The sequence below is a fragment of the Pantherophis guttatus genome, chromosome 8 (assembly GCF_059756535.1).
Source record: "Pantherophis guttatus breed Tessera chromosome 8, ASM5975653v1, whole genome shotgun sequence".
Lineage (NCBI taxonomy): Eukaryota > Metazoa > Chordata > Lepidosauria > Squamata > Colubridae > Pantherophis > Pantherophis guttatus.
The window spans coordinates 78,457,501-78,517,500 of NC_142070.1; the positions used below are offsets into that span (position 1 = coordinate 78,457,501).

The 60,000-nt window shown below is 44.4% G+C and overlaps 1 protein-coding gene across 1 annotated transcript; it reads left to right on the top strand.

Annotated features, from left to right (window-relative positions):
- The first annotated feature begins 25,883 nt into the window (after window positions 1-25,883).
- On the top strand, window positions 25,884-54,927 carry PGM2 (phosphoglucomutase 2). The gene is made up of 14 exons (XM_060690812.2): window positions 25,884-26,042; window positions 33,968-34,135; window positions 36,025-36,131; window positions 37,743-37,827; window positions 43,172-43,255; window positions 44,375-44,568; window positions 45,495-45,684; window positions 46,717-46,814; window positions 47,421-47,601; window positions 48,536-48,629; window positions 49,960-50,089; window positions 51,240-51,429; window positions 52,761-52,894; window positions 54,664-54,927. Exons 1-14 carry the CDS (start codon window positions 25,983-25,985, stop codon window positions 54,764-54,766), a joined length of 1,818 nt encoding a protein of 605 aa, XP_060546795.2. The 5' UTR covers window positions 25,884-25,982; the 3' UTR covers window positions 54,767-54,927.
- Window positions 54,928-60,000: the final 5,073 nt, after the last annotated feature.

Consider the following 60,000-nt stretch of genomic DNA (forward strand, 5'->3'; position numbering starts at 1 on the left):
GTTTTAGAAAATACACTTTTCTCAAAAGGTTTCCACAATTTTAGCCACTACTGTAGAAGTCCTATGAGGGTTCTAGCTTGCTTGGGTTCATTCTGATAATTATTCTAAACTCTGATTTCTGGAATTTTCTTTTCTTACAGGATCCTAGAAGCTACTATATCAGAGCTCTGGAACTAGAAATGGATCTGGCCAATATATTTTAATAGCCTCCAGTTCTGATCTGCATTGAAGTGTATATATTCCTAAACTCACTTCAGCAATCCCTTTATTCGTGGGGATATGCAGTCGGCATTTGCTAGCGAAGGCTGTTCTGAAAAAATTAGAAACCACAAATTATAGCTGAAGGGGACAGGAAGGAAAAAGATTATTTGTGCTGTAACACCATCCATTATATGTTCTAGGAGACCATATAATTAAGCTCTGTCTACCTGATAAGGAAATAGTTGGATAGTCTCGGGTACGATATATGCATTTAAAGCAATTTCAAATTGGCTTTGGAGATGCTCTCATACCCAGGCAGTTCATTTTTTTTTTCCCTATATCTTGTATAGATCGTATTTTTCGGACTATAAGATGTACCGGAGTATAAGACGCACCAAGATTTTGAAGACGAAAACAAGAAAAAAAAATAGTTTTTGGCCTCCGCACGTCCGGTTTTTGCCCTCCCCAGCCTCCAGGAGCACTCTGCAGGCCTCCCAAATCCTCTGTGCGTCCCGTTTTTGTGAAAAACGTGCCCGTTTTTGACCTCCCAAATCTGCCACGCGTCACATTTTTGCCCTCCCCAGCCCCCAGGAGCACTCTGCAGGCCTCCCAAACCCTCTGCATTTCCCATTTTTTCCAGAAAACGGGCCTGTTTTTGGCAAAAACAGGACGCGCGGGGCGGGGATATATATATATCAAGCTGATGAAGAGAGGAGAACTTGTGGCTCAACTGCCTAACATGCAGGCAGCCCAAGTTCGAATCCAAGTAAGGGTATGGCTAGCTGATGAAAGCTAAAAAGCTTGAAATAGATCTATACTAGTCTATATATATTTGTGTGTGTTTGAGAAGCTCAAAATTTCCGTTGCTAAGTAAGATGGTTGTTAAGTGAGTTTTGTCCCATTTTACGGCCTTCCTTGCCACTGTTGTTAAGCGAACCACCGTAGTTGTTACGAGAATCGGGCTTTCCCCATTGGCTTTGCTCTTCAGATGGTCGCAAAAGGGGATTGCATGACCCCGAGACACTGGAACCATCATAAATACACACCAGATGCCAAACTGAATTTGGATCACGTCATAAGTGTGAAAAATGGTCATAAGTCACTTTTCAGTGCTGTCGAACGATCACTAAACAAATTGTTAGCATGTTTCACTGAAAATAAGACAAGGTCTTATATTAATTTTTGCTCCAAAAGACACACTAGGTCCTATTTTTGGGAAAATGTGGTATTAAATGCATCTGTCTCGCTGACAATCTTAACTGGGGCTTATTTTGGGGTAGGGCTTATATTACGAGCATCCTGAAAAATCATGCTCGGGTACTAGACTGGATACAATCTTACTGCTTTCTTATTGATTATGAGCCATCAGTTCAATGTTGACTGTTAGCAACCACATCAATGGATTTATTTCCAGGACCATCTGGTCCTTTGGAAGTCTTCCAAAGATCTGGCCAGTTGAGTCCATCCACAAGGTCATTGGCTTCTCTCTTTCCTTCCATCTTCGCACCATTGCAGACTTCTCAAGGGAACTAAATCTTTGCTTAATTTGTGCGGAATATGACAACTTGAATCTGTTTGTTTGTGCCTCAAGTGAGAAGATTGGATTGAATTTTTCTGCGATCCGCCTGTTTGTTTTCCTGGCTGTCCATGATATATTTTTCAGAGTTTCTTCCAAAGTTTAAAAACGTCAACGTGTTTTTCTATCTTGTTTCTTCAGAGTCCGGTTATCACTTCCGTAAAATATCACAGGAAGCAACATAGCCAGAGGTGAAATGCTCCCGGTTCGGACCGAATCAGCCGATCCGGTAGCGATGGCAGCAGGTGGTTCAGAGAACCGGTAGCAAAAATCCCTGTCCCCTGCCAATGCCCGCTTCATTTAAAAAAATGCTTTTAAAAGGTAAAAAAAAGGCTCGGACAATCTCAGCTGAGCTGCCTGATTGTTAGAGCCTTTTTTTTTTTTTCCTTTTAAAAGCATTTTTTTTACAACCTATTCGGGGTTAAAAAAAATATAAAACAGGTCTTATTTTCGGAGAAACATGTTAATTCAGAATGGATTTCTGTTTCTTAAACCACAGAGATTCTTGAACGATGGGATTTTTCGTGCTCTCTTGAAATAGTTGTTTTCCTACAGACATTTCATGGCCCAACTAGGTAACGCCATCAGTGTTAGAGGTATATTTGAAGGTGTTTTCCTTCATCCCAAAAAATCAGGCTATGTGAGAGCTTGGAAATTCACACGGATTTCCAATAAATTCAATTCATTCCTCTCCCAGATCATTGTCCCTGAACTCATCACGTTCATTTTTCTATGCCCTTCAGATAATTCCGCCAGTGACTCTCAGCTTGTGATCCAATAAGCAGACTGAGCTCGGAAATCGTTGTATACATATTTGTGAATTATTAACTTATTAATCCTTTGAAAGGCATAAAGAAGGCCGCAGCCGGGAGAACAGGTAAGTTTACGACTGCGTGGACACGAGCTAGGCAGTTTGATCAGGAATAGGTCAGATCTTGGCATCTTCCAACAGTGATGTTTCAAAAGTTGGCTTCCTGTAAGAAATCCTCAAAATAGCAGTAATTCGATGGCATGGATTGAACCAGGGATGAAATCAAGCAGGTTCTGACAGGTTCTGGAGAACTGGTAGCGGAAATTTTGAGCAGTTCGGAGAACCGGTAGCGGAAATTTTGAGTAGTTCGGAGAACCAGCAAATACCACCTCTGGCTGGCCCCAGAGTGAGGTGGGAATGGAGATTTTGCAATATCCTTCCCCGGAGTGGGGTGAGAATGGAGATTTTGTAGTATTCTTTCCCTGCCACGCCTACCAAGCCACACCACGCCCACCAAGCCACGCCCACAGAACCGGTGGTGAAAAACATTGGATTTCACCACTGGATTGAACGCGTCCGGGATGAATGCGTGAAGATCCAGAATTCTCAGAAGAAGCAACGTTTCACGAGGTCAAAAGTAAACATGGCCCCTACAATAAGTAGGCTTTTCCAACAGCGATTGCCACTAACCTAAACAAGAAGAGGTTTGTTTATTTTGTGTATGTTTACCCATTCCTTCCATCTTCTGGATATTTTTCCTAAACATAATATAGTGGTTTTGAAAGGCAGGCCCATCTGGATGAGTTTATTTTTTTTTATTTGATTTTTTTTTAAAAAAATTTGATTTATATGCCGCCCTTCTCCGGAGACTCAGGGCAGCTTACAGTGTGTTAAGCAATAGCCTTCATACTTTTGTATATTTTATACAAAGTCAGCTTATTGCCCCCACAAACTGGGTCCTCAATTTACCTACCTTAGAAAGGATGGAAGGCTGAGTCGACCTTGAGCCTGGCAAGATTCGAACTTACTTTAATTGCAGACAGCTGGTGTTAAATTACAGTGCCTTGTCTGCAGAACTATCCAGGCTCTCTTTTTCTCTAACAAAATGAAATTCAATGTAGAGAAAAGTAAAGTCTTACACTTAGGCAAGAAAAACCCAAAGTACACATATAGACTGGGTGAAACCAGGCTTAATAGCAGGAACGGCGAGAGGGATCTTGGAGTCTTAGTGGATAACCAGCTAAATATGAGCCAGCAGTGCGCAGCAGCAGCCAAAAAAGCCAATGCAATCCTAAATTGCATGAACAGAGGGATACAATCAAGATCAAGGTCCTAATATCACTCTATAAAGCCTTAGTAAGACCACACCAAGAGTACTGCATCCAGTTTTGGCCACCACACTTTAAAAAAGATGTTGAGACTCTAGAAAAAGTGCAGAGAAGAGCAACCAAGATGATTAGGGGACTGGAGGCTAAAACATACGATGAACGGTTGCAGAAACTGGACATGGCTAGTCTAGTGAAGAGAAGGACCAGGGGAGGCATGATAGCCGTCTTCCAATATTTGAGGGGCTACCACAGAGAGGAGGGGGTCAAGCTATTTTCCAAGGCACCCGAAGGCCAGACAAGGAATAATGGATGGAAACTGAACAAGGAGAGATTTAACCTGGAAGTAAGGAGGAATTTTCGGACAGTGAGAACAATCAACCAATGGAACAGAAGTTGCCTTCAGAAGTTGTGGGAGCTTCATCACTGGAGGCTTTCAAGAAAAGACTGGGCTGCCATCTGTCAGAAATGGTGTAGGGTCTCCTGCTTGGGTGGGGGGTTGGACTAGATAACCTACAAGGTCCCTTCCAACTCTGTTAATATCTGTACATCATCTGCGGATCTAGCTTGCCTTTGAAGGGGGAGTCGCCCTTTATTAAAATTATTCGACTTTATTAAGCTTGAAACTTGTAATTCAAGTTCTGCCACATGTTTTTGATACATGAATTTTAAATTCAGGTAGAAGTTGTTGGAAGAGATAACCATCTGGTTCAGTTCCAAGTGGGGAGAAAGACACTGGAAACATGGCGGCTGATTGGAAAGATGGTTTAGCAGAACCAGCAAGCACGTGTGATTCTGGGGAGCTGAGCTGACCACGTAGGAGTGGAGAGTGAGGGTTATTTATACCCTCTCTTGGGCCTTGCCCTTGAGCTTCCTGTTCCTGTGGCAAGGACATGTATTCTGTTGGCTGTTAGTCAGACTCCTATGGGGCCACGTGGGGTCATGTTTGTCTGAATCAAGTTTGGTTGAAGCTCGGAGGGGGATGCAATGTCCCCAGGTGATTTTGTAATGCAGTGAGCCCTGCTGCTAGATGATCCTATTATGTCCTGGAGGGTCATGTCTTAATCCCATCACCCTGGAAGGAGAAGGTCTTTTGTTTTGTAGATAAGCTGGCCCAGTCCTTCTCAATGAGCACCAAATGCCGTACTTTTCAGAGTATAAGACACACTCCCCCCTCTAAAAATGGGTGAAAATTGTGGTCCGTCTTATACACCTAATGTTGCCGAAGCCCTGCCCACCCACCGGCCCCCACCCTTCAGCCATTTTCGGCCTCTGTGTGTCACATTTTTGGCCTCCACACGCCCCGTTTTTGGCCTCCGTGCATCGCATTTTCAGCCGGTTCCATGAGGCCAAAAATGCGATGTGTGGAGGCAACGATGGGCTCTGGCGATCCCCACAGCTTGGAACAGCTGATTGGCGGTTTTCCAGGAGGCCGATCCAACCGCCAGTCAGCTGTTTGTGCAAAATCAGGCTGTAGTAATGTGCTGAAGCTGACCAGGCTGTTTGCTACAAGGACGCTAGCCAGATGAATACTGATGGATGCTGGTAGGCAGAGGCAGAATTTATTTTTTCTTGTTTTCCTCCCCTCAAAATTAACGTGTATCTTATACTCCGGAGCGTCTTATACTCCGAAAAATACAGTATCTGCTAGGGGCTCTGGGTTTCTGTCTCCCTTAAGATTTCTATTTCTCTTTTAGGGGAAATATAATATCCTGCCTTTTAAATATGTCCTAAAATATTTCACTCTTCTAGGAGGAGTGGGTGCAGTGGTGAAATCCAATTTTTTTTACTACCGGTTCTGTGGGCGTGGCTTGGTGGGCATGGTGTGGCTTGGTGGGCGTGGCTTGGTGGGCATGGCACGGGAAGGATACTGCGAAATCTCCATTCCCACCCCACTCCAGGTAAATGATACTGCAAAATCCCCATTCCCTTCCCACTCTGGGGCCAGCCAGAGGTGGAACTACTCAAAATTTCCGCTACCAGTTCTCCCGAACCTGTCAGAACCTGCTGGATTTCACCTCTGACTGGGTGCTAACTTTCTACAAAGTAAAAGATTAATTAAATGGGGGGAAAAAAACAACAACTCTCGATCCTCCTGTATGAATTGGCTCGAGCCAGCCCATGGCCAGACCCCTTCCGTATCAGAAACATAAAACTGAAGTTCTTGCAAAGGAAACGAGATGCTGAAGCTGGATTTTCACCTGAGGTGACCTGTTAGTCCAAGTTTTTGCCTATACAATATGGGCCTTCTTCCTAGCTTTAAATAATAATAAAAATTAAACAGGCTGAATGCCAGTGAACAAAATGTCTTTAAAATAGAGCAGGGAACACATATTGAATGCCGCGTTTACAAGCGTGTGTCATCTCGCGTTCTCAGGCCTGGCTTGCTGTTTAAAATAAATATTTGCACTCTTTGGCTCATTAGAGTAGCCTGACTGCCTTGCCTTGTTAGACAGTAGAGCAAGGGTGGGGAACTGGGGGCCTTTTATGACTCGTGGACTTCAACTCCCAGAATTCTTAAGCCAGCCATGCCGGCTCAGGAATTCTGGGAGTTGAAGTCCACCAGTCATAAAAGAGCCATGTTCCCATGCCGGCTCAGGAATTCTGGGAGTTGAAGTCCACCAGTCATAAATAAGGGCCATGTTCTCATGCCAGCTCAGGAATTCTGGGAGTTGAAGTCCACCAGTCATAAATAAGGGCCATGTTCCCATGCCGGCTCAGGAATTCTGGGAGTTGAAGTCCACCAGTCATAAGGGCCATGTTCCCATGCTGCCTCAGGAATTCTGGGAATTGAATATGTCCCCGAGTCATAAAAGAGCCAAGTTTGCAAAAGGGGATCCCATGACCCTGGGACACTGAGACTGTCATAAATATGAGTCAGTTGCCAAGCATCTAAATTTTGATCACGTGGACAATGGGGATGCTGCTGTGGGGATGTAGGTGTTTTTCAATGCTGTTGTAACTTCGAATAGACAGTTGTTAGTCGAGGACTACCTAAATCTTGCCTGCCTGCAGAAAATTGTGAAGACCATATAGGTCAGTGATGGCTAATCTTTTTGCCGTCGCATGCCAAAAGTGTGGGAGGGGGGCGCATGCCCACACCCATAATTCAATGCGCCCCACGCATGCGTGCGTGACTCCCCCTGCTTTTAGCACGTGATGGCATGGTGGGTCCGGTAGGCCCGTTTTTCGCCCTTCCCATGCTCCAGAGGCTTTCTTGGAGCCTGGAGGGGGCAAAAACGGCCTTCCCCACCCTCCTGGAGGCCCTCTGTAGGCCAGAAATGGCCCATTTGCCAACTTCCGGTGGGAGCAGAAGGCCCGTTTTCTGCTCTCCCCAGGCTCCAGAGCCTTTCTAGGAGCCTGGGGAGGGTGAAAACGGCCTTCCTCACCCCACCCCGGAGGCCCTCTGGAGGCCAGAAACAGCCTGTTTTCTGACTTCCAGTGGGCTCGGAAGGCCCAAAAATCAGCTAGTCAGTGCACACATGCGCTCCGGAGCTGAGCTAGGACAACGCTCGAGTGCCCACCAATATGGCTCCACATGCCACATGTGGCACACATGCCTAGGTTCACCATCACGGATGTAGGTAGTCCTTGAATTTTTGGAAAAGCTATCTGGTTGATCAGACTTCAGTTTGATCTGCCTGAATTCTGAGCCTTGCTATTCTTGAAAAGAAGATTTAACAAATTATTCTTCATGTCAATCAAACGAAGATGACATGGTCATGTCGTAACAGTAGCACTATTGCCAAATAGAGCATATCTGGACTTCGGTTTAACTGAGCTAATAACTGGATATGATTTATGTAACCAACAGTACATTTTCTTAATAGAATTTTATGGGTTTCTGGTGGCCTCGCAAACTCATAAGCCGCAAAATGTCAAGAGAGTTTTTTACAAGACTCTGGCTTTATATTACTAGAAAAGGAAAACTCTGCAGATTCATATTTAACTGTGTAGAAAGTTATGAAGATTTAAAGATTAGAACGGTGCTATTTTTAAACATCAGCTAGCTTTGTTCTTCAATCTGTTTTGTTGGAAGAAATACCCATCTGGTTCAGTTCCAAGCCGGGAGGAAGAAACTGGAAACATGGAGGGTGATTGGAAACATGGTTTAATGATGAAGCAGTACCACCAAGCACATGGTTCTCTGGTGCAGCTCAACACATGGAGTTGAGAGTGAGGGGTATTTATGTCTTCTCTTGGGCTCTGAACTTGAGCTTCCTGTTCCTGTGCAAGAACGTGTATTCTATTGGCTGTTGTCAGAGTCCTATGGGGTCATGTTTGTCTGAGCTCCCAGGTTTGGTTGAAGTTTGCCGGGTGATGCAATGTCCTTAGGAAATTGTGCAATGCAGGGACCTCTGTATCTTCTGCTAAATGGTCCTACTGTGTCCTGCAGGGCCATGTCTTAATCCCATCATCCTGGAGCTGAAGCTCTTTTATCTTCTAGATCAGTGGTGGCTAACCTTTTTGCCGTCGCGTGCCAAAAGCGGGCGGAGTAGGGGGATTGTGCACGCGTGTGCCCACACCCATAATTCAATGCGCCGCATCCCCCCACGGATGCACGCGTGACCCCCTGCTCTCCCCCTGCTTTTGGCACGTGATGCACAGTGGGCCTGGGAGGCCCATTTTTTGCCCTCCCCAGGCTCCAGAGGCTTTCTAGGAGCCTGGGGAGGGCAAAAACAGCCTTCCCCACCCCCTCACGGAGGCCCTCTGGAGGCCCGGAAACAGCCCGTTTCCCGACTTCCGATGAGCCCGGAAGGCCTGAAAATCACCTGGCCAGCACGCATATGTGTGCTGGACTGAGGTAGGGCAATGCTCGTGTGCCCACAGATATGGCACCGTGCCACAGGTTCGCCGTCACAGTTCTGGATAGGTTGGCCCAGTCCTGCTGGGGCTATTAAGAAAGACTTGGGGGCTGTTTTTCTGTCTTTAAAAACATGTTTCTCCTTTAGGGAAATATAATATTCTGCCTTTTTTAAATATTTCTCAAAATATTTCATTCTTCTGGGAGGTGGTGGCTTCCCACAGATTTTATGACTTTCTTCTTTTTTTCGAGAAAAAAATATATCCTGTTAAAATCTTCCTCTCCAGTTACACCCCGACGGATCCCAGCTCTTTTAGAAAATGATGGAATCATTCAATAATTGGCCTTTTTTTCCTGTTCTTTCTGGTCTCCCAGAGTTCCTCAAGACCTCAGGCAGAATTTTGCTTACTGTACACTAATGGAAAGTAATTTGTTTTTACCTCTCTTTGTTCTCTTCAATATACCAAGCCAGGTTTTGGTGTCCTTCATGTAGCTAACGGAGAGAGAGAGAGGGTGGTGTAAAATATTCTACTTTATGCGTTAATCCGAAGTGGAAAGGGGTGGTGGAAATTAATACCTTAAGATTGAAGGATGTTTAAAAAGCAAAATAAACCTCTTTTGATTTCGGAAGACCAATTTAAAACCGTCTTTAAACATTTCTTAGTTTGTTGGCTGTTCTCCAGTCTTCCCCAACGATTGTTGCCCATTGGATGCGAATGTCAGCATTCCAGGTTTTTTTTATGTAGATCAGGGATTATGGGGGTTGTTGTCTGAACAAGTTCTAGATAAGTGAAGGTATAATCATAGCTTATCTACTGAGCACCTTACTTGTATAAACAGCTCTGCAGGAAGAATCATCCCACATACACACACAAACCTTTATTTCCATGCCTCCAGAGAAGACAAAGAAAAAAACGAAACCACGGAAGCTAAAGCAATCTCTTCGGACAAATGGTTATCCAAACATCTTCTTAAACACTTCCAGTATTGGAGCATTCACAACTTCTGGAGGCAAGTTGTTCCACTGATGAATTGTTCTCACCGTCAGGAAATTTCTCCTTAGTTCTAGGTAGCTTCTCTCCTTGATGGGTTTCCATCCATTGCTTCTTGTCCTGCCTTCAGGGGCTTTGGAGAAGAGTTTGATGCCCTCTTCTTTCAGCCTTCAGAAGATAATTAGAACGGTAGAAAAAGCAGTTGCTACCAACCTGCTTTCCACTGAGGATCTGTATACTGCAAGAGTCAAAAAGAGGGCTGTAGAAAATATCTACGGACCCCTCGCATCCTGGACGTAAATTGTTTCAACTCCTACCCTCAAAACGATGCTATAGAGCACTGCACATCAGAACAACTAGACACAAGGACAGTTTTTTCCCAAATGCCATCACTTTGCTAAACAAATAATTCCCTCAACACTGTCAAACTATTTACTAAGTCTGCATACTATTAATCTTCTCATCATTCCCATCACCCATCTCCTCCCATATATGACTATATGACTGCAACCTTGTTGCTGGTATCCTTACGATTTATATTGACTGTTTCCCTATGACTATCATTAAGTGTTGTACCTTATGATTCTTGATGAATGTCTCTTTTCTTTTATGTGCACTGAGAGCATATGCACCAAAGACAAATTCCTTGTGTGTCCAATCACGCTTGGCCAATAAAGAATTCTATTCTATTCTATTCTATTCTATTCTATTTTATTCTATTCTATTCTATTCTATTCTATTCTATTCTATTCTATTCTATTCTATTCTATTCTATTCTATTCTATTCTATTCTATTCTATTCATCTTTGTTGCTCTTTTCTGAACACTTCTGCTTCTTCTTCTTCTGCTTTCCCAAAGGTGCTTTTTCAAGAGGCTTTCTTGGTTGTTCTTTGAAGACGTTTCACTTCTGATCCAAGAAGCTTCTTCAGCTCCGAGCTGAAGTCAGAGCTGAAGAAGCTTCTCGGATGAGAAGCGAAATGTCTTCAAAGAAAAACCAAGAAAATCCAGTTGCCTCTTGAAAAAGCACCTTTGGGACAACCGGGACGTGAATGACGGAGAATCTCCGTAACTTCTGCTGCTTTGTTTATTCAGAAGTCTCACGAGGGACAGCTCGGCTTGAGACACAACCCCTAATCAATATGTCTGCTGCTGTAGCTTTGCATCGTCAGATATTATCGCTTACTCTTTCTGCTTCACCATTCATTCCACCCTGCATGGATTTCAAGGAGGTCCCCACAGTTGTCCAAAAAAAACCCCCAAAACCCTTCATGACTGGAAACTCTATCAGATCTGAGTGATGTAAACTGTCAGCTGCAGGCCTGGGAAAACAAACATATGGAAAGAAGAGATGTGACGTAGTTTAATTTTTCGACTTCAGCAGGGAAGGTTCGGTTATATAAATAACAGCTGAAGGGAAGCTGGCTATTTGTAGCTGCAGAGAAGCCTTCTCCATGGGGAGAGAATATTTTTGTCAATAGTTTTGAACCAGAAGAAGATTGCATTCAGTTTTGGTTGCTGCGTTACCAAAAAAGATGTCGAGACTTTGGAGGGAAAAAAAGTGCAGAGAAGAGCAATGAGGACGAATAAAAGGCCTTGAGAAGTGGATAGAACAAATAATAGATCAATCAATAGAAAGAAAACCACAAAACATTCCCGTTAGGAATTTTTACAAGACCATATTCCAAGGAAATAAAATATCTGATGGTACACATATTAACAGCAGCATGAATAGTATATGCAAAAAAATGGGAAACAGGAAAGAACTCCAACTGAGGAAGAATTGATAGAAAAAATTTTACAATGTGCTGAGATGGATAAATTAACAAAAGAAATTAAAGAAAAAGAAGAGACAGACTATTATAGAATATGGAATAAATGGCTTAAGGAGAGAAATAAAGAAGAATAACTATCAGGGGAAAAAATTAGAACTATAAAATATATACATAAGAAATGTATGGGGCGGAATAAAAATGCAGAGAAACGGACAAAAACAAGCAGTACAAAAAAAAGAGAAAATTTTTATATAACAAGAATATAGAATTGTATAAAATTAAGGATATAATTAAAATATGCATATAATAATTGTAGAGAAATGTATAAAGTTAAGTGTGCTAAAGCTAAAAAACATATTGTAATCAAAGAGGGGGAAAAAAGGACAATGGGGATAAAGAAAGAGAAAGAAAGAAAGAAAGAAAGAAAGAAAGAAAGAAAGAAAGAAAGAAAGAAAGAGAAAGAAGAAAGAAGAAATGAAGACATATGGGAGGAAAGATAAAATAACAGAAAGAAGACCACGAAGAAACAATGCGTAAAAGAGATAAGATATGTATATGTTGTATGTTATGTGAATGTCATATATATGTTATAATAAAATTACAAAAAAAAAAAGAGGTCGTGGGATTCAGCCGGTTTGAGCCGCTTCAGGTGAACCGGCAGTTAAATTGCTGGCTATGGATGCTGCAATGATAGTAAGTGTGAAAAACAGACACAAGCGGAGGTGGTATTCAGCTGGTTCGGACTAGTTCGGGCTTGCCCACCCACTCACCTACCCACCCCAGCTCTAAGCTGTCCTATTTAGGCATGTTTTCGAGACTGGGCACATGCACAGAAGGTGCACGAGCAAGCAAAACACTGTTCTGCCCCAGCTACCGGCCCCAAAGAACGCAGCACACACAAAGTCCGTTCAAACCTTATTTTACTAAATAAACCAGTCTTTTACGACAACGGCTGTTAATTAACTGCATTAACAATCGCCAAGAATAAATCTGAAAGCTTACTGTGGTTGGCAGAATGCCCAGAAGCAATTTGCAGGACGCTGATAAGATAAGCAAGACAAGACACGAAGGTATGTGAATGAAGTTGTTCCCTGCAAATTGCTTCAGTCAGCGTTCCTCCTTAAATAGGCTAAGGGAGTGGCCAATTAGCCCCAAGCCTTACTCTTGAGGAGACCTCCTCCTGAGGAGCTACTCCTGCCTTTTGGATGCCCATGCATTGAGAAGAGGCTCCTCCTCTTCTTCCTCTTCACTTAAGGGAGCTTCTGAAGGTTCTGAGGGCCCTGGCTGAATCCCCGCCTCTGGCACCACATCTTCTCCAGCCTCCTCATTGTTCGACTCGGGTGCCAGCTGCACAGGCTGGTGGCGAATCACCACACCAGCCTCCTCGCTGTCAGAATCAGCTACTAGATGCAGAGGCCGCTGATGGGCCACAACAAGCGCGTGCGTGGAAGGCCGGGTGCATGCACCAATGGTGCGCATGTGTGAAGCGAACATGTGCGCACGCGGCAAACCAGTAGTAAACATAAGTGAAACCCACCCCTTTTTTCAGTGACCTTGGGACTTTCGAACGGTCACTGAATTAACTGTTGTAAGTCGAGGAGTACCTGTAACATCATGGACACGTCGATATTGATTTCCTGGCAACCACTGTGGTTTGCTGTCCATGATGGTTTGAGAAAGTGCACATATTCTTCATTCGCACATCCACCATAAATTTACGAAGCTATTGATTTTTGCACAGGTAACCTAGGCAGCATATTCAAACCCGCAAATATTCAATATTACCGCTGTTCCTGTGGAGAAAGTGAGCACCGACCCTTCTCCTAGAAGAGTGAAATATTTTGGGAAATAATAATAATAATAAAAAAAGCAGAATATTATTATTTCCCTAAAGGAGAAACATGTTTTTCCAGACAGAAAGCAGATCCCATCTTTCTTAATAGCCCTCAGCAGATGTCAGCACTTAAGAGATAAAGAGCTTATTGAAAGAAGCCAAGTATCTAGGTAGCTCTATTCATAAACAAATACCCTCACCCAAGAGCCAAACCAGGACAAAGCCATTAAGCCATAATAGGAATTGCCCAACTCCCTTTCAGAACACAAGCCCTTTCTTTGTATCATCTCAGCAGTTCAAACTTCAACCGATCCTGGGAGCTCAGACAACCTATAGAGCCAGCTATGACCCCCTACATAACCCCTACAAAAGGCAATAGAATACATGTTCTTGCACAGGAACAGGAAGCTCAAGCGCAAAGCTCAGAGAAGATATAACTCCCCCCTCTCAATTCTATGTGGTCAGCTGCACCAGAACCATGTGTTTGGTTGGTTCTGTTCAGGGGTGGGATTGAAAAATTTTAGCAACCAGTTCTCTGCCCAGTTGCTGGGTGGGTGTGGCCATGAGGGCATGGCCTCCTCGGCCTCCTGGACCACAGTGGGGGGGCGTTTTCACCCTCCCCAGGCTCCGGAGGCTTTCCTCGAGCCTCCGGGAGGGCAAAAACGGCCTTCCCTGAGCTCCGGAGGCCCTCTGGAGCCCAGAAATGGCCCCATTTTCGGACTTCTGGTACTTCCGGTAGGCCCAATTTTCACACTGCCCAGGTTCCAAAGGTTTTCCTCGAGCCCCCGGGAGGGCAAAAACGGCTTTCCCTGGGCTCCGGAGGTAAGAAACGAGCCCATTTTTGGACTTCTGGTACTTCCGGTAGGCCAGTTTTTCACCCTCCCCAGGCTCCGGAGGCTTTCCTTGAGCCTCCTGGAGGGCAAAAATGGTCTTCCCCAGGCTCCAGAGGCCCTCTAGAGGCTGGAAACAGGCCCATTTTCGGACTTCTGGTACTTCTGGTAGGCCCATTTTTCACTGTCCCCATGCTCCAGAGGGTTTACTCCAGCCTCCGGGAGGCTGAAAATGGCCTCCCCTGGGCTCCGGAGACCCTCCGGAGGCCAGAAACAGGGCCATTTTCAGACTTCCGGTACTTCTGGTAGGCCCATTTTTCGCCCTCCCCAGGCTCTGGAAGGTTTCTTTGAGCCTCCAGGAGAAAACGACCTCCCCCGGGCTCCGGAGGCCCTCCGGAGGCTGGAAACAGGCCCCTTTCCAGAACTTCCAGGAGGCCAGTTTTTTGCCCTCCCAGAGCCTCCGTGCAGGGCTCTGCACTTACCTTGCATCCAAAACTGGCCGCATGGAGACTCCTGATAGGGGTGGGGTGGGCAGGTCCAGCCTGTCCTTGCAACTACCGGTTTGGCGAACCAGAAAATTAGCATCCGGTTCGCCGGAAACCAGTCCGAACTGGCTGAATCCCACCCACGGTTCTGTTCATCATTAAACCATCTTTCCAATCAGCCTCCATGTTTCCAGTGTCTTTCTCTTGGTTTGGAACTGAACCAGATGGATATCTCTACCCACAATTGTTAGACTGTCGTCTCTCTCATATGACATGATCCACCCCCACAAAAAAATCTAGATTTTAAAAAGGTTCTCTTCCTTGCAATAAGATTTCTTGTGCTGCAGGAGTATATTTATCAAAGGGAGTCCCTATAATTATGATACCGACTTGATGTTTATAGAAGGCTTCTAAATTGGAGGTTGGGAAGATAAAGGAGGAGAGGAAGCATATTTTCATTGTTTACTTGTTTTTTCTCTGAATTCAGAAATGGCCGGAGGAGACAGGAGACAGCAGAGAGGTCAAAATAAGAGGGGAGAAGCAGTTTCATTTTGCTCTTAGGCAGAGGTGGGCTTCAAAAATTTTAGCAAGGGGTTCTCTGCCCAGTTGCTGGGTAGGCATGGCCATGGTGGGCATGGCCTAGTCGGCCTCCTGCACCAAGGTGGGGGGGGTTGCCCTCCGCACGCCCCATTTTCGGCTGTATTTTCAGCCCTTTCGGGGGCCTTTTCCACCTTTTTTCTTCCCATTTTCTAGGCTTTTTTGGCCCATTTTCTAGGCTTTTTTTGGCCTGTTTTGGGGGCTTTTTAAAGTCCTGTTTTCGAGGCTTTTTTCGGCCCGTTTTTTGAGGCTTTTTTCGGCCTGTTTTGGGGGCTTTTTTTGGCCCGTTTTTTGAGGCTTTTTTCGCCTGTTTTGGGGGCTTTTTAAAGGCCCGTTTTCGAGGGGTTTTTTTGGACCGTTTTTGAGGCTTTTTTGGCATGTTTTTGAGGCTTTTTTCGGCTCGTTTTTTTAGGCTTTTTTCAGCCTGTTTTGAGGGCTTTTTAAAGGCCCGTTTTCGAGGCTTTTTTTGGACCATTTTTGAGGCTTTTTGGGCCTGTTTTTGAGGCTTTTTTCGGCCCGTTTTTTAAGGCTTTTTTCGGCCTGTTTTGAGGGCTTTTAAAGGCCTGTTTTCGAGGCTTTTTTTGGACCGTTTTTGAGGCTTTTTTCAGCCTGTTTTCGAGGCTTTTTTCGGCCCATTTTCTAGGCTTTTTTTGGCCTGTTTTGGGGGCTTTTTAAAGGCCCGTTTTCGAGGCTTTTTTTGGGGCGTTTTTGAGGCTTTTTTCAGCCCATTTTTTGAGGCTTTTTTCGGCCTGTTTTTTCCAAAAATGTCCTTCAGCAATGGGACATTTAATGCTCCTCCTGCTCTTTTCTCCACAACAATCCTGTGAGGTAGATCGGGCTGATGTGAGGCACCTCAACCCTGGCCTTTACAGCACAACGAACTGCAGAAACAAACAGGATGAGGTTTCATTGCATAAATGTCATCCCACTCTACTTTTGGAGACCAAGCAGCTGTTCAAAGCGTAGCTCTAAAGTCTGGCTAGAAAGCTTCCTTCCTTCCTTCTTTCCTTATTTGCAATTACGTGCAATCATTTTTCTACATATTGATCCGGAATAAATGCATGCATATTTATAACAAGCAAGTGCTTTTCACAGCTAAAATCCCAACCACAGAATTGGAATGTTCCTCTTTTTTAATTCCTGTGTCACCCCATTGCAAAAGGGGGATGGACAAATAAATTCTTTCACATTTGGTTCAGTGGTGGGTTCCTCCCGGTTTGGCCTGGTTCGACCGAACCGATAGCAGTGATGATATGACGTCACCGAACCGGTTCTCTTTGTTCGGGAGCTGGGCCCTCCCGCCCGCCCCCCACGTTATTCTTACCTTTTATTTGGCCCCGCCCCCAATCTATTCGCTGCCTCTTGAGTCCCAGCTGATCGGCTAGAAGGAAAAAAACTGTTTAAACTCTTGCCGCGGGGCTTCAAAGGGCCGCCCTACAGCTGATCAGTGTTAAAAGGCAGTGTGGTGGTAGACCAGTGCCTCCAAAAACAAATGAGTAGACCGATGCCTCCAAAAACAAATGGGTAGACCAATGCCTGCAAAAACAAATGAATAGACCAGTGCCTCCAAAAACAAATGGGTAGACCGGTGCCTCCAAAAACAAATGAGTAGACCGGTGCCTCCAAAAACAAATGGGTAGACCGGTGCCTCCAAAAACAAATGGGTAGACCGGTGCCTCCAAAAACAAATGGGTAGACCAGTGCCTGCAAAAACAAATGAGTAGACCAGTGCCTCCAAAAACAAATGAGTAGACCGGTGCCTCCAAAAACAAATGAGTAGACCAGTGCCTCCAAAAACAAATGGGTAGACCGGTCCCTCCAAAAACAAATGGGTAGACCGGTGCCTCCAAAAACAAATGAGTAGACCGGTGCCTCCAAAAACAAATGAGTAGACCAGTGCCTGCAAAAATAAATGGGTAGACTGGTACAACTCTGCAATCAGTTAAAAGCCTTGTAGAGCAATACCTCTGCTAAATCCTAAAGAATTGTAAAAAAATGCTTTCAAAAGGCTCTGATGATCCCAGCTGAGTTGCCTGATCGTCAGAGGCATTTAAAAGAAAAAAAAGTCTCTGCCGATCAGGCAACTCAGCTTGGATCGTCAGAGTCATTTAAAAGAAGAAAAGCCTTTGCCGATCAGGCAACTCAGCTTGGATCGTCAGAGGCATTTAAAAGAAAAAAAAGCCTCTGCCGATCAGGCAACTCAGCTGGGATCATCAGAGGCTTTTAAAAGCATTTTTTTTAACAACCTCTTCAGAGGTTGCATTTAGAAAAAGCATTTAGAAAAAAATGCTTTTAAAAGCCTTTGATGATCCCAGCTGAGCCACGCGATCATCAGAGGCTTTTTTTTTTTTTTACTTTTAAAAGCATTTTTTTGGCTGAAGAGGTTATAGAAAAAATGCTTTTAAAAATAATTTTTAAAAAGCCTCTGATGATTGTGCGGCTCAGCTGGGAATATGGGGAAGGGGGGGCAGGGATTTTTGCTACCAGTTCTCCGAACCACCCGCCTCCATTGCTACCGGATAGGGCGATCCGGTCCAAACCAGGAGCATTTCACCCCTGCCCGGCGCTATGCCGTCTTATTTAGCCACATTTTCGAAGCTGCATGCATACATGCAAGCCACGTGCACGAGCAAAGCACATGCGCGGAAGGCAGGGTGTATGCGTGCAAGGTGCGCGCACACACATATTTTCGGTGCACGGCGAACCGCTGGTAAAAATATGTGAAACTGATCGGAATGCCCAATGTTTTCATTCTCCAAGAACTGTGACCAAACAGCCAATTTTCCTGAATGATTAATATTGTGCTATGCACAAGAGATGTTATTTATTTTGAAATGCCAAAAAAGCCAGCTGGTCCCTCTACGCCAATATTAATTTTTCAGGTGATGAGCTAATGGGTTTTGACAGCAAGGCAGTATTCAAATGATTTGGAAAATTCATAATATTCTCCTTCCAATAAGCTCTGGCTTCAATGGGGATCCAATAATACTTGGAGTCAGAATAAAGTTGGAAGGGACCTTGGAGGTCTTCTAGTCCACCCCCCTGATCAAGCAGGAGACCCTATACCCGTGATGGCGAACCTATGGCACGCGTGCCACAGGTGGCACGTGGAGCCATATTAGTGGGCACTCAAGCTCAGCTCTGGGGCACATGCGCCCGTCGGCCAGCTGATTTTCGGGCCTTCTGGGCCTACCAGAAGTAGGGAAACAGGCTGTTTCCTGCCTCTGGAGGGCCTTGGGGGGTGGGGAAGGCCTGTTTTTCTTCCTTACCTGTCTCCAGATCCTCTCTATGCATCTGGGAAGGGCGAAAACAGCCTTTCCCACTCCCTTGGAGGCCCTACGGAGGCTGAAAGGGCCCATTTCCCGACTCCTGGTGAGACAGAAAGTGATGTTTTTTCCTGTCCCCAGCCTCCAGAGACTCCTAGAGAAGCTCCTAGAGACTCCTAGAGAGGCTCCTAGAGACTCCTAGAGAGGTTCTGGAGGCTGGGGACAGCAAAAAATGTCACTTCCTGTCCCACCGAGAGTTGGGAAATGGGCCCTTTCAGCCTCCATAGGGCCTCCAAGGGAGTGGGAAAGGCTGTTTTCGTCCTTCCCAGATGCATAGAGAGGATCTGGAACCAGGTGAGAAAGAAAAACGGGCCTACCAGGCCATCATGTGCCAGGAGCGGGGGTGGGTGGGGTTGCATGCGCATGCGCGTGGGCACGTGCGCACGCGACCCCCCCGCTCCCTCCTGGCACACGTTGGCAAAAAGGTTAGCCATCACTGCCCTATACCATTTCAGACAAATGATTGTCCAGTCTCTTCTGAAAAACCTCCAGTTTTCCAGCTGGAGCTCCCACAACTTCTGGTGGCAAGCTGTTCCACTGGTTAATTGTCCTCACTGTTAGGAAGTTTCTCCTTAACTCCAGGTTGCTTCTCTCCTTGGTTAGTTTCCAACCATTGTTTTTTTGTCTTGTCTTTCGGTGCTTTGGAAAAATAAGTTGACCCAATTAAGTTTATAATTTAGGAAATTGTTTTAAATTGCGCTGAGATTAATAGGATAGGGTGTGTGAAAATAATGGCATCTGGATCCACAGAGCCTGAAATGTTATTTTCACACCAGGAGAGGGCACTCTTCCCCACGAAAACGTTTTTTGGTAGCAAAAAGAAAAAAAAAGAAAGTTGAAGACTTGAAAAATGTAATTAATCCCACAGTTCCAAAGTGATTAAGTATATAGATCTCTCTCTCCCCCACTCCCTTCCTCTCTCTCCCCCTCCCTCCCTCTCCCTCCCTCCTTCCCTCCGAGTCCCTCCAATTTTCTCTCTCCCCCTCTCCCTCCTTCCCTCCCCCTCCCTCTCTCTCCTTCTCTCCCTCTCCCTCCCTCCCTCCTTCCCTCCGAGTCCCTCCATCTATCTCTCTCTCCCCCCTCCCTCTCTCTCCCTCTTTCCCTCCCTCTCCTTCCCTCCGAGTCCCTCCATCTCTCTCTCCCCCTCCCTCCCTCTCCCTTCTTCCCTCCCTCTCCCTCCCTCCTTCCCTCCGAGTCCCTCCATATTTCTCTCTCCCCCTCTCCCTCCTTCCCTCCCCCTCCCTCTCTCTCCTTCTCTCCCTCTTCCTCCCTCCCTCCTTCCCTCCGAGTCCCTCCATCTCTCTCCCCCTCTCCCTCCTTCCCTCCCACTCCCTCTTTCTCCTTCTCTCCCTCTCCCTCCCTCCTTCCCTCTGAGTCCCTCCCTCTCTCTCTCCCCCTCCCTCTCCCTTCTTTCCTCCCTCTCCCTCCCAGTTTCCCTCTGAGTCCCTCCATCTCTCTCTCTCGCCCTCTCCCTCTCCCTCCCTCCGTCCTTCCTTCTGAGTCCCTCCATCTCTCTCTTTTCCCCTCCCTCTCTCTCTCCCCCCTCCCTCCTTCCCTCCGAGTCCCTCCATATCTCTCTGTCTCTCTCTCTGTCTCTGTCACTCTCTCTCTGACAGGTATTATCAAAATACAAAAAAATAGCAACCATCACCATGACCTATTACTGAGAATGCCTGAGCTGACTAACAGAATAACAGAGTTGAAAGGGACCTGGGAGGTCTTCTAGACTGACCTCCTGCTGAAGCAGGAAACCCTATAAGCAAGAAGTGACAGATGGGGGGAAAAAAACGATCTTAGAACGAAGGAGAAATTTCCTGACAGGGAGAACAATTAATCGGAGGAACAACTCGCTGCCAAAAGTTGTGAGCGCTCGATCCAGTGGAAGAAGAGATTGGACAGCCGCTTGCCTGGGGTGGTATAACGGCTCCTGCTCGAGAAGGGGGTTGGACTAGAGGACCTCCAAGGTCCCTTCTGACTCTCTTATTTTGTATCACCTTCCGTGTGGTTGTAGCTCGAAACATGGGACGATCCTAATACACCGGCATTCCTCCTGAAAGTTAATACGTAGAAATCGTGACACAATGATCACATAAATACGATAATTACTTGAATAACAGAGTTGGAAGGGACCTTGGAGGTCTTCTAGTCCAACCCCCTGCTCAGGGAAGGAAACCCTAGACCAGTGATGGCTAACCTTTTTGCCCCCGTGTGCCAAAAGCGGGGAGAGCGCAGGGGGGTGGGTCGCATGCCCACACCCATCATTCAGTGCACCCGCCCCTCCCCACGCATGTACGCGTGACACCCTGGCGCTTCCCCACTTTTGGCACGCGATGGCACGGTGGATCCAGTAAACCCATTTTTCGCCCTCCCCAGGCTCCAGACGCTTTCTTGGAGCCTGGGGAGGGCAAAAACAGTCTCCCCATCCCCCTGGAGACCAGAAACGGCCCATTTGCCGACTTCCGGTGGGACTGGAAGGCCCGTTTTTCGCCCTCCCCAGGCTCCAGATGCTTTCTTGGAGCCTGGGGAGGGCAAAAACAGTCTTCCCCATCCCCCTGGAGGCCAGAAACGGCCAATTTGCTGACTTCCGGTGGGACTGGAAGGCCCGTTTTTCACCCTCCCCAGGCTCCAGACACTTTCTTGGAGCCTGGGGAGGGCAAAAACAGTCTTCCCCATCCCCCTGGAGGCCAGAAACGGCCCATTTGCTGACTTCCGGTGGGACTGGAAGGCCCGTTTTTCGCCCTCCCCAGGCTCCAGACACTTTCTTGGAGCCTGGGGAGGGCAAAAACAGTCTTCCCCGTCCCCCTGGAGGCCGGAAACGGCCCATTTGCCGACTTCCGGTGGGGCTGGAAGGCCCGTTTTTCGCCCTCCCCAGGCTCCAGATGCTTTCTTGGAGCCTGGGGAGGGCAAAAACAGTCTTCCCCATCCCCCTGGAGGCCGGAAATGGCCCATTTGCCGACTTCCAGTGGAACTGGAAGGCCCATTTTTCTCCCTCCCCAGGCTCCAGACGCTTTCTAGGAGCCTGGGGAGGGCAAAAACGGCCTTCCCCACTCCCCTGGAGGCCCTCCGGAGGACGGAAATAGCCTGTTTCCTGACTTCCGGTGGGCCCAGAAGGCCCAAAAATCAGCTGGCCGGCGCTGAGCTAGGGCAACACTGGCGTGCCCACCGATAAGGCTCCGCGTGCCATCTGTGGCACGCGTGCCATAGGTTCGCCATCACGCCCTTACACCGTTTCAGACAATTGGTTATCCAATCTCTTCTTTAAAAAATTCCAGTGTTGGAGCATTTACAACATCTGGAGGCAAATTGTTCCACTTGGAAAGTTTCTATGTTGTTTCATCACACTTGTTTGTCTCCAGCATCTTTTTAAACGTCCTCTCTTAATCTTCTGTGTAATAGGCACACCACAATGGCCTAGTTGTGTATTGTGTCATACGGTTGTGTGCCTGTGAAGGTATGTGGAATTGCAAGTGTGCAACTCAAAAGTAGGACGCTCGCACGGCCTCCTTAATCTTGCACAAGGAAGCACATCTGGAAGAGTCAAGGAGTACCTCTTAACACCCCGGCCTTGTGATAGTTACACAACCTTCTGTTGTTCGCACAACCTATGCACCTCAGTGTCTTTTCCATGCCTCTTTAGTCTCCTTTGACTAAACCCTCCTTATTATGAATATCATTATGAGTTATCATGAATGCTTTGAATATAACATTACCAAGATAATTTATTATGAATGGACTATTCTTGTTTGGCTTCGCTTTGCTTTAAAATGAAAATATTATTTTCCAACCGGCCTGTTAAACTTATTGTTTGTGTTATATTTTAATTGTTTTGTATTAAATCCACTTTGCAATAATGGAAAGCACTACGCAAATATCTAATACACGAATACAAAGAGGCGTTTGAGATTATCTGGTTTTTTGTTTTTTTGTTTGCTTTAATTTATATGCTTTAATTTATATGAGTATATAATTTGTAATTTGTAATTTGTAATTTATAATTTATAATTTATAATTTATAATTTATAATTTATAATTTATAATTTATAATTTATAATTTATAATTTATAATTTATAATTTATAATTTATAATTTATAATTTATAATTTATAATTTATATACTCAGGGCAGCTTACAATGCGTTAAGCAATAGCCTTCATACTTTTGTATATTTTTATACAAAGTCAGCTTATTGCCCCCACAATCTGGGTCCTCATTTTACCTACCTTAGAAAGGATGGAAGGCTGAGTCAACCTTGAGCCTGGTGAGATTTGAACTTGCAGTAATTGCAAGCAGCAGATGTTAATAACAGTGCTTTAGTCCACTGTACTACAGGGTCTTACAGGGTCTTTTTTCATTTAGCTTCTCATCTTACTGTTTATTATCAGGCTTGGCTATTGTTTTCTTTTTTCCATAGTTTAAAAAGCATCAAATTAAGGAAAGAGAGAGGAAGTGAAGCCACTAGGAAAATATGCTGTGATCTATTCAAAAGGCAATTAATCAAGGTAATAATTAAGGTAACTTCGCTGCAAGATATACGTTTAATTATGGGCTATATTATACCTGGCACATGGGACCTACAGAAATTATGGCTCAAGAAAGATGGACTTTGTAATAGGGATGTTTCGTTAGGAAAAGAATATCAACCAATATATTTAATATCTGATGAAATTAATACATCTCTTTCCTAACGTAAGATAAACTTTACGTTATTTCGCGATTTTAGCCAGTGTGGTCATCATACCCAATAAATAAACAGTTTGCACGAGTAAAAGAGATCTGCCTCCTAGAGCAAAGGTGTCCAACCACAGCAATTTTAAGAATTCTGTGGACTTCAACTCCCAGAATTCTCCATGCTTGGCTGGCTGGGGAATTCTGGGAGTTGAAGTCCATAGGCAAGTCCTTGTGTTTTGGGGGCAGACTTAAGGTTCCGTTAACAGAAATTTACCTCCTAAAATGAAAGCCGGTGAAAAGACAGGTAGTCCTCGACTTACGTTGTGGCCTGTCAGCGGCCTGTGCAGCTAGTAGCTGATTCCGACGGCGAGGAGGCTGGTGTGGTGCTGCGCCAGCAGCCTGTGCAGCTGGCACTCGAGTCGGACAGTGAGGAGGCTGGAGAAGATGTGGTGCCAGAGGCGGGGATTCAGCCAGGGCCTTCAGAGCCTCCAGAAGCTTCCATGGGTGAAGAGGAAGAAGAGGAGGAGCCTCATCTCGATGCACGGGCGCGCAGAGCTGCCAAAAGGCAGGAGTGGCTCCTCAGGAGGAGGTCTCCTCGAGAGTAAGGCTTGGGGCTAATTGGCCGCTCCCTTAGCCTATTTAAGGAGGAACGCCAACTGAAGCAATTTGCAGGAAACAACTTCGTTCACTCTCCTTCGCGTCTTGATCTTAGTTCTCTGCAAATTGCTTCTGCCAACCATAGTAAAATTATGATTATTTATTCTTTGGATTCTTGTAGGGTGTTAAGAAAGTTAATTAACAGCCTTTGTTTGAAAAAGACTGATTTAATTAAGTAAACGAAGGTTTGTACAGACTTTGTGTGTGCTGCGTTCTTTGGGGTCCGTAGCTGGGTCAGAACAACTTACGGCCACAATTGAACCCCGAACTGATGTTGCTAAGTGAGAAATTTGTTCAGTGAGCTCGGTCCGCTTTTACGACCTTTCTTTCCACGGTTGTTAAATGAATCACTGCCATCGTTAAGTCAGTTAACACGGTTGCTTAAGTGAATCTGGCTTCCCCGTGGACTTTGCATGTCGGGAGGTCACAAAATGGGATTGCGAGACCCTGGGAAAGTGCAACTGTCATAAATGTGAGTCACTTTTCAAGCATATAAGGGCGGCATATAAATCAAATTATATGCCACGGTCACTAAATGAGCTGTTGTAAGTCGAGGACTACCGTAGTAAAAAAAAAAAAAGGACAGTTGGCTAAATCTGTGTGTCAGGATATTGTCAAGATCTCCCCATCGAAACCCCAGTCAGTCTTTTATTTATTTATTTGCTTATTTATTTATTTATTTATTTATTAAAAAGCCTGACTAGGTGGCTCAGTGGCTAAGACACTGAGCTTGTCGATGAGAAAGGTCAGTAGTTCGGCGGTTCGAATCCCTAGTACAGGTCTCCTGCGTGAGGAGGGGGTTGGACTAGATGACCTCCAGGGTCCCTTCCCACTCTGTTATTGTTAAAGATCCCCCCCTCCCCTACGATCTCCTTTTAGGGCAGCCACAAAGGAGTCTTTGGGCCGTCTTAAACAACCCTACCCATCGTCCACAGCAGAGCAAAGCAGGGAGAAGGACTGAGCAGTAGTGTAGCATCGTACATTCATCCCCCCCCAAAAAAACAAGAAAAGAATGGGGTTCGGCTGGGGATCTGTTGCTACCAGATGCCCCCCTCCCCAAAACCAAGAAAAAATTGGCTGAGGATCTGTTGCAATCAGGTGCCCCCCCCAAAAAAAGCAAGAAAAAAATGAGGTTTGGCTGCGACAGATTGCAACCTGATGCCCCCCGCCCCCCCCAAAAAAGCAAGAAAAAAATGGGGTTCGGCTGGGGACATGTTGCAAACAGATGCCGCCCCAAAAAAAAGCAAGAAAAAAATGGGATTTGGCTTTTGCAACCAGGCAACCAGACCCTGAGCTTGTCGATCAGAAAGGTCGGCGGTTCGAATCCCTAGTACAGGCCTCCTGTGTGAGCAGGGGGTTGGACTAGATGACCTCCAGGGTCCCTTCCCACTCTGTTACTTTAACCTCTTATTCCGTTATTATTATTTAATTTAATTTAATTTCCAATTTATATACCGCCCTTCTCCCTGAGGACTCAGGGCGGTGTACAGCCAAGATAAAAAAAACATAGAATACAAATATTAAAAAACATTTTAAAATATATATATAAATTTTGGCCCGAAAGTTAAGAAATCACAGACTGATTAAAAGAATTTAAAAATTTCTTCTTAAGCCAACCCGGCTTGCTGGAAAAGATGGGTTTTAAGGGAACGACGGAAGGCATTGAGGTCATGGATTCTCCTTATTTATTATTTATTATTTATTATTTGCTAATTAATTATAATTATTAATTATTATTTATTAATTATTTGTTAATTAATTATTAATTATTATTTGTTAATTAATTATTAATTATTATTTGTTAATTAATTATTTGTTAATTAATTATTATTTATTATTTGTTAATTAATTATTAATTAATTATTTGTTAATTAATTAATTATTATTTATTAATGATTTGTTTATTATTATTTATTTATTTATTATTTATACATTCTGGTCTCCTCCCCTCCTCCTTTCCCCCACCCGTCCCCTCCATGGGCGGGGCAAGGCAGACACCCCCCCCACCTCACCGCGCGGAGCCCCTCCCCAGGCGGGTGCTGCGATTGGTCGAGGAGGGTCCCGCCCCATCCTTTAACTCCGCCTCCCGGGGGTGGGGGCGTGGCCTGCGGAGAGAGCCGGCCGCCCGGGTCTTTCTTTACCTGCGACGTCTTTTTGCATCGCGATGGCGGAGGAGGCGGATCGAGCCCGGGCGGCGGCGGCCCAGTGGCTTCTCTGGGACAAGGTGAGTGATCCGGAAGGGATCCCGAGGGTGGATCGCTGCCCCGATTCCCGATCTCCCTCCCCACCCTCCCCACCCGGCGGGGCTCCAGCAAAGGATCGATCCCGGGGTTGGAGAGGGGGTGGTGGTGGAGTTTCCTGGTGGTCTCCCCTCCTTTTGTTCCAAGGCTTTGTTCCAAGGCTAGGAAAGAGGTGCGTGGCTCGGATCTCTTGCAGTCAGGCTCCCCACTTCGCCCCGGCCAAAAAAACACCAAGAAAAAAACTGGGGTTTGGCTGGGATCTGTTGCAAAACAAGGAAAAATTGGGATTTGCCTGGGATCTGTTTGCAACCAGGAGCCCCCACCCCCCAAAAAAAACACCAAAAAAAACCTGGGATTTAGTTGGGATCTGTTGCAAAAGAAGAAAAAGCTGGGATTTGCCTGGGATCTATTGCAACCAAAAGCCCCCCCCCCAAAAAAAAACCCAAGAAAAAACTGGGGTTTAGCTGGGATCTGTTGCAAAACAAGAAAAAATTGGGATTTGCCTGGGATCTGTTTGCAACCAGGAGCCCCACCCCCCCAAAAAAACCCAAGAAAAAACGGGGGTTTAGCTGGGATCTGTTGCAAAACAAGAAAAAATTGGGATTTGCCTGGGATCTGTTTGCAACCAGGAGCCCCCCCCCCCCAAAAAAACCCAAGAAAAAACTGGGGTTTAGCTGGGATCTGTTGCAAAACAAGAAGAAATTGGGGTTTGCCTGGGATCTGTTGCAACTAGGTGTCCCCCCCTGAAAAAAATAAACCAAGAAAAAAATGGGGTTTGGTGGGATCTGTTGCAACCAGGCGTCGTTCCCAAAACAAGAAGAAAAAAATGGGGTTCGGCTGGGGATCTCTTGCAACCAGGCACCCCCCCCAAAAAAAACACCCCAAGAAAAATATCAGGGTCGGGATTACCCATAACTCTCAAGCCTGGCATTCCTTTGAATTGCTTGTTTGGAACGGGGTGCCCTTTTTGCTCCCCCAGAAGAAAAAGGGGGTGTCCAGTGGGGGTGAGACTGGTTTTGCTGGATTTCTGGCCAACGCTTTGATCTTTGTCCTTCCTCCTTTGTTCCTCCTGCTGGCCGGCTTCCCCGATGCGAGTTCAAGGCCGAGGCCCAAGTGGGATTTGAACCTGCAGCTTCCGGGTTGAAGTCCTAGAGGCTTACTTGCTGTCATTCAAGGCTGCTCCTAATAGTAAATAAATCAGATGCACTCGACAGACAGTTTGCAAAACTGGCTTGGTTGATTAGATGGTTAAGGGAGGTTGTTTTTCCTTTAAGCTGTTACAAAAAGGATACTACTGCCTTGTGCTTTGAAGTCATTGCTCAATGGGCAGGTAGTCCTCGGCTTACAACAGTTCATTTAGTGACCGTCCGAAATTACAACAGCACCGGGGGAAAAAAAGGAACTTGAGGCCGGTTTTCAGACTTACAACCAATTGTTGCAAGCATCCCCTTACGTTCGGATGCTTGACAATTCGACTCGCGTTTATGACGGTGGAAGCGTCGTACCGGGCTCCCGTTTTGCGACCTTCTGAAAAGCAAACGTCAATGAGGGAATGCGGATTCACTGTGTTAGTAACCGTGTGACTCATTTACGGACTGCAGGGATTCACTTAACAAACGGGGTGAGGAAAGTCGTAAAACGAGGCAAAGCTCACCTCACAAAAGTCTCTCCGTTAGCAACATAACTTTTGGGCTCAATTGCGGTCGTAAGTTGTACTGCAGTCGTGAATTGTAAGTTGTGGTTTTGAGTCTTTGGTCAATGTGCCCATACTTTGAAATTAGATGGGATTATTATTATCGGTATTATTATTATCTCTTTTATTCATTAAACATGAAACTCAAGTCAACTGATCATTTAAAAATGTATCATAAATACCATTGACTGGTGCTAGTAGTTGATACAGGTTGCTGCCAGCGTCCTAGGGATCAACCAAGTATCTTCTTAAAATATATGAATATTATTATTATTATTAATTTATTCATTAAAAATGAAACTCAAGTCAACTGAACATTCAAAAATGCATCACAAATACCATTGACTGGTGCTAATGGTTGATACGGGTTGCTGCCAGCGTCTTAGGTATCAACCAAGTATCTTCTTAAAATATATGAATATTATTATTATTATTATTATTATTATTATTATTATTATTATTTATTAATTTATTCATTAAAAATGTAACTCAGTCAACTAGACATTCAAAAATGCATCACAAATACCATTGACTGGTGCTAATGTTTGATACAGGTTGCTGCCAGCGTCTTAGGTATCAACCAAGTATCTTCTTAAAATATACGAATATTATTATTATTATTATTATTATTATTATTTATTAATTTATTCATTAAAAATGAAACTCAGTCAACTGAACATTCAAAAATGCATCACAAATACCGTTGACTGGTGCTAATGGTTAATTCTGGTATTCGGTTTGCTTGGTTATTTCCATTCAACTGGGCATTTAAAAGTCCTCTTCTCTTGGTAGGGTCTTGCAAGCCTAATGCAACTCATGTGATACACCTCATTGTGTCCTACGTAAGATAGCACAGCATAGAGCGAGCATTGAATCCCATAAATTTAATCATTCTGGGTTTTGATTTTATGAATAGGCTGAAGTACATAGCGTCTTCTACAAGCACGTGGGGTTTAGGACATGTGATGGTCCAAATTGAATTTTATAGCTCTCTAGAACGCTTTTGTATCCTAGCAGTTACATTCAATTAATCAGCACTGTCAATTTTTCAAAAAGTAGAATAGAATAGGAATAGGAATAGGAATAGATTAGGAAAGAGTAGAATAGAGTAGAATAGAATAGAGTAGAGTAGAGTAGAAGAATAGAATAGAATAGAAGAATAGAATAGAGTAGAAGAATAGAAGAATAGAATAGAATAGAAGAATAGAATAGAGTAGAAGAATAGAGTAGAGTAGAGTAGAGTAGAAGAATAGAATAGAATAGAGTAGAAGAATAGAAGAATAGAATAGAATAGAGTAGTAGAATAGAATAGAAGAATAGAGTAGAGTAGAGTAGAAGAATAGAATAGAGTAGAAGAATAGAAGAATAGAATAGAGTAGAAGAATAGAATAGAATAGAAAAATAGAATAGAATAGAGTAGAAGAGTAGAAGAATAGAATAGAGTAGAGTAAAGAATAGAATAGAATAGAGTAGAAGAATAGAAGAATAGAATAGAGTAGAGTAGAAGAATAGAAGAATAGAATAGAATAGAATAGAATAGAATAGAGTAGAAGAGTAGAATAGAATAGAATAGAGTAGAGTAGAGTAGAAGAGTAGAAGAATAGAAAAATAGAATAGAGTAGAAGAATAGAGTAGAGTAGAGTAGAGTAGAGTAGAGTAGAAGAATAGAATAGAATAGAGTAGAAGAATAGAATAGAGTAGAGTAGAAGAATAGAATAGAATAGAAAAATAGAATAGAGTAGAAGAATGGAATAGAATAGAATAGGAATAGGAATAGAATAGGAAAGAGTAGAGTAGAATATGTCGCATACTGGACATCAACTGTTTCAACTCCTACCCTCAAAACAACGCTATAGAGCACTGCACACCAGAACAACTAGACACAAGGACAGTTTTTTCCCAAACGCCATCTCTTTGCTTAACAGCTAATTCCCACAACACTGTCAAACTATTCACTATGTCTGCACTAGTATTAATCTTCTCATCGTTCCCACCACCCATCTCCTTCCACTTATGACTATATGACTGTAACCTTGTTGCTGGTGTCCTTACGATTTATATTGACTGTTTCCTAATATAATTTGATTGCTTATTTGTATCCCATGACTATCATTAAGTGTTGTACCTTATGATTCTTGATTAATGTATCTTTTCTTTTATGTACTCCGAGAGCGTACGCACCAAGACAAATTCCTTGTGTGTCCAATCACACTTGGCCAATAAAGAATTCTATTCTAAAAAAACAAAAACAAAAAGTATACAAAAAAGGATAAAATTAAACTAGACGGAGAGTAGAAAAATAAACACCGAAAAGCAACAATATAAAATTATGCAGAGAACTGCTAAAAACAAAAGAAACCTCTAAACTCCTGAGCCATAAAATACCTGAAATTATTCCTAAATCTTGGAGAAGATAAATTGATAAATCCTAACTGCTGTTTGGTTAGAAAATAAGGATTCATGTTTAGAAGTTAAAATTTAAACCTTTGGGGGGGGGGCTAAAAATCAGTTATTTCAAATTATATTTAAACGGTCCGAGCCTCAGCACGGACACCCCACCCCACCCCGTCTAATTGCAATATTTTTGATACCATTCCAGACTGTGAATAAATATAGGCGGTCCTCGACTTATGATGGTTCATTTAGTGACCGTTCAAAGTTACAACGGGAAAAAGAGAAATAAGGCCATTTTTTACCCGTACGACCGTCGCAACATCCCCAACAGTTACGTGACCAAAATACAGACACTTAGCAACTGGTTCATAGTTATGACCATTGCTGGGTCAAGTGATCTCCTTTTGCGACCATCTGACAAGCCGAGTCTATGGGGAATAACTGGGTTACTAACTAACTTATCCACGCAGCGTTATCCACTTAACAACTGGCTGGATAACTTCAGGTCAATCACCGGGTGACTGTGAGTTCTAGTCCCGCCTTAGACATGAAAACTGGCTGCATATCTTCAGGCCAATCACCAGGTGACTGTGAGTTCTAGTCCCGCCTTAGCCATGAAAACTGGCTGCATATCTTCAGGCCAATCACCAGGTGACTGTGAGTTCTAGTCCCGCCTTAGACATGAAAACTGGCTGCATATCTTCAGGCCAATCACCAGGTGACTGTGAGTTCTAGTCCCGCCTTAGACATGAAAACTGGCTGCATATCTTTAGGCCAATCACCAGGTGACTGTGAGTTCTAGTCCCGCCTTAGCCATGAAAACTGGCTGCATATCTTCAGGCCAATCACCAGGTGACTGTGAGTTCTAGTCCCACCTGCCTTAGACATGAAAGCCGGCTGGGAGACTTTGAGCCAATCACCACATGACTGTGAGTTCTACTCTTGTCTTAGGCATGAAAACTGGCTGGATATCTTCAGGCCAATCACCAGGTGACTGTGAGTTCTAGTCCCGCCTTAGCCATGAAAACTGGCTGCATATCTTCAGGCCAATCACCAGGTGACTGTGAGTTCTAGTCCCGCCTTAGACATGAAAACTGGCTGCATATCTTTAGGCCAATCACCAGGTGACTGTGAGTTCTAGTCCCGCCTTAGCCATGAAAACTGGCTGCATATCTTCAGGCCAATCACCAGGTGACTGTGAGTTCTAGTCCCACCTGCCTTAGACATGAAAGCCGGCTGGGAGACTTTGAGCCAATCACCACATGACTGTGAGTTCTACTCTTGTCTTAGGCATGAAAACTGGCTGGATAACTCCAGGCCAATCACCGGGTGACTGTGAGTTCTAGTCCCGCCTTAGCCATGAAAACTGGCTGCATATCTTTAGGCCGATCACCAGGTGACTGTGAGTTCTAGTCCCGCCTTCCTTAGGCATGAAAGCCGGTTGGGAGACTTTGAGCCAATCATAGGGTGGCTGAGAGTTCTATTCTCGTTTTAGGCATGAAAACTGGCTGGATAACTTCAGGCCAATCACCGGGTGACTGTGAGTTCTAGTCCTGCCTTAGACATGAAAATTGGCTGCATAACTCCAGGCCAATCACCGGGTGACTGTGAGTTCTACTCTTGTCTTAGGCATGAAAATTGGCCGGATAATTCCAGGCCAATCACCAGGTGATTGTGAGTTCTAGTCCTGCCTTAGCCATGAAATCCAGCTGGATAATTTTGGGCCAGTTCCTGTCTCTCAAACCAACATTGTTGTTTGTGGAGAAAATAGGAGGAAAAAGGGGTATTAGGCACTGTACATTCTCCACCTGGCATGACAGATTAAAAAAGCAGAATAAAAATCCAAGAACATATTGAAGGGAACCAATAAATCAAATGTACAGAGCGACTCTTGATCTCAAGAACCTAAGAATAGGAGAATTTCTGGAACCAGAGGCCGCTTGCAACGGATTAATCATTCAGCCGAGCCTGATGCAAGTTGCAAGCAGAATTGCGTGTTAATTGAGCAAGCATATTCTGCAAAAACCTTTTAGGTTGTTGCTCCCTCACAGCCCCTATTAGTAAAGCAGATTTGCAACAGTCCCCACTCTTAAGCAAGTAGCTCACAGGGGCAGAAAGTTACAAAACCTTAAGTAAAGTTCTGTTGGATCCCTCCTCCGATAAGCCGAACTGTGCCTGTTGCGAAAAAGGAATTGAATTTGGCAAGCTGTTACGTGGGCCGATATTGTAATCTTTGAAGGAACCAAGTGGCTGTCTGGGACACAGGAACGAACAATTCAGCCAGTCACAACTAAGTAATCTGGCATTGCAAAATGTTCTTTGCCTTGAATTCAATTAAAATATCTGCCGTTTTATATACTCAGAATGGTTTTAGGTTAACCGTCAGCAAAAGCTTGGAAGAGTGTTTGCTTCTTTCACTAAATATCATAAAATAGAAAGTGCAAAAATTTTGCAGTACGGTATCAAGCGTGGATTTCAAATTTTGGGCTCCATTGTGGTCGTAAGTTGAGAACTTGCTGTATACATATTAAACGGGTGTCAGTGGTGGGTTTCAAAATTTTTTACTACCTGTTCTGTGAGTGTGGCTTGGTGGGTGTGGCGTGGCTTGGTGGGCGTGGCAGGGGAAGGACACTGTAAAATCTCCATTCCCACCCCACTCCAGGGGAAGGATATTGCAAAATCCCCATTTCCTCCCAATCAGCTGGGAATAGATGGGGGCGCGGCCAGTCAGAATTTTTTCTACCGGTTCTCCGAACTACTCAGAATTTCCGCTACCGGTTCTCCAGAACTGGTCAGAACCTGGTGAAACCCACCTCTGATGTGTGTGTGCGTATCAGGAGTCTGTGAGTTCGAACCTATGTAGAGGCAGATATTTTTCTCTCTGAGCACAGTGAGAATATATCTGCTGAACAAAACTCTGCATTGGCGACAGGAAAGGCATCCGGCCATTAAAACACTCTACTAGCTCCATTCAGTTGCCCAGACTCCAGCCCGCAAGGGATTATGGGTCATTAAATTGTGATGATTATGATGAGATATATGTGTGTGTGTGTGTGTGTATATATATGTCTGTGTGGATAGATAGATAGATAGATAGATAGATAGATAGATAGATAGATAGATAGATACGGTAGGTAGGTAGGCAGGCAGGCAGGCAGGCAGGCAGGCAGACAATGATAGATAGGCAGGCAGGCGATGATAGATGATAGATAGATAGATAGATAGATAGATAGATAGATAGATAGATAGATAGGATAGATACGATAGGTAGATAGATGTTAGATACTGTAGGTGGGTAGGTAGGTAGGTAGAGAGATAGGCAGGCAGGCAGGCAGGTGATAGATAGATAGATAGATAGATAGATAGATAGATAGATAGATAGATAGATAGATAGATAGATAGATAGATAGATAGATACTGTAGATAGGCAGGCAGGCAGACGATAGACAGACAGATAGATAGATATTGTAGATAGATAGATATTGGAGAGAGAGAAAGAGGGAGGGAGAGAGAGAGACTGTAGATAAATAGATAATTAGATAGATGATAGATAGATAGATAGATAGATAGATAGATAGATAGATAGATAGATAGATAGATACTGTAAGATAGATAGATATTGTAGATAGATAGATATTGGAGAGACACAGAGAGAGAGAGACTGTAATTAGATAGATAGATAGATAGATAGATAGATAGATAGATAGATAGATAGATAGATAGATAGATAGATAGATGCAACATGAAACACTCTCCTGCAGTGCACCCAACACGTATACAACAAGAGGACATAACTAAACTCAAGTTTATCATATTTTGCAGAATCCTAAAACCTTGGAAATAGTAAAGCAGCTGATTGCCAAGGGAAACACCGAAGAACTATTGAAATGTTTCGGCTCACGGATGGAATTTGGGACGGCAGGACTACGAGCGGCGATGGGAGCAGGAATCTCCCAGATGAATGACTTGACTATTATTCAGACTTCCCAGGTATCGGAGTTACTTCTGCGTGCATATTTAAAGGCAGTTGGGTTCCCATTTTCCAAGCAATGGCCACGCTAAAGAAAGTTTCCCACAGAAAAGAAAACACCGGGAGCCACAAAATCCTTCCCGTGCCTGACTATTTCTTGAGCAGCCACAAAACTAGCATATGTAGTTGAATTAAACTACACTCTGTTTTCTTCTGAAACTTTTCTTTTCTGGATAATATTTCAATGCACATTGAGAGCAATTCAGCTTGTTTTTTTCATCCATCTTCTCCTTCCCATCTATGCAGGCCGTCCTCGAGGTACGACCGCAAGTGCGTCCAAAATTTCCGTGGCTAAACGAGACATTTCTTCAGCAACTTTTGCCCCATTTTACGACTATCCTGCACTCCGTTGTTAAGCGAATCGCTGCAGTTGTTAAGTTAGTGACACGGTTGTTGAGTGAATTTGGCTTCCCCATTGACTTTGCTTGTCAGAAGGTCGCAAAAAGGGAATGACGTAACCCCGGGACACTGCAACCGTCATAAATACGAGTCAGAGGCCAAGCGGCTGAATTTTGATCATGGCGATGCAGCAACTGTCGTAAGTGTGAAAAACGGTCACACGTCACCTTTTTCAGTGCTCTTGTAACTTCGAACAGTCACTAAGTGAACCGTCGTAAGTCAAGGACTACCTGTACGTTCCACTTTTCAATCTAACAGGCTGCGTGAAACTACTTCTGATTTCTTCTGATACCCTGCAGTGTCCAGGTAGTCCTTGGCTTACTTAATGACCAGTTAATGACTTACTTACTTAACAGTTCACTTCATGGCCATTTGAAGTTACAATGGCACTGAAAAAAGTGACTTACGATCATGTTTCACACTTAACGACCGTTGCAGCATCCCCGTGGTCACGCATGTGATTTATATTTGGATACTTGACAGCTGACTCACATTTATGACCGTTGCTGTGTCCTGCGATCCTGCGAATATCTGCAACCTTCTAACAGGCCGAAACCAAATTCACTTAACAACCACGCTACTAATTTAACGACGTCACAAAACGTGGCATGGAAAGTCGTAAAATGACATGAAACTCACTTCAATGTCTCACTTAGCGACATCAAGTTGGGGGCTCCATTGCGATCGTAGGTTGAGGAGTCCCTGTATAATTTTACTTACAGTAGTGGCCAAAATTGTGGAAACGTTTTGGGAAAAGTGTATTTTCTAAAACTAGCTAATAACACCACATTTTTGGGGAGTAGTACCATAAAATTATATATCAACGGAAAGATCATTTAATCAAGAATGTCATGCAATAAACTTTTATGAAGGATTTGCTATTAGAATAGCAGTTAGAGGATAAAGAAGAAAAGTGAAGCACGTAGAAAAAAACGAGATATACAAAAATGATCACCCTAGAAAATACGAGATACACAAAAATTATCACGATGTCAGTTAATAGTTGGGTAACCTTTAGCATGAATGACGGCCTTACAACGTCTTCCCATGGAGTGAACCAAGTCTTTGAGTTCTGCAGCTGTTATCATGTGAAACCAAGATTGAATGATGGCTTCTGTTAACTGGGTTTTATTGCTGGGTCGCTTCTGACTAATAAGTTTCTTTAGTCGGCTCCCTAGATTTTCCATTGGGTTAAGGTCTGGGCTGTTCCCAGGCCATTCCAGCAGTGGAATAGGATTATCTTGAAACACTAAAAAAAAATGGTGTTATTAGCCATCAAACCTCAAAAATACACTTTTCCCAAAAGGTTTCCACAATTTTGGCCACTACTGTACTGTGAATTTTTCCTTTTGCACTCTACGCCTTCTCCTCCCAACTGTTCGTCTAGGGAAGGTGTGCCAAAACTGAGACAGCTCAATAAAACTGCTAAACTGCTTTGTTTTGCTTGTAGGGATTTTGTAGGTATCTGGAAAAGAACATCACTGACCTGAAAAATAGAGGAGTGGTTATCGGCTACGATGCGCGGGCCCATCCGTCAACTGGTGGTAGCAGCAAAAGGTATTCGTCACAATTCTTGCAATGCTTGTATCAGAGTTCCAAGTAACTCAAGTAACCCAACGAAAAAAGACTCCTGAGGCGAAAAGTTCCTCAAAGTTCCATTTTATTAGAGATGTCATATCGGCACATCTGCGAAAACCCGAATCTGAAAGCCCCCAGGTTTTCCCCACCCAAAACATAGTCCCTTTGCACCAACATGTCCATCACATGGTCCAATCAATACGCCGTCCCAACTGGAGATTGGGCCTCCCAGTTACGACACTCCAGGTGCAGGGCAGGATGTCCTTGACTCCCAGAGAAAAGAATGTTGTTATGGCTAGCAATCCCCCCTCCTAGTTTCCCACAGCACTAAGTGTGGCAGCCCTGAAGAAAAAGATGGCCTCCGGGGCTGACAGCTTGTCCAATTAGAGCAGCGGTGTCAAACTCAAGACCCGCGGGCCGGATCCTTAGGGTGCTTAGATGTGGCCCGCGGGGCCACTCTGGAAACAGTGACTGGCTGCCTCTGCCAGTGAAAACGGAGCTCGGGAGGGCCTCCTGAGTCCCCCGGTTGTTTTCAGTTGTTAATCTTCTTTTTTATTGAATCACAAGGAAATATTATTATTTTTTTAACCTCAGTTCAGTCTACCTTGCAAAACCTTTTTGCCGTCACGCGCCAAAAGCCGGGGGGGGGGGGAATGTGGGGGGGTCGTGTGCACATATCCATAATGCAATGCCCCCCATGCATGCGTGCGTCTCCGAAGGCTGAAAACAGCCCATTTCCAGACTTCCGGTAGGCCCGTTTTTCACCCTCCCCAGGCTCCGGAAGCTTTCTTGGAGCCCGGGGAAGGCGAAAACGGCCTCCCCCAGCTCTCCGGAGGCCCTCCGGAGGCCAGAAATGAGTCGTTTCTGGACTTCCGGGAGGCCCGTTTTTCACCCTCCCCGAGCCTCCGTGCGAGGCCTGTACTTACCTGTCATCCAAAACGGGCTGTGTGGTGACTCCCGGGAGGGGGATGGTGGTGTGGGCGGGGCCAGCCTAAAATCAGCTGAACGGCGCACGCGCCTGCGCAGTAAGGGAAACCTAGGGTAACGGTTCGCGTGCCTGCAGAGATGGCTCCGTGTGGCACGCGTGCTATAGGTTCGCCATCACGGGTCTAGGCAGTCATTATTCATCTTTACGGGATCTTTAAGGCATCTTTAAAGGATCTTAAAGCTCTTCCAAAGAGGGGAGAGGGTAACCAATGATCCTCTGGGCAATGACGATCCTCTGGAGCGCTGTCCTGTCTGCCACTGTGCAATTGGCAAACCATTCACAGGTGCAGTAAGTTAAAACACACATTATATATAAAATATAACGGGGAATATATTCATTTTTTACTAAACGTGTTCATGTGTCAACTAATCAATTCATTCGATTGAGCTGACTTATTTATTTAGTAATTTTTTCATGCTGCCTATCCTTCCCCCCCCCTTACAAATGTTTAGTTTATAAAACATCAGCTTTTGCTTCTGTTGGGTAAAAAATAATAATACGTAAAGCGGCTTCAGGTGCCCACTAAACACAACTGCAAGGGCTAAATTCGTTGTGATGGAATTCAGGTTTGACTTTTTATTTTCTTCCTTTCTGGCTGTTAGGTTTGCAAGACTCACTGCCACCGCGTTCGTCACCCAGGGGGTTCCTGTCTACCTTTTCTCCCAGATCACACCAACTCCTTTTGTGGTAGGGTTTTTGTTGTGGTTTTTGTCGCTCGTACACGCTTCCGAAGCAAGGCACACACCGTAGAACTGCTTCCGTAGCATCCCCAAAAAAACTCTCTATATCTGTTTGATTTCTACAGCTGTCCACCTCAACAAGTCATTTTGCGTGTCATTACAACATAAAAGTGTCTATGAAATCATAAATACATGGGTGCTTCCTATACAGGTAGTCCTCAATTTACGGCCAACATTTCAGGCCAAACTTTCTATTGCTAACAAGACATTTGTTAAGGGAGTATTGCTCCATTTTGCGACCTTTCTTGCCCCCGTTAAACGAATCACTGCAGACGTTAAGCTAGTCACACGGTTGTTAGATGAATCTGGCTTCTCCGTTGGCTCGGTGGAAGGTCGCAGAAGGGGATCACACACACCTATGATGCTGCAACCGTCATAAGTATGAGTCGATTGCCAAGCGTCTAAATTTTGATCAGGTGACCGTAAAAAGACGGGGCAATGGTCATAAGTGTGAAAAATGGTCTCAAGTCCCTTTTTTTCAGTGTCGTGACTTCAAACGGTCACTAAGTGAATTGTTGTAAGTCGAGGACGACCTGGGGCATTTGAAAAACATTAACCTCTAGTGAATTTAAGCCCTTGTGGAGACCGACGGGTTGTTAACGTTTCTTGCCTCTGCTTGTTAAAAGTTGTTGCTTTGTATAGGGGTGGGTAACATTGGAAGACAGCGCCCCCCCCCACCCACCCCGCCCTCCCCAGCCTGTGTCTTCTCACTTTTGGGAAGGCGGGTAATCCTCTTCTTTAAATATATATATATATATATATATTATTTATTTAAAAAAATACATCAAAAAAAAAAAAAGAAATAGTCAAACAAATGATCGCGACAGGAACTTTACATGATATTTACACTTTCTACAGTATGTAGGCTTCAGTCAGATTTAACATATATTAAACATAATCCTGGTTATACTTGACTTTTTGGGCGTCTGTTGTTCAACCAAACGTACCATTTGTCCCAACATTGGAAACACATCATCTATATCCCTCAAAACCTCTTCCTTTGTGATCTCCAAAGTCCCAGCCAATATTTCTGCTACTATATCTCTTAACGGCTCCCCCCCTTTCTTCCACCACATTTTGAATCCTCAGATAGAAAGATGATCGTTCCATTTCCAGAAAAATAATTTCCTCTTCCAAGGACCCTGTTCACCGCTATTTGTTCCCTTTCCTCTCCATCTTGTCTTTCCTCACATCGTCCCATCCTCCTTTCAATGTCTTGTATTTTACTCTCCTGTTGCATCAACACCCCCTGAACACCTTCCAAGCTCTCATTCAACATTTTGATATCATTTCTAACGGCTCCCAGCTCCCCTTTAATATCTGATGTTCAGTCCTCTAAATTTTTAGAAATAACTTCTTGATTTTTGGTCATCACTTCGTACATTGTTCTGTAAGCTTGATAACGATGGTGGTTTCCCTGCAGCAACCATATCATCCAGTGACCTGACAGACGAAGGCGATGAGGTGGGTGTAGCCGTGGTAGCCGTAGCAGCGACCATAGGGAATGTCGAGACTTTTTCCCCAGTTTTTGTGGTTACCGCTGATGTTGCCGTTGACATTTTGATTGAAAAGATTTTATCCGATCAATTCCAAAAAAAGGGGGTAATCAAGGGTAGACAAGATTCGAATTAATCAGGTGAGCAGTCTAATCGGTAGTAGGGGTAGTGTCAGCGTTCCAAATTAGGTTCTCTTCCAGCGTTGACATGAATGAAATGAAGCAGAGAGCAGAAGCGTTGATTTATTGCTGAGATGAACTTTTACCTAGTTTTCTGCATGCAACAGATAGTGTTACCTGGGTGACGGAGGGTGGGGGGCACATTCCTGTGAAAAGAAAGTGCCGGGACGTAGAGATGGATCTGCATGATGGCCAATGGGACATTGGGGTTGGAGAGCGGAAGAGGAGGGGGTTGGAAGGAGGGGCCAGTTTGGCTGCAACCAGAGTTCAGGAATGTCGGATTTTTCTATTCTTAATTAAAATTGATTCATTAGAGACTTTGCGTTTGAGAATGAAGTTTATTTAAGATAGCACCGAAGCCTGACAGGTAGTATTCAATACATAGTTCAGAGAGGAAAGAAAAGTAAGGAGGAAGAAAAAAAAAATCCAAAAAATATTACTCGGCAGAATTCTTCTCTTCCTGGAGTTGCTATACACAGGTTATAATAAAGATCTCCACTAGATGGGGGTATAGCGCTATTCTGCACACACACACTTTAATAAACACGTTGAGAGGAAAAGGGGGTGGGGAAAGGGTAATAGATTTCTAGCAAAAAGTATAGCTGTTTGTTCAGTCACAGGTCCTCCCAAATCCTCTATAGAAAATATAAGAAAGGAGCAGGAGATCAACCCAAAATCAATCACACCCTCCACCAGATACAGCTCACAACTCGATCCTTTTCAAATGTTCCATTCAGCCAGCACAGTTCAAAATTGGCTGCACAAGTAAGGAGTGGGACACACGTAGCCGCTATCCCGTCTTTGCTCCAACCACACACAGGGCACTTTTCATAGATTTCACCACCTCAGCGTATCCAGTGGGGCTCTCAGAAGAGTCAAAACACCGTCTCCATTAGCTCTTATTTAATTGAAGGTGTAGGGCGCCTTGTCCGTCGCGATCAGGTTTCCCTTCCAATATGGGCAGTCATCGGTACGGAGCCGCCATTACTGGCGCTGCCTTCTCAGCCTGGGACAGGAGAGATTCGCTTTCGCGTGCCGGATTGCCACTCCTAACACGCTCCTAGCTCCTCTCCGCTTGCGGCCGCCTCTCTGGGGCCGCCGCCGGCAAAACAAAGCCGCCCAGGCTAGGAAGTTGGCAAGATCGTGACAGGAGCTAACTCCAAATCCATCTTGCTAGCACGATGACCGGAACCGGAGACCGGAAGGCGGGTAATTCTCCAGTGAAGTGAAGATGTCCCCAGAAGTTAGGGAGGTGAAATTTATCAGGATTCTTTCTCCCAAAGGTGCTTTTTCCATCCTAGGTAGAGGCAGATATTTCTCTCTCTCGGCACAATGAGACTATATCTGCTGAAAAAAAAACTCCGCATTGGCAACAGGAAAGGAATCCGGCCAGTAAACACACAGCTCCATTCAATTGCCCAGATTCCACCCCAAAAGGGGTGAAATCCAGCAGATTCTGACAGGTTCTGGAGAACCGGTAGCGGAAATTTTGAGTAGTTCGGAGAACCGGCAAAGGCCACCTCTGGCTGGCCCCAGAGTGGGATGGGAATGGAGATTTTGCAATATCCTTCCCCCAGGAGTGGGGAAGGAATGGGTATTTTGCAGTATCCTTCCCCTGGAGTGGGGTGGGAATGGAGATTTTGCAGTATCCTTCCCCTGCCATGCCCACCAAGCCACACCACGCCCACCAAACCAAGACCACAGAACCGGTATTAAAAATAAAATTGAATTTCACCACTGGATTATGGGGTCATTAAAAGAAGATGGCAGTTAGTGCGATTTTTGCAGATTGTAAAAAGGCTAAACAAGAAGCCTTCCCAAAGATGCTTTTTTTCTCAAGAGGCAACTGGACTTTCTGGTTTTTTCTCTGAAGACTGTTCACTTCTCATCCAAGAAGCTTCCTCAGTTCTGACTGGATGGTGGGGAATGGAAGGATTTATACTCCTTGCAGACAGCTGGTCATTTGCATCCTTTTTAGAGAGTCACTGAGGCCACTTGGAGGTTTGTCTGTGTCCTCAGAGTCATCTCAGGGGACTGCGTTGTGGAGCTGTGCTTTTTGTGGGGTGTTTTCTCCCCTGTATCTCTTCACTGAAAAAAGCACCTTCGGGACAACGATGACTGTCAGCGTCTCAGCGCTGACATAGAAAAGGGAGGATGAAGCTTGAACTTTTGCCTGCTAAATCCCTTTGAAGATTCGGTCGCCTTGGAGATGAGGAGGGGGGAAGCATTCCTGTGAACTGACGGGAAAAAGTATCAGGAGAGTGACTTGGAAGATAGCCAATGAGAAGCAGAGAATTGGGGATCGGAAAGAGAGGGATTATGGGGCAAAGGTCAGTATTGACCGCGAAGAGCCAGGATCTGGTTACTGGACTCGAATAAAGAGAAAATTTCCTTAAAGATTGGCAGTTTGGAAGTTCATTTATTTTGAGATAGCATCGAAGCCTGACAGATGACCTGGATAACTGAGAATCTCCCTAGACATTTAGCTGTGCACTTTGGGATGAATGCCTTTCGAATGGTCCGGGAGTATGAACGGATTTCCAGAAAAATTGCAGACTACAGGAACCGTTCGCGCTTCGGTTTGAGATGCAGATAGCACAGACTCGTCCCGAACAGCCTGCATCTGTGTTTGACAGTGAAGGGACACAGGGAAGGAAAGATCCTGCAGGAAACACAGCTCCACAACACACTCCCTTCAGCAGTTCCAAGAAGGCTCCGCCCCCATTTGCGCTACTCAGGTGACCCTGAGGATACAGACAGACCTCCAAGTGGCCTCAGCGGCTCTCTAAAAGGATGCAAATGACCAGCTGTCTGCAAGGAGTATCAATCCGCGGACAGAATGCGGCCGCGCGAGTAATTATGGGAGCAACATGGCGCTCACATGTAACACCTTCTACGCGAGTTGCACTGGCTTCCGGTGGCCTTCCGAGTGCGCTTCAAGGTGTTGGTTCTTACCTTTAAAGTACTCCATGGTTTAGGATCTGAGTACTTACGAGACCACCTGCTGCAACCGATAACCTCCCACCAACCAATACGCTCTCACAGAGTAGGCCTACTCATAGTACCATCATTAAAACAATGTCGTCTAGTAGTTCCAAGGGAGAGAGCCTTCTCTGTGGGGGCACCTACTCTTTGGAACAAAATACCCCCTGGCATACGAATAATCCCAGATCTTCGCACTTTCCGACGTGCCCCGAAGACCTTTCTGTTTCAACAAGCAGGGCTAGCATAAACATCTAAATTCTATGCCAAGGTCTTAGCGGATACACGAAGTTGACTCAATTTATTATTTACTGTTTAAAAAAAAAATTATTATATGTATATGAAATCTTATTCTGTTCACCGCCCTGAGTCCTTAGGGAGAAGGGCGGTATAGAAATTCAATCAATCAATCAGTAAGTAAGTAAGTAAGTAAATAAATAAATAAATCCTTCCATTCCCCACCACCCAGTCAGAGCGGAAGAAGCTTCTTGGAATGAGAAGCGAAACGTCTTCAAAAGAAAAAAACCAGACAGTCCAGTTGCCTCTTGAAAAAGCATCTTTTGGACAACTATGACCGAGAATCATGGACGTCAGCCTTCTTCCTTTGTAATATTTTTCTTCTGGTTTCCTACAGCCGTATACAGTGACTCACCTCAAACTTGCTGCTGGAATTATGGTTACTGCATCTCACAATCCCAAGCAAGACAATGGTTATAAGGTATTACTTTACATAATTTTCCTAGCAGAAATATCTTGGGATGGATTATAGCATTAGTGGTTAAAAGTGCCAGGCTTAGGAACCAGGAGACAGTGAGTTCTAGTCCCATTTTAGGCATGAAAGTTGGTTGGGTGACTTTAAGCCAAACGCTAGGAGACGGTGAGTTCTAGACCCACCTTAGACACAAAAGGTGACACGGGGATTTTGGGTCAATCACCAGGAGATGGTGAGTTCTAGTTCTGCCTTAGGCATGAAAGCCTATTGTGGCTCTGTTACCGGAGCCTGTGTCATCGGCAGAAGAGGACTCTGAGAGTGAAGGAAAGGAGTTGGCAAGGCCTCCCTCTCCAGGACCCTCCTCTCTGGCAATGCCTTTGGTGTCCGCCAAAGGGCAAGAGATAGGGCCGGGGCCAAGCACGTCCACGCAGCCACAGATGGACAGTGATGAGGGTAATGAGTCTTGGCTAGATCCACGCCAGCATCACAGAGATAAGCGCGTGCAACAGAAGAAAAGGCGTGCCCGAGATTAGGCTGAGTCACTGGACCACACCCCACAGGATATAAAAGGGAGTGTGGTGGCCAGTCAAACCTTGTGACGAACAAAGCTGAAAGCTTCCACACCATTCTGCATTGCCGGAGTTTTGCTATAGACTTTGCTGGATTATCTCTGGACTTGATTAACTCCGTAATTATTGAGCTGTTTCTTTTGATGTACCAGAAGTGGGGAGAAGTTATCTCTCCTCTTCGTAAGTAATAAACTCTTGGCAGGCAGCCACTAGGTTGTTGCCAAGTTCCGTTATCATAAGGAAAAGGATTTTGCCGGATGGTTTGGTCTTTAACTCTTGAACGTCTGTTGGTGTGTGTGCGTGTGGTTGGGGACAGAACAAAGCCTCACAGTTGAATTTTGCTGCTGTGGTGTGGAAAATAGCGAGGAGGAAGAAATAGTAGATCCATCTTCTACACCTTGTTTATAAAAATTAGAGGCGTTGTAGAAGTAAATAAAATAAATAAATAAATAGCCTTTCGGTTAATTCCAAGGATGTGAGGGTAAATTTAAATAACATAGGTGAAGCCAAAACATCTGCCAATAAGGAGTAAAAAATAAATCTCCATGGGTTTTAGGTCTATTGGGAAAACGGCTCGCAGATCATCGGTCCACACGATAGAGGAATCGCCGACGCCATTAATGGGAACCTAGAACCGTGGCCTCAAGCGTGGAAGGACGGCCTCATCGATCAAAGCCCTCTGCTCCATGATCCTTACGCGACGGTTAACAAGGATTACTTCAAAGATATACAGAGGCACTGTTGTCACAGGTGAGCGGCTTGTTTATATTACAGGGAGTCCTCGACTTAACCAACAGTTCGCTCAGTGACCGAAATTACAACGGAAAAAGTGGACTTATGACCCTTTCTCACCCTTATGACCATTGCAGCCTCCCCCATGGTCACAACTTCGGGGATTCGCTTAACAAACGTGGCAAATAAAGTCGTAAAACGGGGCCAAAACTCGCTGAACAAATGTCTCGCTTAGCAACATAAATGTTGGGCTCAGTTGCGGTCATAAATTGAGGACTACCTGTATTTATTCCAGGTTTCATTTATGGGGCCACCCATCTCAAGAAGCGACATGGGGTGGAGGACAGAAGTGATAAAACAAAGTAAAAAGGGTTTCAATTATTAAACAATTTTAAAATTCATGGCTGCCAAGGAATACCACAGCCCAAATCACTAACACAAATAGTTCTCGTCTTAACAATCACAATTGAGCCCAAAAGTTCTGCTGCTAAGTGAAACATTTGTTAACTAACATTTGCCCCATTTTATGACATCTCCTGCCACCGTTCTTAAATGAATCACTCCGGTTGTTAAGTGAATCTGGCTTCCCCATTGACTTGGCTTGTCAGACAGTCACCAAAGGGGATCATGTCTGCAACCGTCATAAGTATGAGTCAGTTGCCAAGCATCCGAATGTAAATCCTGCAGCGGTCATAAGTGTGAAGAACAGGTCATCGGTCACTTTTTTTCAGTGCCGTTGTCATTTCAAAGCATCACTAAATGAACCGTTGTTAAGTCGAGGACTAGTTGTACTGAATGGAGTAACTTGAGTAACAATTGAGTAACTATTGAGTAACTATTAACTAGCGTGTAACCAAGTGTTCCATAATCCCCCCTTTTTTTGTTATTCCTTGCGGCAGACGATCTGCTACCAGCTAAATGTCGTTCGTGTTACTTGATTTCAGGGATATAAACAAGGAGACCAAGTTGAAATTCGTTCACACCTCTGTCCACGGGGTAGGCCACGAGTTTGTGCAGTCGGCCTTTAAGGCGTTCGACTTTAGCCCTCCGTTCGCGGTGCCTGAACAGAAGGACCCTGATCCAGAGTTTCCCACCGTAAAATACCCAAATCCAGAGGAAGGGAAAGGTGTACTGGTAAAACATGATTTGGTGCATTTTCTTCCATCTTCACTTCGTCTCCTGTCCCTTCGGACATTTCTTGGCAACTAAAGCGTAGTTCTAAATGCCGACATTCTTTCAAGCTTGCATACGCTTGCAGATTTCAAAAAGGCTAGTCAATTTCTTCGCTTCTTCTGGCTGCTAATTTCCCAGCAGTTTGCAGGCAGGATTTTCAAAACGTGACTCGTTCATTTTTGTTTTGCACCTCGTGCCATTGAACGAGATCGAGCTTCCAAAATCTTTTGCGCTTCTTCCTCATGACTTTGGCATTGTGATCTAGACTTCTAGAGCCTTGCAGTAAACCAGGAGTTTCAAACTCACGGCCCGCGGACCGAATCTGGCCCGTGGGTTGTTTAAAACTGGCCCATGGGGCTGGCCTGGAAATAGCAAAGGACCGGCCCACAGTGCCTACGGCAGCCAAAACGGAGTGCAACCAGGGCCTCCCGTGCCCCGTTTTGGCCACCGAAGTGCTGCAGGAGGCCGTCCAGGCCGAAAACGGGGCATGGGGAAGGGACTGCATGCCGTCGCACCGCGGATCATTTTGGCCATCAGGGTGCTGCAGGAGGCGTCCATCCTGTCTCTCCCCTCTCCCCCTCCCCCCAGCCGGCCCACTGAGGAGAACTACAATGCTGATCCAGGTCTTGAAGAAATCCAGTTTGACACCCCTGCATTAAACTGTCGGAGGTCTAGGACAATTCGCCATGGCCCAGGCTCACTGCGGGACAAGTGTTACACTAATATCAAAGAAATGGTGGAATAGAATCGTTTAAAAAGGATGCAAAAGGAGGGACAGAGTGAAAAGGGAATGACAAAAATTGAAATAATTTTTTAATTGCTTTAAATAATTAAATTGAATTGTTGAACTGTCCCGCAGCGAGTTGACTGTGGCAAGACGGCTGCGGTGAATTGTCCCACTCCAACCATCCATGCTTATTTTGGTGCGGGTAGAAGATTTGTTTGTTGGTTTTATTTAAAAGGATAATTTGTGCCGGGTTTTTTTCCTTCCAGACACTCTCTTTTGCTCTGGCTGATAAAAAAGACGCTCGGGTTATTTTAGCCAACGATCCGGATGCCGATCGGCTTGCTTTGGCCGAGAAACAAGGAAGGTTAGTTTGTCGATTACCAAACTTGATTTTTTTCTTTGCTTGGGGGGAATACCTGAGAAGTATTAAATCGATTTTTTTTTTAAAGAAAAGTGTAATTTTTTTTAAAACTATTCAAATACTGTTTTGTTAGAGCCCATGTTCGCTCTAGGTATGATAAATTGCCACGGTGAATAACATGTAAAAAGATATTGGCGGTATATAAATCTAATATGGGTAGTCCTCGAATTGTGACCACAATTGAGCCCAAACTTTCCGTGGCTAAGTGAGACATTTGTTAAGTGGGTTTTGCCCCATTTTACACCCTTCGTTGCCACCGTTGTCCCAAAGGTGCTTTTTTCAAGAAGCACCTGGACTTCCTTGTTTTTCTCTGAAGACGTTTCGCTTCTCATCTAAGAAGCTTCTTCAGCTCTGACTGGATGGTGGGGAATGGAAGGATTGATACTCCTTGCAGACAGCTGATCATTTGCATCCTTTTAGATTCTTCTATGCGTTCTTTTTTTAAAAAAAAATTCTATTTCTCTTAATGCAAATTAAAAGTTTTGCTGACATATTTAAGTTGTGAAGTTGCTACCTCCTAACCATTGAAAGCCTCTCTTATCTTTGCAGTGGAGAATGGAAAGTGTTTTCCGGCAACGAATTTGGAGCTCTTTTAGGCTGGTGGCTGTACACGTGCTGGAAAAATCAAAATCAGACTCCGAATGCCATTAAAGACGTATATATGTTATCGAGCACCGTGTCCTCCAAAATATTACGAGCAATCGCTCTTAAGGAAGGTTTTCATTTTGAGGTAAGGATCATGCCCCTTTCGGTTTCCCTTTGCAGGCGGTCCTCGGCTTACGGCTACAATTGACCCTCCCGAATTCCTAATGCTAAGTGAAACATTTGTCAAGTGAGTTTTGCTCCCTTTCACCACCTTCCTTGCCACCGTGGTTGAGTGAATCACTGTGTCAACTCACAAAGCATCCCTGGCCTTCTCCTGAGTTGCCATAGGCAGAGGGGATGGGAAAATGAACTTTGCATCTGCAGCGAGGCAGCACATCAGTCAAAACAAAAGCACATTCCAGCCACATCTCTGTCAAGGCCATCTCCGTGGTTACCCACAGTGGCCAGAGGGGAGTGATCTCTACAACCCTTGAAATTGCTTCCTTGGAGAATGTGACTGATGACACACCTTGGGGGGAAACAGGGTCAGAGCCAGAATGTAAATTATGTGGGGTCAGAGTTGGCTTCACTTGGAACGTGCCAACATGAAGCTCCTAATGAATAACTGGATTTCTTTTGAAGCTTGGCTCGAGGCTCATGATTTAATTAGGGCATCGGTGGGAATCCTGACAACAAGGCAACTGACCCCACATAATTTACATTCCGGTTCTGACCCTGTTTCCCCCATCCCCCCAAGGTCGCTAAGTGTGAAAAATGGTCGTAGGTCTCCGTTTTCAGTGCCGTCGTAACTCCAAATGGTCACTAAATAAACTCCTGTAAGTTGAGGACTGCCTGTAGTAATGTTGCTGTATGTAGTGATGTCACTTGGCACCATATTTCTGATGTCGCCTAGAAGCGAATAAATGTATAGGCATACAGTACATCAGAAATACGGAGTTGAGTGACATTACCAAATACAGCAACAGCAATATTATTATAGGTAGTAGTAATAAATACATTTAAAAGAAAATTCCTCTTCTGTTCTTATAAATCTTTTCATTGAACCTTGGTCAATACAGGAAACATTAACAGGATTTAAGTGGATGGGAAATCGAGCCAAGGAGCTGATGGACCAAGGAAAAAATGTCTTATTTGCTTTTGAAGAAGCCATCGGTAATATGCTTCTCCTTAATAAACAGTTAAAGGAACATAGATATATTCTATATATTGTTAATTGTTCTCACTGTCAGGAAATTTCTCCTTAATTCTGGGTTTCTTCTCTCCATTGTTTCTTGTGCTGCCCTCTGGTGCTTTGGAGAATAATTTGACCCCCTCTTCTTTGGGGCAGCCCCTCAAATACTGGAATATTGCTATCATGTCGCCCCTAATTCTTCTTTTCTTTAACCCAAATCCTGCAACCGCTCTTCCTATGTTTTAGTCTCCAGGCCTTTTGATCATCTCAGTTGCTCTTCTTTGCACTTTTTCCAAAGTCTCAACATATTTTGTCAGAGTTTGTTGCAGCGCACACAGTCAAACAAGATTCAAAACGTCTTTATATACATAACAACGCATAAGGCGTACAATACCCTTGTAGGTTTTTTCCACGTTGTAGAGAAGAGAAAATAGCAAGTACAAACTCAGCACAAAATGGAGGAGGCAAAATGGAGGAGAGAGAAGCTAGTGCCCTCAAACGTATAGACAGAACAGTTAAGCCACGCCCAGGCTCCAAACTGTCTCTTATGGCCCCATACCAGGGGTGAAATCAGCAGGTTCTGACAGGTTCTGGAGAACCGGTAGCGGAAATTTTGAGTAGTTCAGAGAACAAGTAGCGGAAATTTTGAGTAGTTCGGAGAACTGGCAAATGCCACCTCTGGCCGGCCCCAGAGTGGGATGGGAATGGAGATTTTGCAGTATCCTTCCCCTGGAGTAGGGAGGGAATGGGGATTTTGCAGTATCCTTCCCCTGGAGTGGGGTGGGAATGGAGATTTTGCAGTATTTTTCCTTCAAGAGTGGGGAAGGAAAGGAGATTTTGCAGAATCCTTCCCCCAAGAGTGGGGTGGGAATGGAGATTTTGAAATATCCTTCCCCCAGGAGTGGGGAGGGAATGGAGATTTTGCAGTATCCTTCCCCCTGGAGTGGGATGGGAATGGAGATTTTGCAATATCCTTCCCCCCAAGAATGGGGAGGGAATGGAGATTTTGCAGTATCTTTCCCCTGCCATGCCCACCAAGCCACACCCACAGAACCAGTAGTAAAAAAATTTGAATTTCACCACTGCCCCATTCAACAAATACTATGTTTCAGTTACCAAACAGTCCCCATTGACTGATCTGTTGCTATGCCCTATTCCAGTCTATGAATATTCATACTCTGACATATTTTTTGTGGTACGGCGACCAAAATTGGTTGTAATAACCATGTTGTGTGCCTTTTTGCATTTGATCACTTGTATCGGAATAGTTTTGCAAACAAAGTTTTTGTTTTTTTTCCTGTAAACTTTCAGGCTATATGTGCAGCCCCGTTGTACTGGATAAAGACGGTGTAAGTGCAGCCGTCATAACCGCAGAAATGGCTAGTTTTCTGGCCACAAAGAACGTAACTCTGTCTCAGCAGCTGAAAAACATTTACACAGAGTGAGTATAACTTAATGAAACAATGAGTGTTTTTTTTTTTTTTTTAATTTAAGGTACAGGTTAGTCCTCGACTTACAGCAATTCATGCGGTGACCATTCATAGTTACAACGGCACTGGAAAAAGGAACTTATGACCGTTTTCTACACTTATGACCGTTGCAGCATTCCCAAAAGTCACGTGATCAAAATTTAGATACCTGGCAACTGACTCGTATTTATGACGGTTGCGGGATCGCACGCTTCCCTTTTGCGACCTTCTGACAAGCAAAGTCGATGGGGAAGCCAGATTCACTTAATGTTGTGGTCTGCCAGCAACCTGCAGAGCTGGCAGCGGAGTCAGACAGTGAGGAGGCTGGGGAGGAACATGGGCCAGTGAGGGGGGAAAGGCTCGGACGAGGACTCTGCGTCGGAGGCAGAGATGGGGCCAGGGCCATCTGGGAGTTATGCGCGGACTCCGGAGCCTCCAGAATCAGACAGCAGAGAGCCAGAGGAACAGGAGGAGTCTGTTCCTAGTGCGCACATGTGCAGAGCTGCCAGAAGGCACAAACAGTTAAAACTAAAGGGACGACTCGGGGGTAAGGCCTGGAGATGATTGGCCCCTCCCATAAGGCTTAAAAGAGGAGCAAAGGCACGTGGGCCCTTTGCAAGAAAGCAACGTTGTTAATTCTGTTCCCAGTCGGCATCTCTGTTTGATTCTGGACTCCGTGTGGCTTTGCCAAGTAGGTCTTTGGCAGAGTGTTAAGGGAGATAAAGGTTGGTGATTATCCCGAAGGACTTTTTGCAACTAATTGGGACTCAGCTGTGAATGAACGTAATTCACAGCTGTTGTAATAAAAGAGGTTTTTGGACTACTCCAGTGTTTTAATGACTCAGGAAGCCTAGGTCACAACACTTAACAACCTTGTGACTAACTTAAGAACGGCAGCGATTCCCTTAACATCAGTTGCAAGAGAAGTTGTAAAATGGGGCAAAACCCACTTAACAAATGTCCCACTCAGCAACCGAAATTTTGGGCTTACTTATGGTCATACGTCGAGGGCTATCTGTGTACACATTAGCCACACATACGTGTATGTTTATATGTTTGGGCTGCAATGTGAAGGCCATGGATGATTATTCAAAGTTTTTCCTGCTTTGTTTTTTTATATAGATACGGTTATCATATCACCAAGTCTTCCTATTTTATCTGTCACGATCAGAAGATCATCACGGCTCTGTTTGAGAAGCTTAGGAATTACGAGGGGAAAAATACCTACCCCAAAACCTGTGGGAAATTTGCAGTCTCTGGAGTCAGAGATCTGACGACCGGCTACGACAGTAACCAGGATGATAAAAAAGCAGTAAGCAGTAGCTGGCCAGGTTTTCCACTGTGAAATCTTGGGGGTTTATTTATTTATTTTTTTTCACTGCACATTCATTCTTTCTCTCCTTATCTCGAAGGTACTTTTTCAAAAGGCAATTTGGGATTTTTTTTTGTTTTGCGTGAGCTTGGTATAAAAAGAAAGAAAAATAAATTAACCGTATTTTTCAGACTATAAGACGTACCGGAGTATAAAGCCAAAAACGGGCCCGTTTTTTGTAAAAACGGGATGCGCAGAGGGTTTGGGAGGGTTATGGGCCTCCCCAGCCCCCAGGAGCACTCTGTAGGCCTCCCAAACCCTCTGTTGTGACCTAGGCTTCCTGAGTCATTAAAACACACGAGTAGTCCCAAAAACCTCTTTTATTGCAACAGCTGTGAATTACGTTCATTCACAGCTGAGTCCCAATTAGTTGCAAAAAGTCCTTCGGGAGAAATCCTTCGGGATAATCACCAACCCTTATCTCTCTTGACACTCTGCCAAAGACCTACTTGGCAAAGCCACACGGATTGCAGAATCAAACAGAGATGCCGACTAGAAACAGAATTAACAACGTTGTTTTCCTGCAAAGGGCCCACGAGCCTTTGCTCATCTTTTAAGCCTTATGGGAGGGGCCAATCATCTCCAGGCCTTACCCCAGAGTTGTCCCTTTTGTTTTAACCGATTAGCAATCGGTTAGAGACAGTGAAGATCATGGAGATCATAACCAGGGGTGCTATTCAGCAGGTTCTGACAGGTTCTGGAGAACCGGTAGCAGAAATTTTGAGTAGTTCGGAGAACCGGCAAATACCACCTCTGGCTGGCCCCAGAGTGGGGTGGGAATGGAGATTTTGCGATATCCTTCCCCCAGGAGTGGGGAGGGAATGGAGATTTTGCAGTATCCTTCCCCCACGAGTGGGGAGGGAATGGGGATTTTGCAGTATCCTTCCCCCAGGAGTGAGGAGGGAATGGAGATTTTGCGGTATGCTTCCCCCATTAGTGGGGAGGGAATGGAGATTTTGCAGTATCCTTCACCCAGGAGTGGGGAGGGAATGGGGATTTTGCAGTATCCTTCCCCACGCCCACAGAACCGGTAGTAAAAAAAATTTGAATTCCACCACTGATCACAACTGTAGGGAGGTCCTATGAAGGCACCTGTGTCTACAAATTCTTTTCCGGAATCTTCTTACGATAACGGTGGAGGCCGCCTTCTCCTATGTCACGCCGCTTCTTTTTTCCTCAGTGGGTCACGTCCGACTTGTCCCGTGGTTTTCACGCGTGAACATGTCACAGGCTCTGGTGAAATAGGTTTCTTTTGACTTTTCTGCTCTCAGGTGCTCCCCACGAGTAAAAGCAGCCAAATGATAACGTTTACCTTCAGTAACGGAGGTGTGGCTACTATGAGAACCAGCGGGACCGAACCCAAAATCAAATATTACGCCGAACTTTGTGCACCTCCCGGAAACAGGTATAGTTCGGACTTCTTTTCTTTTTCTCAAAAAAATAGGAAATAACTGATTAAAATTTGCATTTTCCTAACTCCGTGAAATTGGACTTTGGTTATCCGAAATACAGGTAATCCTCGACTTACGACCACAATGGAGCCCAAAATGTCTTTTGTTAAGTGAGATGTTTGTTAAGTGAGTTTTGTCCCATTTTTACGACCTTTCTTGCCGCCGGTGATAAGTTAATAATAACTCGGTTGGCAGGGGTGAAATCCAGCAGGTTCTGACAGGTTCTGGAGAACCGGTAGCGGAAATTTTGAGCAGTTCGGAGAACTGGCAAATACCACCTCTGGCTGGCCCCAAAGTGGGGTGGGAATGGAGATTTTGCAATATCCTTCCACCAGGAGTGGGGAGGGAATGGGGATTTTGCAGTATACTTCCCCTGCCATGCCCACCAAGCCACACCACGCCCACCAAGCCACGCCTACAGAACCAGTAGTAAAAAAATGTGGATTTCACCACTGCCCGGTTGTTAAGTGAATCTGGCTTCTCCATTGCTTTTGCTGGTCCAAAGGTCGCAAAAAGGGGATCATAAATATGAGTGCGACGGCCAAGCATTTGAATTTTGATCACATGATCGCGGAGAGGCTACCAGTGTGAAAAAACGGTCACAAGTCACTTTTTCCAAAGTGCAACTTCAAACCATCACTAAATGAATTGTTTTAAGTCAAGGACCACCTGTACATCACAGAAGGCAAATTCCGATATCTTATTCATTACGAATTGTGTTTCAAATGAAATACCTACCTTAAAAATAAATACATACAAATAACAAAACACAGATACAATGCATGCATATATGTGATTCAGTCTTTGATTTATTTAACTACTCAGGGCACCTGAGTGAGTAGGGTGGGGTGGGGTGGGGGGCTAACGATAAAATAAATTTAATCTGGCACCACCAAAGAAAAGTTACGCTATTGGATCTCCTTCAGCAAATCATTTCATATTTCACCTTTATGTAACGACTGGGATTAGGAAGACAGGCAGTAATGAGCTAATTTATTCCACCTTCCACTTTTTGGAGGATGGGTGGAATTCGAATTTTATTATTAGATTTATATTTTTCTATCCTGCCTTTATTACTTTAGAAGCAACTCAAAACGGCAAACATATCTAGTACTTCTTCCTTTTTTGTGAGGTGGGTTGCGCTGAAAGAAAGCGATTGGCCCCAAAAATCACCCAATCAGTTTTTATACTTAAAGTAGGACTAGAATTCACCGTCTCCTGGTGATTGGTCTAAAATCACCCAATCAGCTTTCACGTCTAAGGCGGGACTAAAATTCATCATCACCTTATGATTGGCCAAAAGTCACCTAACCAGTTTTAATGTCTAAGGCAGGACTAGAATTCACTAGTCTCCTGGTTTCTGGCCTGATGCCTTAACCATTACACCACAATAGCTCTAGACCACGGATGTCAAACTCGAGGGCCGCATCAGGGCTGTGGTTGACCTTGGGTGGGGGTGGGGGGGCGACTGCTCTAGACCAAATACCATAAAGAACAAAGTTGGAATCTAATTGAGTTGTGAAAGAGCCACATGCGGCTCCAGAGCTGCGGGTTGCTGACTCCTGAATTAGACCGTGGCTAGGAGAGTCATCCGATAGGCTTTAGATCTAACAACCCTAAAACACACTGCGGCCATTCCTTACAAGGAATTAAAAATCTCTCTGCATTGGATAGCCTCTATAAAGCGAAGCTGAAATCTTACTACGCATTGTCTCTTTTTTAGTGATTTTGAAAAGCTGAAGCAAGAACTGGATGAACTGACCGGCGCTCTTGAAAAATATTTCTTTGAGCCAGAGAAGAACAAGCTGCAGCCCAAACCAGAGTGATGACATCCGCACTTCTTTTGAATCTGTGCATTCTTAAATAAAATACATAAAGCGGAGGGGAAAAAAGGAAATTTAATTTCTTTACAGAATGACTTCGCATAACTTTATTGTCACTTCAAATGTACACTGATCGTCATACATTAAAATGAAATTTCGTTGCATGCAGCTCTCTAAAGGGTCAACACCTCCAATATACGCTACATAAACGTGACAAAATAAATAAATACAAATTATGCACATACCCACATATATTATATGACCGTGATGGCAAACCTATGGCATGCGTGCCACAGGCGGCACGCGGAGCCATATCTGGACACGTGAGCATTGCCCTAGCTCAGCTCCAGTGCGCATGTGCTCGCCGGCCAACTAATTTTTGGGCATTGTGGGCCCAAGTCGGGAAATGGACTGTTTCCAGCCTCCGGAGGTCCTCTGGGGGTGGGAAGGTTGTTTTTGCCCTCCCCAGGCTCCAAGAAAGCCTCTGAAGCCTGGGGAGGGTGAAAAACGGGCCTACCGGTAATCTTTTTGGCGTCGCGTGCCAAAAGCGGGGGGAGTGCGGGGGGCATTGAATTATGGGTGTGGGCACACACGAGCGAGCCCCACATGTTCCTTCCACTTTTGGCACGCGATGGCAAAAGGGTTAGCCATCCCTACCGAGAAGCGCGGTATACAAATTAAATAAATAAATAAATACTGTTACATGACAGAGAAACAACACAGTCTAGTTCGGATGTATACATGTAAATGGTGAGAAAAACAATTCCTACGAGCTTACGAGACGGATGGCATAGGGAACAAAGCTGTTATAGAATCTGGTAGTCCTGCTTTGAAATCTCCTCCCAGAGGGGAGCAACAGAAACAGACCGTGGAGAGGTTGTGTGGGGTCTCTAACAATGCTTTGAGCTCTTAAGCACACAGCGCTTATAAGCAGTATCCCGAATAACGGGAAGCGAGCTTCCTAGAATCTTCTCCACTGTCCTCACCACTCTCTGTATGGACTTTCTATCTGAGGCACTGCGGCCACCAAACCAAACAGTGATGCAGTTTGTTAAGACGCTCTCCATCGTGCCTGTGTAAAAAGTGGCCGGGACAGAAGGAGAAATATGTGTTCTCGTCAGACGCAGGAAATGGAGACGCTGGTTTGCACGCTTCACTAAGGATGATGTGTGGAGGGAGCAGTTCAGATTGTTAGTTATCTGCACCTCCAGATACTTAATATTATTGTCCACCTCCACAGCTGCATCCTTGATACTGAGTAGAGTATGACTATACCAGTTGTTTCTAATACCTAAAATAACTGGGTGAGTGAGCGATCTACATGGTAAGGAAATCTTCCGTCGATAAATTGTCAGACAATTTGAAAGTGATTTTTCTTCTAATAAACAAATTATATGGTCACCTATAAATGATTTTAAGCCAAGTGAAGTTTCTGTTGTATAAATATCACTAGCAACAACACATAGATTTATATATATATTGCTCCATAGTGTTTTAAGGCACTCTTGGGGTGGCTTACGGAGTCAGCATCTTTCCCCCAACAATCTGGGTCCTCATTTTACCGATCTCGGAAGGCTGAGTCAACCTGGAGCCGGTCAGGATTGAATCCCAGGCTGTGGGCAAAGTTTGCCTGCAATGCGGCAATATTAACTTAACACGGGCAGTGATTCCCTTAAGAACGGTGGCAAGAAAGGTGATTCAATGGGATGAGATGTGCTTAACCAATGACTCACTTAGTGACAGAAACATTGGGCTCAAATGTGGTTGTACATCGAGGGCTATCCGAACTGGGCTTCTCGTGCAGAGTTCGCTTGCCATTGTGGGAAGAGATTCGTATGAGTAGAGGAACCAGGGGTGCGATCCAACAGGGCTTTGTGCGTTGCCCTTATTTTGTAGCCGTCTTCCGTAGCTGTTGTGGCCTGTCGGCCGCCGGCCTCTCCAGCAGCCCAATCGGAGGAATCCGCATCAAGGCAACTTGAGGAGAGAGAGAGACAGAGGTGGAGCTTGGGCCGTCCATCAGCCCTCAGATGGAGAGTCAAGAGCCAACAGGTCTGGAGGTGGCTGATGAGGAAGAGGAGGAACAGCTGGGTCCGGTGTCGTGTGGATGTGCAGAAGGCAGAGGAGAGGAGAGCAGTGGAAATCTATGGGCCGGTCCTTGGGACAGAAGAGCCACCGCTGCTAGCGAAGCCCCACCCTAGCTCTGGGGATAAAAGGCAGAAGACGGAGATTTATTTATTTTATTTTATTAATCATATTTCTATGCTGCCCACTCTCCGAGGACTCTGGGCGGCTTACAACAATTGACAGTATACTAAATAGCATATTGCCCCCAACAATCTGGGTCCTCATTTTACCCACCTCGGAAGGATGGAAGGCTGAGTCAACCTTGAGCCGGTGAGATTTGATCCGCTGATCTGGTGAACTACCAGTCAGCTGAAGTAGCTGCAGTACAGCACTCTAACCACTGCGCCACCTCGGCTCAAGATGAATAGATGTGGCAGACAACTATTCATCTCCTTGCCGGACGGACTTGTTAGCCTGCGTTGAGAGAGAAACTTCTTGCCGGGGCTGCTGGCGCATCTAATAAAGGAATCGTCGATTGACTTCAGAGGGTTTGTCGTGTTTGGGAAGTTGGGTCAGAACGGTAGCAGGCACAACATGTATTCAAAAGGACCAATTATCGACTCACCCAGATAGGCCGCAGCAGATGGCAGCAGGTTGAGTGATCTCCAAGCTAGACAGGGTCAGGTTTCCACTCACGAATCCAGCAAGCATCCCCAAAGGAAGGAAACACAAATCCACTTCCTTACCGTTGCCAAGAACGCAAAGTAGATCGTAGATTAACGACGGTCTCACTTTGCAACGTAAATGTTGGACTCAATTGATACCGGTGAAACTAGTGTGTTCGTGAAGCGTGGAAGGAGGCAGGGTGTCTTAGTTTCACTGGTGGTGCAGTTAATGCAAAGAGATGACTCACTGTGACTCAGGAAGGGAGAGACTAAGCAGAAGTGAAAGTTTTAAATAAAGCTCTGAAACGAAAAGCCAGTTCCGGAATATGTTGAAATCAGTAATGCGGGTTAGATTATAATGCAAGTTCTGCTTATTTCGTCCTAATCTTCGAGTTGTCAATATTTGAAATATCTGAAATGAGGAAAGGGAAGGGAAGGAAGGGAAGACAGACAGACAGACAGACAGATAAACTTATACTTGGATGGGTGGGTGGGTGGGTGGGTGGATGGATGGATGAATAGATGATAGATAGATAGATAGATAGATAGATAGATAGATAGATAGATAGATAGATAGATAGATAGATAGATAGATAGATAGATAGATAGATGATAGATAGGATAGGATAGAGATAATGGATGGATAGATAGATAGATAGATAGATAGGATAGATAGGATAGGATAGAGATAATGGATAGATAGATAGATAGATAGATAGATAGATAGATAGATAGATAGATAGATAGATAGATAGATAGATAGGATAGATAGGATAGGATAGAGATAATGGATGGATAGATAGATAGATAGATAGATAGATAGATAGATAGATAGATAGATAGATAGATAGATAGATGATAGATAGGATAGGATAGATAGATGATAGATAGGATAGGATAGAGATAATGGATGGATGGATGGATAGATAGATAGATAGATAGATAGATAGATAGATAGATAGATAGATAGATAGGATAGGATAGAGATAATGGATGGATAGATAGATAGATAGATAGATAGATAGATAGATAGATAGATAGATAGATAGATAGGATAGATAGGATAGGATAGAGATAATGGATGGATAGATAGATAGATAGATAGATAGATAGATAGATAGATAGATAGATAGATAGATGATAGATAGGATAGGATAGATAGATGATAGATAGGATAGGATAGAGATAATGGATGGATGGATAGATAGATAGATAGATAGATAGATAGATAGATAAGATAGATAGATAGATAGATAGATAGATAGATAGATAGATAGATAGATAGATAGATAGATAGATAGGATAGGATAGGATAGAGATAATGGATGGATGGATAGATAGATAGATAGATAGATAGATAGATAGATAGATAGATAGGATAGATAGATAGATAGATAGATAGATAGATAGATAGATAGATAGATAGGATAGGATAGAGATAATGGATGGATGGATGGATAGATAGATAGATAGATAGATAGATAGATGATAGATAGATAGATAGATAGATAGATAGATAGATAGATAGATAGATAGATAGGATAGGATAGGATAGGATAGGATAGAGATAATGGATGGATAGATAGATAGATAGATAGATAGATAGATAGATAGATAGATAGATAAGATAGATAGATAGATAGATAGATAGATAGATAGATAGATAGATAGATAGATAGATAGATAGATAGATAGATAGGATAGGATAGAGATAATGGATGGATGGATAGATAGATAGATAGATAGATAGATAGATAGATAGATAGATAGATACAGTAGATAGATGATAGATAGATAGATAGATAGATAGATAGATAGATAGATAGATAGATAGATAGATAGATAGATAGAATAGAGATAATAACATGGATGGATAGATGAGAGAGATAGAGAGATAACGGATGATGGATAGAGGATAGATAGATGATAGATGATACATAGATACATTTTTTTTTTTTAATTTGATTTATATGCCGCCCTTCTCCGGAGACTCAGGGCGGCTTACAATGCGCTAAGCAATAGCCGTCATACTTTTGTATATTTATACAAAGTCAGCTTATTGCCCCCACAAACTGGGTCCTCAATTTACCTACCTTAGAAAGGATGGAAGGCTGAGTCAACCTTGAGCCTTGGTGAGATTCGAACTTGCAGTAATTGCAGGCAGCTGGTGTTAATAACAGGGTGCTTTAGACCACTGTACTACCAAGGCTCTTGATGGATGGATGAATGGATGAATGGAGAGAGAGGATAGAGAGAATAATGGATGGATGGATGAGAGAGGGATGGATGGATGGATGGATGGGTGGATGGATGATACCTAGATACATTGATTGATGGATGGATGCCTAGATAGATGGATGGATAGATAGATAGATAGATAGATAGATAGATAGATAGATAGATATAATATGGATGGATGGATAGATGAGAGAGATAGAGAGATAATGGATGATGGATAGAGGATAGATAGATGATAGATGATACCTAGATACATTGATGGAGAGAGAG

Excerpts from the sequence above, each read along its gene's own strand:
- PGM2 (XM_060690812.2), top strand. The coding sequence starts at position 25,983 with ATGGCGGAGGAGGCGGATCGAGCCCGGGCGGCGGCGGCCCAGTGGCTT. Across the intron at positions 44,569-45,494 it reads CAGAGGCACTGTTGTCACAG|GGATATAAACAAGGAGACCA; the intron begins GTGAGCGGCTTG and ends ACTTGATTTCAG. Across the intron at positions 46,815-47,420 it reads TTGGCCGAGAAACAAGGAAG|TGGAGAATGGAAAGTGTTTT; the intron begins GTTAGTTTGTCG and ends TTATCTTTGCAG.